The sequence below is a fragment of the Vicugna pacos genome, chromosome 10, assembly GCF_048564905.1.
Source record: "Vicugna pacos chromosome 10, VicPac4, whole genome shotgun sequence".
Taxonomy (NCBI): domain Eukaryota; kingdom Metazoa; phylum Chordata; class Mammalia; order Artiodactyla; family Camelidae; genus Vicugna; species Vicugna pacos.
In genome coordinates, this window is record NC_132996.1 from 64,231,855 (window position 1) to 64,283,456 (window position 51,602).

Here is a 51,602-nt window from a genome sequence, read left to right on the forward strand (position 1 = left end):
TAGTTTCATGTTAATTTCAGGTTGCAGAAAAGTGATTCAGTTAACGCATATGTACATATATATATATTTATATATATATATTTTTTCTTTTCAGATTCTTTTCCATTCTATTTAACTAAGTGATCCTGATGCATGCTCAACTTTGAGAACTACTTATTATCTAAATTCCAGCCAGAGGTGACTTAGCCTCTAGGGGACATTTACTAATATCTGGAGGCATTTTTTGGGCATAATTGGCATGAAGGATGTTATTGACATCTGATGGCTAGAGGCCAGGGGTCCTGCTAAACATCCTACAAATGCACAGGACAGCCTTATAGCAAGAATTGTCCAGTCTAAAATGTCCTTTCTGTCAAAGTCAAGAAATCTGCTCCACACTAAGCCTCCACTCTCTTGACTGGCCAAGGAATTAAACCTTAGTCCTCTGTGTGTCTGTGTGTGCCTTCATCCTCAATTCTGCAGCTTAATTTCAGGTTTAGGTGGACCAGAGGGAACAGGTTCTTAATCCAGGTGATCACCTTCATTCCAGTGCTCTGTTCACTGCCGAGTACTGGTATTTAATGCTGTTTCTCCCGAAAGGTTGGGGCAAGAAACTCTCCCACCTAACCTGTCCCAACCAGGAAGATTATCCCTCCACACCATCCCAGACTCTCCCATGAGACAGTGGCCTGAACTGCATAAATTCTAGCATCCTAAAGTAATGTGCCAAGGTCAAGCAGAAAAGTAGGTATCCATGGTGTACCACCCTCCCCTTCAACTTCCATTTCTTCTCAATGAATACTCACCTTCCTGTGTCTGTCTGGGTACCCCTACTTTCCTCTTTCCATGAATTCGCTGTGGGGGCCAGCTGGCATCTTTCAAAGTCCAGCAACCCCCACTCCTGGGCTCCCAGATGCCTGCTTGCAATTCCTCAGAAGGTAACATGTATCCTTTTCTGACATGTGTTTGCCCTAACAGAACTAATAGCCCTAAGTAATGTCTAATCTCACAGTAGCTCAGGCTGGTTTGTTTCAACCTGTTTCCTTCTTATCAGAGTCATAAATCCCATTGCCTCTTCATAGACCCTAACTTTTTTGCCTTACCTACAGCCAATCAGAAACTTGTGCAAGAGCTGATCCTGCAGCCCCCTCTGTTCATCAACCCCTTCCCACAAAAGACCCTAAGCTTTCACCCTTGGTGCACACACAGGCACCTCTTGTCTGTGTGACCCACTGCTGTCCATGGCAGCCTACCCCTAATAAACTTTTTCTTTCACTTTGTTTTGTCTCTGGTAAATTCTTTTACCACCTGTGGCACTGGCCTGCTTTGTCCCACGACACTCACTCCATCCTCTTTCCATCATGAACCACTTAGGTTCAACTTGTGCAATCAAATACAAAATCTCTTTATTGTTTGAGGGTTTTGGGTAAGTTTAGGAAGCTCAGCTCTTAGGCACAATGTTGAGTCATTTTCCCTGGAGTGGAGGCGGAGAGAGGACAGGCTAACATAGGTTAGTTTTTTTCTTAATAACTCTTCCTGCTATATCATGTGTATTTTGTTTAACACAATATCTCATATTTTTTTGTATATAATATATTTAATATGCTTCTAAAGCAGCAGAGGAGAGGATAATCTCTATAGAGCTAACAAGTGGAGTCCACCTGCTCTTCACTAAGGAAAAGGCCAGAGAAAGAGAGGAATAAGTCATAATGTCCAGAAAATAATACCCCCCCCCCAGAAAAATCAGCAAGGCCCCATCATCCTGTGCACTAAGTGTTCTAGGAGGAGGCACCTGGGGCCACATGTAGCTGGTGAAGAAGCATGGCAGAGATCCCAGAAGCGTGGGGGACTCAACCATGTGAAATCACTGCAGGAGAGCTGCTGCTGCTTATACTGAGATACTGGGGGAAGCCCACCGTCAGTCTGAGTGCAGGGGTAGCAGTGGTCCTGTTGACCAGTCACATGGCTTCCCCAGAGCCCAAACAGCAGCCACTCCTTTACTGATGATTACGATTACAATTTATTCTTTCCCTCTGTCCACCCATCTGCTCCTCCAGCCACGCCCTCATGCCCATCCCACACTGTCTTGGGTTCAGGGTGGCTTCACAGAGGCACACAGTTCCACTGGTTCCAGTCACAGGGCATGAGGATGTGATTCAGACTGTGACTCATCTTCTGCATAATTTTGTTCTTCCTGTCTACGTGAGAATACACAGGGAAGCCGAATTTGAGCAGAGCCTGGGTGTGGGTATAGATGAGGTAGGTAACGAGGCCCTGGGCCCGGTATTCAAGCGTGGTGCCTGCCATCCGCAGCTCTCCTGTATGGTCCATGAGGGACCAAGATACAGGGGTTCCCTCAGGCCCCAGCAGGCAGAAGTTGGGGAAGGTCCGGATACAGCGCTCAATGAATCTTTGGCTCCTCTCATTGCCACCAAAAGACCAGAATTTATTCACCAAGGCAGCGTAGATAGGATCCATGGATGAGAGTTTCAATGTCTCTTGGTCACTGTGGAGATTCCAGGAGAAAAGCAAAGTCCATGAGTTTTGAGGTTTATATTTATTCTTACTTCTATTATCTTGAGAGACAGAGTAGGCAGAGGAAACAGCACATGCAAAGTCCTGGAGTATGGGTGAGCTTGCAATGACAGAGGAACAGAAAGAAGGCCAATGTCATTGGAATGGGCAAGCTGGAAGGACAAGACAGGTCAAGGGAAACTGACCCAGGCCTGGTATCTTCCAGATGAGAAAGGAAATGGTGGAGTGTTTTAAACAAGGGAGAAAGACGTTTTGAATTACATTAAAAAAAAAAAAAGATTATTCTGGCTGCTTTGAAGAAGATTGATTGTGTGGAGCCAGAATGACAGCAGGGAGAGAAGCTGGGAGGTCTTTTGGGTAGTGAGGGGTCTGAGTCCTCCAGGGTAGCTTTTATCAAACTCACATGGCCTTGGGCTTGCCATCGCTCAGTGACAAGTTCTTCACATCCAGCAGGGAAGGAGCCAGTTCCTTTGTTGTCTCACTTGTCATATAGAGAAGGTTTTGTGTTACCTTGACTTTGAAGGATTTTGTGGCTGCAAGATTTTGTATTACTTCATTCAGGCTGTTCTGTGAACCTGGATGTTATAAGAAGAAATGCAATGATTTAAGTCTATTCTAGGAAGAAATTCTCCAGCGGAACAGGAAGTATGTGAGGATTTTGAGAATTTTGGTCATGAGCTTGGTGCTGCTGCTGTGTGACTGGGGTCATATAGTCAGGAGTTGTGCAATTTTTTATGTTTTACATAAGTGAAAATGTGCCTAGAAGTTCATTCAGCCATGGTCATGCCATTGGTGGCAAAATGAAGTCTAAAAATACACATAATCATGTAGTTTTGATGATAAAAGAAGATGAGTTATAAAAATCATATTTTTTACAGCACTTATTGGGTTCTCGATGTGATAGACCATTGCAGTAATGGCTCACAATTTGCCCACATCTCCTTCTATCCGTTCCCTGGAATGTTCCCCTCCTGCACCACATCTAACTTTGGCCATATGATTTGCTTTCACCAATGGGAGGGACAATTTGATGCAGGGAGAGGTTCAAAAGTGTTTGCCCATTGGGGAGTGCCATAACTCCTGGTTACCTTGGGATCAACTGAACCATATGAACTGGCCTAGGCTAGCCTGCTGAGGACATGTGCTCCTATCATGGTATCACTGTGGCCAATAAGCCAGCACTGACAGCCAGAACAAGCATTCAGACATATAAGTGAGGCCATGCTAAAGCAAGCAGCCCATAGTCTACCCATCAGCTAACTGCATCTGCATAGGTAAACCCAGAGGAGACCAGCAGATTGTTGATTCACAGAATTGTGAGGTTTGCTATGTAGTGAAAGTTAACTGAAGCATCCAGGTATCATACTAGGCAATTCCTATACAAGATTTCACTTAATCTTGTCAACACTCATGTTTTAGGTACCACTATTATCCCTATTTTTATGTAGGAAAATCATGATCTCAGAGAAGATAAGGTAACTGGCTAGGATCACATAGCAAGTGACAGGCAAACACCATCTTAGGTGGTCTGTCTCTGGAGGGCGAAAGCACAGCCACACAGGTGTTCTTTGTGACCTGGGAGGTATTCTGTGGCACAAGATGTCATTCCTGGAATGTCCCAAGGGAAAAGTCCCTAGGGGAAGCTCGGCTCTGACACCCAATCACCCTAAGGGATCCTGGACATGTCTGCAAAACATGCTATAAATCCTTGGCTTTCAGGGACTTATGCTATGGTTCTTTATATGCAGCCCAGTCCGTGAAGCTTTGAGAGTATTTTTCCCCCGTTACAAATATAGTTGCAGCTGAGTAAAAAAACTGACAGCAGGCTCTGGAGCTTGGAGAAAGGAGGTATGTGTCATAGGAGAAAGTGTTCAGGATGGAGATGTGAGTCAGCATGTATCCCATGCCTTTTACTGACTTTGGATCTGCAAATGCTGTTTCCAGTTGATCACTTCTGGTAAGCCAAGGAATTCCTGACAGTTCTTGAGGTCCTTGGAGTAGATATGGTAAGTATTGGTGTAGTGATCAAGGTCATCTTTCATCTCCTGTTACCATTGAGAAAAGGGGAATAAAACACATTTCTTATATTTCATGATTATAATACTTGCTTCTAAATTCCACTACACTGTGATATTTTTAAGTACCAAAATATTGGTATTTGTATTAATGCATTACAGTTTTTGCTGAGTCCTTCAAATCACGAGATCAAGATGAGAGATTCAGGTATTCAAATTATGATAGAAAATTACACAAAAATACAATTCTTTACCCATTTCAACTCAAATAAAGACACAACTATTTAGAAAGCGTTCTTCAATACGTTCATCCTCCTCAACAGGAAGAAGAGAAAAGCAATTGACAAGGAAAAGCTTCTACTATAAGAATAAATTTTACTGCATTTGAAATACTTGTGGAATACACAAACTATGAAGAGGGCTGTATTAAATTTGGTTATGGATAACTCTGGATTGAAATCTCCATCTATACTTCATGAAGCCAAAGAGGATGAAAACCAACTAGAAATGCTTTCTTAAAATAATACAATAGCTGAACAAATTGTAGTCACAGAAAAACAAAGAAACCACTTATTTAGAAAGATCACCTCAAATTATTAAATAAGAGATTAGATTTTTTGAAAGAAGAGGGTACAGGAAAATATTACCACAATGAGTATAGAATTAGAAACCTTTTTTAAACAATAAGAATATGTTGCACAAAAATATACTCACAAGTCAGCAATGATACCACGAACATATTTTGTTCTTTAGGATAACATTTATGATAAAAGATCAAACAACTTTATTTCAGTTCAGTTTTTATTATTAATATACATCTCTTTATTTTTATATTGTTTGATTTAGTGGTTTTTAAATAACTTAATTTGTATGATAGGTATATTTATATTTTTATAATTTATTTTTTAACATTTTTTTTGATTTATAATCATTTTACAATGTGTCAAATTCCAGTGTAGAGCACAATTTTTCAGTTCTACATGAACATATATATATTCATTGTCACATTTTTTTCTCTGTGAGCTACCATAAGATCTTGTATATATCTCCCTGTGCTATACAGTATAATCTTGTTTAGCTATTCTACAATTCTGAAATCCCAGTCTATCTTTTCCCACCCCCTGCCCCCTTGGCAACCACAAGTTTGTATTTTATGTCTGTGAGTCTGTTTCTGTTTTGTATTTATGCTTTGTTTGTTTGTTTGTTTGTTTGTTTTTAGATTCCATGTATGAGCGATCTCATATGGTATTTTTCTTTCTCTTTCTGGCTTACTTCACTTAGAATGACATTCTCCAGGAGCATCCATGTTGCTGCAAATAGTGTTATGTTGTCAGTTTTTATGGCTGAGTATTATTCCATTGTATAAATATATCACAATTTATAATTTTACTGGATATTTTAAAATAAGTTTAGGATTTTTTGTCTTTTAAAGATATTAACTATTTAGTTTCACTAATTTTTAAGTGTTTCCCCAAAATGCATACGGAAGTTCTAGTATTATAAATTTGCTTTTTATAATCACCCTAACTCACCAACCTATTTTATATCTTCCTATCTTTACCTTTCCTACTTTCTCTGGTTAGAATGTCCTCCTTTCCTTGTCAGCCTAACAAAGATACATTTATCTACAAAATCCAGTTCCAGTGAAACATCGACTAAGAAGTATCTCTAACCTGTGCCTGTACCCTCCATCTCCAACCTCCATAGTTTACTCAGCATTCATCTGTGCTGTCTCTGTATGTGGCACATCTTCTGTTCTTGTATACTTTACACTAAGTTGTAATTTATTTACTCATCTATATTCTCCACCAGGCTATGAGGTTCTTTAGGACAGGGACTTGTCCACCATCACTACAATTTATTTCTGTATCCCTAGGGTCTACCACATTGCCAGATGCATGGTAGGCACATAGCAAATATTAACATAGATGCACATTCACGCTACACATTCATTCATCTGGTACCTTACCTGTTCCTGAGGGCGGATAACCACTGTATTAAAATCAGGCCACTTGTCCACCAGGGCCTTTAGGTTGAACGGGTTTCCCTGGTTCATGTGGCAGACGGTCCCATAAACCTGCAGTGTCCCAAGAAGGTGAGAAGGTCGCCTTATTAGGAAGGGATGACAATGGGCATTGTTTGATCAAGATAAGGTTTATTTCTATGAAATCAAAAAATATTACAGTGGGAAAGGGCCAAATAAGGTGTCTCACTCAAGCTTTTTCTTCCCATTTAAGACAAATTATAGATGCATATAGTAAAATATTTGGACAAATAAAACTAATGATCTTAGGAACACCACTCTTTATTGTAGGGTTTAATATTATCTTTTCCCAGACACTCTTCTATTCATATACATAGAGACACACAATTTTACAAGGTGTTTTTCCCCACTGAATACACCGTGGGTGTATTTCTATGTTCATAAACACAAAATTTTTCAATTATGTTCTAGTGGCTGCACTGGATTCCATTATATGGATGGATCACAGTTCATTTATTCGTTTGCCTATTGATGGTCATTTCAGTTGTTTCCAACTTTTCACTTTAACAAAGAATTCCTCATGGGGTATGCTTGTACAGAAATCATTGCATGGGCACCTGATATTTTCTTAGATTATCCAGAAGGGTAATATCTGGTTCAAAGGTTAAGGACATGTTTAAAACTCTTTAACATATATGTCCACATTACCCTCTGGAAAGTTTAAATGAACTCCCACCAATAAGCAGAGGCTACAGCCTAGCGCTCAAGAGAATCAGCTGTGGAGTCCCATAGCCTCCATCCAGTCCTGCATCTGCAACCCCACCATGTTGCACAGGATGTTGAGAAAGAGAGAGGAGTGGGGAGACAATGAATGAGATCTCTTATGGACAAAGTGTCCTAGTGGTTTGGGGGCTGGATGGAGATCAGCATGAGCCTCATGACAATTGTGAACATGAAGCCTCTGCAGATACCAGCATAGAAACATGCCAGAGATCAGAGGTCAAATATATATATATATACACACACACACAAACACACACACCCACATGCCAGTGACCAGAGGTCAAGTGTATATATATGGTTTCTACCATGGGTAGATAGTGACCAAACACTGTACCAACTTCCTTCCCTCCAACCACCCTCCACCCCACATGAACTCTTGATGTTAAATCATAGAGAAAGAGAAGAGAAAAAAGATTTAAGTTGACTGAGCTTATCCAAATGTCTCCTGTTTTCAGCCATGAATGGAGGATTAATACAGAAATTCAGTACTGTTTGGCAAAATGTAGACATTTTCTTTTTACACATTTGCATTTGGGGGTCTGTAAAATTGTGTTGTGCTAATATACTATCCATCGCAAGATCTGACAATATGTGGAACTGTTATTTTTTCTTATTCCTCTGGTCTAATTAGTTAAAACTTGTCTTTTTTCCTGCTGAACTCAGAACATAATGAGCCAGGCAGCTACTCTAAATTGACTCAAGTGGAGTTGACACATGCAATAAAATGCATTTAACACCTAACACTTAGCAGACTGGATGGACATTGTCTCAAGTGAGACTCAGGCAAGCATTGAGTTCTGGGTTATACCTCCACTAGAAGAAGCTGGCAGACAGTTATTTCAGGTTTCAACTAGGGTAAAATGTATGTTTTTAATATACTACCAATGCTATCTCTTCATGAAAGTTGAGGAGTCAAGAGGGCCCCTTTATCTTATGACAGAGATGCTCCAAGTAAGGACACTTGGGAACCGCCAAGAGTTTTCTCAAAACGATTGAGGCCCACTCAAAATGAGGAGTAAAGAGAAATCCGAATCACAAAATTCTACACTCTAGAGCGTGGAAGAAAGACTTTTAGCAGGAAGAACTTTCAAAATAGCTACTCACCATAAAAATATCTTAGGCAAGTGTTATAAAGTGTGTAACTTGTGTAATCTCTAAGAAAAACTGACTGTCTCTCTGAGAGATTGCCTGAATCTTAAGGATTATTAAGCAAAAGCAGTTAGATATTAGGTAACAGGGATGAATGTTAGTGGGATGTACCAAAGAAGGTGGGTGACTTTAGTTTCAGATCAGTTCATTTGAAGTCTCTTTTTTGGGGGGCAGTAAATAAAGAATTAAGGTGAGTTGTTTCATTGTGTATTTCTAATCAATGAAAATGAAGCCATATGATCTACAACGCTAATGTTTTCTCTTTTATACTGAAAAAAGGGAGTAACAAATCCATTAGGGAGGTGAGGAGGTGAATGCATTTATCTTATCTAAAATGTATGTATCTGATAGGAGTATCTTTCTTATAAAACAGTGGATATTTAGTTTCTATTTCTACACAAAAAAAGTTGTAGAGGAAAACATTGTCCTCCAAATACACAGACACACACAAAGAGACATAGACACACACGGCTGTGCTTAAATTCCACTGGAATAGATCCCATCCCTTTGGTTGATAAAGAAAAACTCAAGTGAGGACCTCAGCCTATCATTAGAGTTTCTCTTGAACGGTTCTGGATGTAGGCATTTATGTGTATGTTTTATTTAACCCTGAGATTTCCAATCAACTGTACTAGGTTAACAGAGATACTGGGAATCAGCCACAAAATGGCCTGATATGCAACAAGTTCAGAGCAATTGGAAAATTTAAGTCAAATAGAAATTGACTTATTAATTTTAAAGAAGGTTCATGATGGTTAACCTCCCACCTGACAAGTGTTCCTTTAGGGAGAACAAATTAAAAATTAACATGTAGTGTCTCAGCTAACTTTGTAGAAGGAAAGTGCTATTATAGAATGTCTCCCGGAAGGGAGCAAGGGAATACTTTTTGAATCAGCTTGGAGCAAAAGGCAGTGTGAGGTCTCAGGCATTCTTATGTTTATACCGTAGCATTGCAAGTCACTACTTGTGGAGAATCACTTAACTGAACCTCCATCTTCTCATCAGTGACACGGACATAACAGCAAATACCTTGTAGAGAGGTTATGCAAATTCAATGAAAGAAAACAAGCAATAGTGCCTGGCACAGAATAGGTGCTCAGCAAATATTAGTCTCTCTTCCTCCTCATTCACATGAGGTTTCTATTCCTTACTCTCCTCAGAATTTTCCATTGTCACCTTTAAGGATGTAGGAAGGCTGTTCCTCAAGGATCTCTCCAGCATCTGCAGCATCTGGGCACCTTGCAATGGGAACATCGTGGAAGACACTTCAGTAGCCTAGAGAAACAATCAAGAAACAGCCAGGAATGAGAAGAGCTGGAGGAAATTTAGAAACAAGAATAGCAAGTTCTGTGCCATTTGCTGGAGACCTCTTCAATGTCTCATTATTGGTGTCCTCTTCACTAAAGTCCTCACCAATTCCAAAGAAGAATGAGACTGTTAGAAACTGCAGGACCCGTTTCTGAATTTCTATCACTAATTCTTCTGACTCTACCAGTAATAAGCTGTGTGACCTTGGGAAAGTTACCTAGCCTCTCTGTGCTTTGGTTTTCTCAAAGTAGATGGCATAATAGCACTATCTAACTCATAGAATTCTTGTGACGATTAAATGAGCTAATACATCAAAAGAGTAAATAAGTGCCTATAAAAGTATCTGTCATATATAAACACCTATTTTATTACTACTCCCATTCCTCTTCCTCTCCTTCCTCTTCCTTCCCATTCCTCCTTCTTCCCACTTGATTTAAAGTGCATTATATTGCCTGATATTTTGATGCAGACTTTCTAATATAGGGCACTTTGACATGGTTTAAAATATTAACAATTAATCTTATTGTTTGTTTGTTTAATTGACAAGTCATATTTCAAGCTGGTACTCTCACCTTAGCACTGAGCCTCCCCCTATTTTTGAGTCTTACGCCATCTCTAAGCCTCACTCTTGGATCTGTGATACCTGTTGCACAATTACCAGGCAGCATAAACATAGTATTTTTACATATTTGACTCACTGCATCAAATTGGGATTACTAAAATATCCCGTAAAATCCTATCTACATGAAAAAGGAAGAAAAAAGGTTGCGTCACAGTGTCTTGGTTTGGAACTTTGATCTTGGGAGGAGCAGAAAGTTACTTTTTCAAGACAACACTGAAGAGGTTTTCTGAGAAGATACGTATTAAAACAGGCCACGCACGAGATGACACACTCCAAGGGAGAACTGGGTAGGTAAATTTGTGATTTTAGAACAGCAAGGTACTTTCCTTTCTGGCCAAAGATAGAGTCACAGGGTCTGGATTATTAACCTTCCCACCTGAAACAATGACAAAATTAAACAAAGTAAATAAAACAACAGTTTTCATATGTTGGACATCAGGCAACATAGTAATATGATCCCTAAGAAAAGAGAAACAGAAAATGTGAGCCTTGGCATTGAATCAACTTATTTGAAGGCTGCAGTTCAGAGAAATGAAACTGATCAGAGCACAGGGTCTCACTGACTTGTGCCTGCAGAGACTAGAGTCTGGGGAGGCCAGAGTGGAGAATCAGAGACAGAGAGAGAGAGAAAGCCAGCTGGAGAATTCTTGGGGAAGAGCAATCTCCTAGACTCTTTGGCTCAGTGCTGATCTGTGTAAGGGGAAACTACCTTAGATTTTAGCCTAGGGAAAGAATCACTGGGAAGGCATAGGTGGGAAATCCTCTACAGCTCACACAAGGCTAGGAAGAATTTGTGTTCTCATCGACTGTAATGGAAGGATCTCATAACATAAGCGCATTGGATAAGATCCTCAGGCTTAGCAGGGGGTTAAATTCAGCCTTGTCGCTTCTAAATTCACCCTAACACTGGTTAAAAGCAAGTCTTGAAATGATCCAACTGATTCCAATAATTTAACTGTGCACCAGAACAAAAGACAGTACTAAAAATAAGTACAACAAAGTCTAATTTGAATTGTCTACCATTCAATAAAATGCTAAGCATATAAAGAAAGAGGAAAATATAAAAACACACATCAGTAAAATTAGACCCAGGGGAGACACTTGCAAAGCCATATTGAAAAATATATTTATGATCGCAATACTGCTATCCCCTCTAATGTAATAATCCCTGCAAATGAGGGTTCTCTTTACCTAAAAAAAATTAAAGTAGGTAAATGCAGAGATGTCGGAATCTACAGACAAGAATGCTGAATAGTTGCAATCTTGCTCCTCATTTTTAAGAAGATAAAGGAACACATGATCGTGACTGGGAGAAAAATGGAAGATATAAAGATGAATATGGAGTTTATAGAAATGAAAACAATATAGTATCTTAAATGAAAACTACCCTGGATATGATTAACTATAGAAAAGACACTGCAAAAGAAAAGGAAAGTGAAAGACATAACAATTAAAACTCTCCATAATGATGCATGGAAGGGAAAAAAAGAATTAGAAGACTCATTATTGCTAATATGTCACAATTTTTCCCCCAAGTTGATCTATAGGTTCAAACTAGTCATAAAAAACCCAAGTTTCACTTGTAGAACATCACAAGCTGATTCTAAAATGTATGTGATTTCAAAGCTTGCTAGCAAGATCGAGTAATCATGGCAGGATGGTCTTGGCATAAGGACAGACAAATAGATAAATGAAATAGAGTAGAGAGCTGAGAAATATATGGACATTTGTGGTCAATTGATTTTCTACAAAGAGGTTTCAACAATTACATGGAGATAGGACAGGCTTTTCAAACAATGGTGCTGATTTTTAAATTTTTAAATAGTCAAGAAGACTCCCTGATGGACTCAAGTGGTTGTAAAGTTCTGAATGTAGATGTTCGAAGAAAGTCATGGTCTTCTATACTCATTTGCTTCCGCTACTTTCTGCTCCCTGGGTGGTTTATCTAAAATAGCTCCCCATTCCATTTTGGGAGTGTTTTATGAATTTGAGAAAGAAAGAAAAAAAAAAAGGCAGCCCTAAAACGTAACACTTTCAGAAAACAGCAACATGAGGCAAGGTCATTCTGTGTATGTAATGAAGTGAGACAAAAACAAGCCCATTTCACAATGATGTTCAAGAACACGGATAAAAGCAAGAGGCCAGTCTCATCTGCCGATACGGCCAAATACTCCTCGCCCCAGTCAACAAGTACCTGCTACTTCTTTACCTCTGCTTTTTGCCTTCTGCCTCATGGATTACAGTTTAACAGAATTGCAACACTGCCTGGCAGTACCCAAGCGAGAGCAAACCCATGCTTCCTGGAACCCTCCCCCACATCACCTACCTGTTCAGTCCCTACTGATGTATTCTCACCGAGATTTGCCTCGTTTCCCCACAGGGTGCTGGCTGTCTCGTTGCAACAGACAGTAAGCCTGATTTTGTTGGGCACTAGAGTGTTCCACGTGGTTTTTGACTGGAAGTTATTGGCAAAATGAATTGCTAAGCTCTGGGGCATCCGCACCAATTGGCTAGTTCTGTGTTTATTTGACTTCCCAGAGCCTCTTCTTTCCAGCTTAACTCCTCAGGACTACTGGTTCTTCAGGACAGTTGCAAAAGGTTTGGATTTGCAGAAATGGAACAAATATTAGTTTGTTTCTAGGGAAAAACACATATCTAGGTTACAAGTATTTCACTATATTTTTGGCTCCTGCAGCTTTAATGTGTTAGGTAATGTGTGACTGGGGAATGTTCCAGATTTTCCCATGTGTGTGTCCCCTGTCTCCTTCCTAGATCCTTGCTAATCATTTGAAGAGAACAACAGATGCGTAATTTCCCTTTGCATCTCCTTCACGATATGAGAAGAGGAGAGACTTAGCCAGACCCTGAAGGCTCTGGTTTACATTGACCATAGCTGCTGACCTCCTTAAGATTCACTTAGGGAGTGTAGATGGGATCTTCTTTACCATTTGGCTCTGGTCTATCTTCCTAGACTCTTCTGTGGTTACTCCTCATCAACTAAGACTACTGGACATTTCTTCAATGCTGTGTCTTCTTTAGCACCTCTATCCTTTCTGCATTTTGTTCCGTTTGGAATTCCCTGATCCTACTATTCTGAATTCACCTTCCATTCATTCTTCAAAGTCTAGCTTAAGGGCTTGTCATCCCTAGTGACCTCCTCTCTTGTTTCTTACTCCCTTTTCTCTGCTCTCATAAGTGTTTATGCACATCTGCATTACAGAACTTGTTACATTCTGCTAGAGTCTACTTTTCTAGATGGTGAACTCCTCTGGGGCAGAAAACGCATCTTATTTATTGCCGTATCCACTGTATTTATCACAGTGTCTGGAACATAGTATGCCTTCAATAAATGTGTTGTGAATGAGGTAATGAACAAAAATGCTTGTGTTCACCTCTCTGTCTAGTCACGGTCAGGGACACAGATTGATTGATTGATCGATGAATCCAATCGATGTATATGCACTGAGTGCATAAATAAATATATGCTGGATGTGGGAAATGTTTTCTGCTACTTTGTACTAGGTTATGTCTTGAATAAAAGTCCAGACCAAGGTAGAGGCACCCTTGTCTTGTCTTGGAGGGTCTTAAAACTGTAAAAAGTATAGCATTCCTGAAGGCCAATCTTATCTTTTATCTAGAGGTGACTCTCAAGCAAGATACATGAGTATAAGATGCAATGTAGAGATGGATGTCAAATCTGCGGGGTGTGATATTACTGTATTTCCTGAAAAACATAGATTTGGAACCACCCTTCACGGACGCACACACAAGCCAAGAAACAAGAATGGTGCCTCATAAATAAGACAGACTGAAAGCAACTGAGAGTGAGCTTCTCCAGGAAACTGGATACACCCAGTTGAGCTGGCACAACTGGGCAACATGCAGGAGTGAAATTCAGGACCTTTGACTTAGTCATTCCCAGAGGGAGAAATTCGCCCAAAGAAAGCAATTCAAAATTGATAAAGCCACACAAATGTAAGCAAGGACTGAACAAAATCTCAATGCCCAGCAATAGGGAAAGAAATAAAAAAATCTGATGCAACTCCATCACGACATAAATGTAATTCCTATACATGGGACACATGGGAAAGTGTGAAAATAAAATGAGATAGCGTAGGACATAAAACAGTTCATATACCACATACATAAGCATAAATTTTAAAAAGAACACAGGCAAATAAAAACCTGGATTGTGGTAAGAGCAGTACAGGTGAAATCTTTAAAGTAAATTTGTTTATTATACGATTTAAATAAACAAAGAATCTGGCCTGTATGCTTGTCCTTAATCATCTACTCTTTTCCTTGCTGACGTTAAGTACAACAATCTTCTTGTCAGGCAAAACACCACCTACCTTAAAATATAACCAGAAGTACTACATATGGTAATGTTTGCAGTGTCTTCACATATTAAGTGCTCCATTCACCTACCCACTTCCAGAAAGTGTCCAAATCTTTCCTCATTCATTTATTAGTTCAGATCAGAAACCTGCAAGAATTTTTCATAGTACCTAACTAGTTGCCTCTTACAGACTAGGTGCCAAATACATGGCTTTTTTTTTTCAGTTGAAGTTATTCCTTTTCCTGAGTTATATTTGTCAGCATCTCCTGAGCAGAACACAATATGAGCATTTTGATTTGTCTCCCGTAAGTGGAGAGGATGTCACGAGGCAATATGAGCTCTTTTTTCTTTTCTTTTAGCGTGAATTCTCACCTGGAAAGCTGTCTTCACACCAAGCTCTGCAGGAACGAATGAAGAAAAGCAATGTCTGTATCATGAAATTTCCCTCTAATGCAGTCGGTTCAACAGTGTCTGGTAGAGTACATTGCATTTAGGAATGTTTTCTTCAGATTTGGCCAAGCTGAGGATTGTCATGTGGACCTTTGCACTAGGAAAAAAAAAAAGTGGGGTATCAGCTCTCTACAATCCAGCCCTTCCTCCCAGGATCTCATGTTGACGGGACTGGCTCTGCCAGGCTGGGAGGCTGCCAAGGTGCCATCTGAGCTTCTCTTTGCAAAACACCAGGCTGTTCTTTGCCTCCCAGGCTCTGCCATTACTCTGAAAACCAAGCAGTATGAAACTAACAGGCCAGATACTGGAAAGAGTGTCACTCTGTATAGGCAATACCTTCTTCCCTCCCCTTCCCATTCTCAAGTATGTGCAATAAGACTAAGGTAATGGGAAAGATATGGTTCAAGTCTGATTTACAGAATCTGATCTCTCTTCTTACACATACGCAGAACGGAAAATTATTTGCATGGAGTGACTCAAGCTGTTAGGATCCTGCTTTTTTTTTTTTCAGGATAAGCTGTGTCCTCTCCCTGTCCGTTCTGAGGCTACAGTTAAACATCCCCACAGTGACTCAGCATGGGCACTTTTTAGTCTCACATTTATAGAGAAGGAAACCGAAACTCAATGTGGCTGAATTAGATAGAATTCAGACATAGATAATTTCACTCTCAAATGTCCAGTACCCCACATTAACACTTACTCTATACCATCCTCAGAAAAGAAAAGAGGGTTCATAGAAACGATAGTCTGAGTCCCAACTCCACTGTGTGAAACAACCGGGGTGGGATGTTTGACACTACCTGGGTCCTTGTCCTCACCACTCGTGTCCCCATCAACCAGGTGAGTGGATAGTTTCTTTGTGGACGGAAGGAGTCACCGTGATCAGAGGAGCAGAGACAGGGCTGACTGGTGTCTAGAGAGAAAGCTGAAAAAGCGTGTGTGATTCTTCAGTCCACGGAGCAGCCCAGCACAAGTTTATACATATTTATCTCCCACTAGGAGTCTTGTCCCTCCTGAAATATTAATCCTCAATCTTGTCTCCTGGAGTTGAAGTCATTATAATCACTCATTACTCTTTCTCCAAGGCTAAAGGCCATTGAAACTGTTCTGTCACTATCAGCGGAGTTGACCTCTTGGTCCCAGTAGCGTCCATATCACACAAAGACTGTCTACAACACAAGAGAGGGGTCCTCCTGGGCCCCACCCAGAACCAGATTCCTGGTCCTCTGTCTCCTTCAGTCCTTACACTCACTCAGTCAGAAAGTTCAAGGGTGTCTACCACCCTTTACCTTAAACTAGTCTCTTAATCTTTCTGGATTGTTTCCGTAGCTGGAATGGGTGTTGTCATGCCGCGTAACCAAGCATTTTCTCTGCTCTTCCGTTACAAACCCTCTCCAGTAGCTCCCCAACAAGGGTTCCACTGCCTGGCGTTACTCGCACCAGTAAAACAAGACTGAGTTTGGTTTAGAAGCAAAGGAAGGCTTTATTCTTTGATCAAAGAATGCAGAGGCATGAGCTCACACTCTACAGCATGTGCTCTCCCGACAGACAAAAGGTGGGGCTACTTTATGAGGTTCTCGGTGGTGGGAGGGGGCACAGCTCTCTTAGGCTGAGCACAGGCTCACTGCTCTGGTCTCTGACCACAGTGCCCAGCGCAGGGTCTCTGCACACGGCCCTCGGCTGCCATCTTGAATCACAGTGTCCTGCCTGGTGCTTCTGCACAAGGCTCAGGAGCTGGCACCTCAGCTCAGCCATTTCATTTTGCACAAGGAACCCTAATGGAAGCACCAGGTGCAAGGCCTCTGCACGTGGCCCCCCTGCGAGCAAGTGAAACAAGAGGAAGCACAAAGGAAAAGAAAAAGGTTAGACTTTATTATACAGATTCTATTTCTATTCCCCAGGAATTACTCATGGGCTTTGCCAGTGACACTTCCTTGTCTCTGTGATTATTATCCTTGCTGTGTTATATAAGACAACAGGCATAAATCTCATGCACTTCGGGATCAGATACAGGGGGCAAGGTTCAGGACCACTGGCATCAGTCTTCATTAAAGTATTTCTTTGGGTGCTGGGTTAGGGCTGCAGGTACCGACAGGGGCAGCATAGCAGAGGGTGTCAGACCAAGGATGGCGGGGCTGAACGAACAGGGTTCAGATCCCGACTGCACCTCTTACCAGTTGTGTGACTTTGGACAAGTTATTTCATCTTTCCATGCCTCTGTATCTAGAAAGAGGAGTAAATGATAGTACTCGATAGATTTTGTTGAGTTTTGAGGAAAATTCAGTTCTTTCTGCCACAGGTGAAACAGTCCGTGTATCCTTTCTTATTTAAAGAGGGCCCGTCCTTAACTGGAATTCAGGCTAGTGGGGTTCCCTTGCCCACAGATCCCTCATGAGTTCCAGAGGATGTATGATTCTGTAGTTGTTCCAGCTTTTTCTCATTAGTGTGGGTGCAACACTTTCTCCAGCTTTCTAAATCCTAGGTAGAAGCAGAAATTAGATCATATCTTTTCTTAATTTAGATCTGCACAGTTTTAATTGTGTAGACAGTAATTGCTTAGATAAGTCCCTGGTACAGGGAAAGCATATATAAATGTTTTATTAAATAAATGAAGAATCATCTAATACAATGCATTATGCATGTGCAAATGTGCATACTTTCCCTGGGGTACTTGGTCCAGTCTACTCTGAGGCCAGTAGAATTCATGAATGTCTGATAATATAGCTAGTTCTAGTTCTAATATTCTAAAACTCTGAATAAAATAAGAATAGATTTCTAGTAATGCATGAGATTATATCACATTATCTAACATATGTATAGTTGGAGTCCCTAGAGAAGAACAAGAAAGATAAGAACAAGATATTTTTAATGGCCTCAAAATTGCAAATTTGATTTAAAATATTAATCTACAGATCCAAGGATCTCAACAAAGCCTAGGCATGATAAACAAATAGTAAAGCAAACCTAGAAATAAGCTAATTTAATTTCTGAAAACCAAAGATAAAAGGAAAATCTTAAAAGCAGTCAGAATCAGTAAAATGGCATAAGAGGAAACCCTACATTCTCCATACCCTGGACCCATCAACTCAAAAATAATACACAGCTCAGTTCCCTTTGTGAGAAGTCCAGACACCAGCTGAGAGGCTCCTGCACACCACGTGAGCATTATGCTACCAGTATTGAAGCCAGTAGGAAAGTATGTGTCACCTTCTTGCCATATTCCCTTCTCCCAGCACAGCACCTCACGATTGAGAGGAAAACCTCAACTGGTAGCTTGTCCCTGGGGAGAAAAAGAGAGGACTGGACCATACATTCAAGGGTCTCATTTTCAGGAGCAGCCTGAGGGACTTATTTTATGTCTTGCCTGAGTCTGAGTACACAGAGGGAAGAGCCCCACATTGGGAACCACTGAGAACAAAGGTGATGGTCTGAACTAGTGCACACTCACTGGCAATAGCCCTTCCCACAGCTTAATGCAGAGTGAGCAAGGCAAAACCCCTCAAATCCCAGCTTTTCCCAAAAACAAAAACTAAAAAGTGTTGGCAAGGATGTAGACAAATTTGACCACTTGTGCACTGTTGGTAGGAATGGAAAATGGTGCAGACGCTATGAAAAACAGTATAACAGTTTCTCAAAAAATTAAAACTGGACCTACCACATGATCCAGCAATTCCACTTCTGGGTATGTAGACAAAGGATTTGACATTAGGATCTCGATAACTATCTGCACTCCCATGTTCACTGCAGAACTATTTACAATAGCCAAGATGTGGAAGCAACTAAATGTCCATGGACAGATCAATGGATAAAGAAAATGTGGTATAATCTCACTCCTGGGCATATATCCAGAAGGAACCCTAATTCAAAAAGACACCTGCACTCCAATGTTCATAGCAGCAATATTTACAATAGCCAAGACATGGAAACAACCTAAATGTCCATAGACAGATGACTGGATAAAGAAGCTGTGGTATATTTATACAACGGAATACTATTCAGCCATAAAAATGACAACATAATGCCATTTGCAGCAACATGGATGTCCCTGGAGAATGTCTTTCTAAGTGAAGTTAGCCGGAAAGAGAAAGGAAAATACCATATGCTGTCATTCATATGTGGAATCTGGGAAAAAAAAAAACAGAAGACTAATGAACTTAAATATAAAACAGAAACAGACTCGAGACATAGAATACAAACTTGTGGGAGGTGGGTAGGGACGGACTGGGAGTTTGAGATTTGTAGATACTGACAGGTATATGTAGAATAGATAAACAAGTTTATACTGTATTGCACAGGGAAATATAGTTAAGATCTTGTAGTAGTTCATGGTGAAAAAGAATATGAAAACAAGTATATATATATTCATGTATGAATGAAAAACTGTGCATGTACACCAGAAATGGACACAACATTGTAAACTGACTATAACTCAATTAAAAAAAAGAAAATGTGGTATATATATACGATAGGATATTATTCAGCCTTAAGAAAGAAGGAAATCCTGCAATATATGACAACATGGATGAAACTTGAGGACATTAGGCAAAGCAAAACAAGCTAGCCACAGAAGGACAAATAGTGCATAATACTACTACTTATATAAGATATCTAAAATAATGATACTCATGCCTTAAATTTAAACTATCTTTGCCATATAAATTTTAACAGCTATTGTTAAATAATTTTCTTTTTGTACGTGTATCAGTTCTGGGTATCAGGAGGTTAAATTGCCTACTCATGTGATATGAAAAGCTACTTAAATTCTCTCTGCGTCCCATGAACACACTCTAAGCAGAAGTAAATATGATGGTGCTGGAAAGAAGAGTAATGGCGCTACTAGAATAGTGGGTTGCATTTATTCTTTATTGATTATGGATACTTTCCTTAGCAGTCATGTGCATTAAAGGAAAATTGTGAGCCAGTAAAATAAACCAGACAGAGAAACAGAAATACTGCGTGATATCCCTCAAGTGTGGAATCTTAAAAAAAAAAAAAGGTTGAACTCATAGAAACAGAGTAGAATGGTGGCTTCCAGGGTTGGAATACGCAGGAAATAGGTCTGCCCATGCCAGGTCTGCTGGACCCACAGGGAAGTTCATGAGGGGTTTGTGAAAAGGGATTCCAGTGGTTTTGTTGACATTCACAGTGCTTCCCCAGAGCCCAAACAACACACACTGATTTACTACTGATTACAATTTATTCGTTCTTTCTGTCCCTCTGCATCTCTTGCCATGTGACCAGCCCACACAAAACTGTCTTGGGTTCAGGGCTACTTCACAGAGGCACACAATTCCACTGGTTCCAGTCACAGGGCATGGGGGTATTATGTAGATTGTGACTAATTTTCTGTACGATTTTATTGGCTTTGTCTGTATGGTTATACACAGGGAAGCCAAGTTTGTCCAGAGCCTGGGTATGGACAAACAGCATATGGGAGATCAGACCCTGGCCCCGGTACTCAGGCAAGGTGGCCCCCATCCGAATCTCTCCTGTCTGGTCCACCAGGGACCAGGTCACAGGGGTCCCCTCAGGTCCCAGAAGGCAGACGCTGGGGAAGGTCCGGATACAGCGCTCGATGAATCTCTGGCTCCTCTCATTGCCACCGAAAGACCAGAATTTATTCACTAAGGCAGCGTGGGTAGGATCCAAGGATGAGAGTTTAAACATCTCTTGATTACTATTGAGCAGAAGGGAAAAGAACAGCCCATAAATCACACATTGTGGAGTATTACATTTGTTTGCCCCCAAATTGTCTTCAGACAATTACCAATGCAAATGAGAACACAGACAAAAGTATAGCTTCTGCAGCCAGTCTGCCTGGATTCACAATCTAGCTAGCTGTGTGATCTGGAGCAGGCAACATAATGTCTCTCTGCCTTCATTTCTTCTTTATAGAGTGAGGCTATTGATCGTACCTTCCTCAAAAACAGATATGAATATTATAAGAGTGATTGCATCATAAGTACATAGGACTTGTACCACAAACAATAAGACATACATAAAAATTAAGTATTGTTCTTCTCAGCAATGCAGTGACTCTCCAGTTAATATGGAGGGTTGATATTATCCCCATTTTACAGATAAGAAAAATAAGTCAACAGAAAATAGAGTGCCCAAAAGCACATGCTAGCAAGCTGTATGTAAAGCCAGAACTTAGAATCATGGAATCTTAGAATGTTGGTGTCAGAGACTTCTTGGCCACAGTGGAAAGCTAAAGTCCAGACAGGGGCAATAGTGGGGAGTGCAGGCAGCCCCCAAGTTAAACACTGAAGTGTGAAGGCTACTGCAGGCCATGAAGGTTCTTCTGAAGGTGTCCTGGAAAGAGCCCATGATGTGAAACTGGGAGATCTAGACTCAAGTTCATTATGCCCTCAACCATCCATGTGACCAACAAGTCATTTCATCATCTGAGCTTGTGTTCTGTCAGGAAAATGGGAATAATATCTGGTTGGCTTTTCAGCAGGTGAATTGGCATAATCCACATTGCATACCAAAGGCATCACCATAGAAATGGATAGTAGAGAGGCAAGGGTGAATGTAGGGAGACAATTTGGGAGGCTACTTCATTGGTGAAAGATGTGGGTAGTGCAGAGCATCTTTTTTCAAACTCACATGGCCTTGGGGCTGCTGGATCTAAGATGTAAGTTCTTTGTCTCCGGTAAGGAAGGAAGCAATTTCCTTACCGATACAGGCATCATATAGAGAATGCACTGTGTTTGCTTGACCTTAACGAATTTAGTGATTGCAAGATTCCGTATCACCTCATCCAGGCTGGACTGTGAACCTATAGAGGTAAAGTTAGGAGAGAAGTAATTGCCCATTTGTATGCTACAAGAAGCTTCCCAACAGAAGTGCATGCAGGAGTTAAAGGCAGGCAGTGCTGCTTCTGGTGCTGCCAATGACCATGTGACAATGGCCACGTCACTCCCTGAGCATGTTTTCTCCTTTGCAGTGCAGATATAACTGGAAATCCTGACAATATCACTGTGAAATTAAAGGAGAAGAAGCATTTTAAAAAATAGTAGCCAACCTGGCATGCGCACATATCACGTGCCCGGGTGTTTGTCTAATATCACATTTAATCCTTACATTGACCCTATGTTTTAGGTACTTTTATTATCTTCATTTTTTATATGTGAGGGAACTGAATACTAGATAAGTCACATTACTTGCTCAAGATCACAAAACAAGTACCAGGCAGAGCACAGATGCCACCCTAAAGAATCTGATTCAAGCGACAGCTGTTCTTGTGACCAGGGAGGTGCTCTGTGGTACAAGGAACTGTCATTCTAATTCTAGGAATGGAAGACCAGAAGGGGAGCTCTGCTCTCACACCAAATCCCCTTAAGGGATCCTGAATATGTCTGCAAAATATAGCATGAATCCTCAGCTAACAAGAACATACATTACTCACAGTTTCATGTAAGAACCCCATGGTTTGCAATGTTTGAATTCAACTCCACCAAAGAGGTGGTGGCAGCTGATGCAAGAAATGAACATCAAGCTGAGTGTCTGGGGTTTGGTAAAAGGAAATAAAGGTTGAAGGGGAATGTACTGAGGATAAAAAGTGACCCTACAGATGTAGACATGAGCAGCCCCAACAGCCAACACAGATCCCAGATCCCATACGTACTTTGGATCTGCAAGTGTTGTTTCCAGTTGATGACATCTGATGTGCTAAGGGATTCTTGACAGTTCTTGAGATCCTTAGTATAGACTTGGTAAGTGTTGGTGTAGTGGTCAAAGTCATCTGTCATCTCCTTTTGGGTTGGGTAATGTGAATAAATCAAATTAATTACACCCAGTGATTGGAACGTTTGTGCTTCTTATTACACAATGCCATTTTACAACCTTAAACATTGATATTTTTCTTGATGTACTATCATCATTTCTGAATCACTTACATCACGAGACGAAGTCAGGGATTTAATGAATTATTCCACTGGTGAGTAAGAAAAACTTGCTGAACTAGGTATTTGTATGTTGCATTACAATTTCCAATCTACCAAACATGCTTTTAAATTTTACATGTAAATAATTTATGTCAAAATGATACTATACAGTTACCTATTTTTGCATGCAAGAACTTTTACTTCATATTTTTCAATGCTTACAACACATTTATATTTGAAATGTATTAGCCACTTAGTTTGAGTGTTTTTAAAAAATTTGGTGCTGAATATACATTCCCAAATATAAGCATTGTAATTTTTGCTTTATATTTCACTAACATTATTCGTAGTTACCTTTACATATTTTAGGTGTCATTTTCTCTGCTTGGAATGCACATTCTGTTCTTTTTTTAAACATTTTTTACTGATTTATAATCATTTTACAATGTTGTGTCAAATTCCAGTGTTCAGCACAATGTTTCAGTCATTCATGGACGTATACACACTCATTGTCACATTTTTTTCTCTGTGAGTTATCATAACATTTTGTGTGTATTTCCCTGTGCTATACAGTGTAATCTTGTTTATCTATTCTACAATTTTGAAATCCCAGTCTATCCCTTCCCACCCGCCACCCCCCTGGTAACCACAAGTCTGTATTCTCTGTCTGTGAGTCTATTTCCGTCCTGTATTTACGCTTTGTTTTTGTCTGTTTGTTTTTGTTTTTGTTTTTTAGATTCCACATGAGTGATCTCATATGGTATTTTTCTTTCTCTTTCTGGCAAGGAAGACATAGAACTGATCAAAAAGCACATGAAAAATGCTCAATATCACTAATTATCAGAGAAATGCAAATCAAAACTACAATGAGGTATCACCTCACACCAGTCAGAATGGCTATCATTCAAAAATCCACAAATGACAAATGCTGGAGAGGCTGTGGAGAAAGGGGAACTCTCCTACACTGCTGGCGGGAATGCATTTTGGTGCAGCCACTATGGAAAACAATGTGGAGATTCCTCAAAAGACTAGGAATAGACTTACAATATGACCCAGGAATCCCACTCCTGGGCTTGTATCCAGAAGGAACCCTACTTCAGGATGACACCTGCACCCCAATGTTCATAGCAGCACTATTTACAATAGCCAAAACTTGGAAGCAGACTAAATGTCCATCAACAGGTGACTGGATAAAGAAGAAGTGGTATATTTATACAATGGAATACTACTCAGCCATAAAAACCGACAACATAATGCCATTTGCAGCAACATGGATGCTCCTGGAGAATGTCATTCTAAGTGATGCACATTCTGTTCTTGTTAACCTGTCAAAAACCTATTCATCTTCAAAATTCAGTGTTGGTGAAATATCTGATATGAAGGCTCTTGGATCCATCCCTGCACCCCCTGACATCTGTAGTTTTAATCATCTCTTGACCAATGCTACTTCTGTATCTTGTATGTTTTTGTACATCTACAAACCATGTTGTAATTGATTTGCTCATCTGATTTCTCTTGAGGCTGTGAAGTTCTTGAAGACAAGGGCTTGTCCACCATCACTGAGATTCATTTTATCACCCCTAGGGTCTACCACATTGCCAGGTGCATGGTAGGCAAGTAGCAAATATCAACACAGATGCACATTCACTCTACACATTCATTCACCTGGTACCTTACCTGCTCCTGAGGGCGGATAACCACTGTATTAAAATCAGGCCACTTGTCCACCAGGGCCTTTAGGTTGAATGGATTTCCCTGGTTCATGTGGAAGACGGTCCCATAAACCTGGAATATCCCAACAAAATGAGAGGGTTGGCTTATTAAGAAGTGCCTTGTGTTTGATCAGGAAACACAAGGTGTTTCTGTGAAATCAGGTTAAGTGTCTGATGGGGCATATGTTTCAGTCTTCAGATCCTATTTTATTACTCCAAATGGAAATAGATTTTTGGATCAAACCATGAGAATATTATATGAATATATTTTAAAACATGGATAAATTGAATGAATTAAAAATCATCCACTATCACATTTGTAGAATTTAGTGTTATATCTTTCCATTCTATTTCATTTATTTACATACACACATACAATTTTTAAACAATGAAGTTAACTAATACACATTAGTTTAACGTCTATTCTCCCTACATTTACACAAAGCAATGAGCATATTTCTACGTTAATAAACACAAATCTACATAATCTTTTATTTTTTATTGAGTTATAGTCAGTTTACAATGTAGTGTCAATTTCTGGTGTACAGCAAAATTTGTCAGCATTATGTAATCATTTTTAATGACTGTAATATCCATTAAAGGGAAGGACTCTAATTCAATTTTACTATCTCTTATTGCTAGTCATTTCAGTGTTCTCTAATTTTTAAGTTTAATAGCTTATTCTTCAATGAACTTTTTTTCATACATCTCTGAAAATATGCCCGTTATTATAAATTCTAGGAGAATTTCTAGGTCAAACATCAACTACTGTTTAAAGATTTTTTTTCTTACGCATCTCCAAAGTACCTTCCAGAAAGGTAAAATGAACTCCTGTCTAGTTAATGAGTAGAGACAGAGCATAAAGTCCAAGGACATCACATATTGGGCAACCTGTTTAACTTTTACAACAAACATCTGTTCAAACATCGATGCCCTCAAAACACTGAAGAGGCTGAGAAAGAGAAATTCTCCAAACTAGAATGGGCCTTGTGGTTGTGGGGAGAGGAAAAACAGCAGTGCATACGGGGGTGGACCTCAGGACCTAAGGGCAGCTGGAAACATGATGTCTCAGCAGGTGTTATGGAATGATACCAAAGACTGGGGACCAATGGACTGGTGAACATTTCATTGACAACGGGCCACACTAACCCTGTGTCTCTCTACCTTTGCATGAAATGTTTTTGTCAGACTAAGGAAAAAGAGGAGGAGGCAAACTTTGACTTTACTGAGTTTTTATAAAATTATTAAATTTCTGCCATCAACAGGGGCCCCAAATAGAAATTAAATGCAGTTTCAGGGAAAATAAAAAGATTACCTTTTAACTGAAGTTTAGTTGATTTGCAATGTTGTGTTAGTTTCAGGTATAGAGCAAAGTGATTCAGATATAAATAATATATATATAATTATATATATATACAATAAATAATATATATATATAAATAATATATATATAATAATATATATATATATATATATATATATATATACTTTTTCAGATTCTTTCCCATTGTAGGTTATTACAAGATATTGAATACAGTCCCCTGAGCTATATAGTAGGTTAAAAGGTTACTTTTTTTCAAACATTGGAGTTTGGAAACAGTGACATCCATTTACACATTTCTGTGTACATGGCAGCATCACTAAGTCAGGACATAGTGATCCAGGCAGTCACTACAAATGGAATGAATTGGAGTTAGCATGTGAGATAAACCTATTTAGTATCCACTCTTTGGAGAGATAGATGGGCAGTCTTTTAGTTCACGATACACAGTTTTTTCTCTTACCTGAGATGTTAGTGAGTATTGAATGACAATGAGTTTTAGATCACACCTTTGTAACAAGAACTCTTCCTACAAATATTCAAGATTTCTGCTTAAGGGGAAAAACTATGTCATCAAAGAGTCAAATGAGTAGAGAGGAAAAGAATCATTTACTCGTCAAAATTGAGGCTCTCATATTGAGAGTTACTTTGCCTTGCAAGGGTAGTGCCAATAGTTTTCTCAAATAGGTTGGGATCCACTTAACACAAGAAGCAGAGAACAATTCATACGCCAGAGATCTGCCCTATAGAGCATCTTATAGAACATGGGAGAAAACAATTTAACTGGGAAAAATTCAAAGCAGCCACTCAAGATAAAAATAACTCAGTCCACAAAGCATCTAACTGATTTAGTACTTTCACCTCTTTTTTTTAACATTTTTTATTGATTTATAATCATTTTACAATGTTGTGTCAAATTCCAGTGTTCAGCACAATTTTTCAGTCATACATGGACATATACACACTCATTGTCACATTTTTTCTCTGTGAGCTACCATAACATTTTGTGTATATTTCCCTGTGCTATACAGTATAATCTTGTTTATCTATTCTACAATTTTGAAATCCCAGTCTATCCCTTCCCACCCTCCGCCACCCTGGCAACCACAAGTCTGTATTCTCTATGAGTCTACTTCTGTCCTGTATTTACGCTTTGTTTTTGTTTGTTTGTATGTTTGTTTTTGTTTTTGTTTGTTTAGATTCCACATATAAGCGATCTCATATGGTATTTTTCTCTCTTTCTGGCTTACTTCACTTAGAATGACATTCTCTAGGAGCATCCATGTTGCTGCAAATGGCATTATGTTGTCGGTTTTTATGGCTGAGTAGTATTCCATTGTATAAACATACCACTTCTTCTTTATCCGGTCACCTGTTGATGGACATTTAGGCTGTTTCCATGTTTTGGCTATTGTAAATAGTGCTGCTATGAACATTGGGGTGCAGGTGTCATCCTGAAGTAGGGTTCCTTCTGGATACAAGCCCAGGAGTGGGATTCCTGGGTCATATTGTAAGTCTATTCCTAGTCTTTTGAGGAATCTCCACATTGTTTTCCATAGTGGCTGCACCAAACTGCATTCCCACCAGCAGTGTAGGAGAGTTCCCCTTTCTCCACAGCCTCTCCAGCATTTGTCATTTGTGGATTTTTGAATGATAGCCATTCTGACTGGTGTGAGGTGATACCTCATTGTAGTTTTGATTTGCATTTCTCTGATAATTAGAGATATTGAGCATTTTTTCATGTGCCTTTTGATCATTTGTGTGTCTTCCTTAGAGAATTGCTTGTTTAGGTCTTCTGCCCATTTTTGGATTGGGTTGTTTATTTTTTTCTTATTGAGTTGTATGAGCTGCTTATATATTCTGGAGATCAAGCCTTTGTTGGTTTCATTTGCAAAAATTTTCTCTCATTCCATAGGTTGTCTTCTTGTTTTACTTATGGTTTCCTTTGCTATGCAGAAGCTTGTAAGTTTTATTAGGTTCCATTTGTTTATTCTTGCTTTTATTTCTACTAGGAGAAAATTTTTGAAATGTATGTCAGATAATATTTTGTCTGTGTTTTCCTCTAGGAGTTTTATTGTATCTTGTCTTATGTTTAAGTCTTTGATCCATTTTGAGTTGATTTTTGTATATGGTGTAAGGGAGTGTTCTAGCTTCATTATTTTACATGCTGCTGTCCAGTTTTCCCAACACCATTTGCTGAAGAGACTGTCTTTATTCCATTGCATATTCTTGCCTTCTTTGTTGAAGATTAGTTGACCAAAAGTTTGTGGGTTCATTTCTGGGCTCTCTATTCTGTTCCATTGGTCTATATGTCTGTTTTGGTACCAATACCATGCTGTCTTGATGACTGTAGCTCTCTAGTGTTGTCTGAAGTCTGGGAGAGTTATTCCTCCAGCCTCTTTCTTTCTCTTCAGTAATGCTTTGGCAATTCTAGGTCTTTGATGGTTCCATATAAATTTTATTATGATTTGTTCTAGTTCTGTGAAATATGTCCTGGGTAATTTGATAAGGATTGCATTAAATCTGTAGATTGCCTTGGGCAGTGTGACCATTTTAACAATATTGATTCTTCCAATCCAAGAGCATGGGATATCTTTCTTTTTTCTTAAGTCTTCTTTAATTTCCTTCATCAATGGTTTATAGTTTTCTGTGTATCATTCTTTCACTTCCTTGGTTATATTTATTTTTAGGTGTTTTATTACTTTGGGTGCTATTTTAAAGGGGATTGTTTCTTTACTTTCTTTTTCTGTTGATTCATCGTTAGTGTAAAGAAATGAGACTCCACCTCTTAAAAAAAAAGAGACTTAAAAAAATAGAAGTATAGTTGATTTACAATGTTGTGTTAGTTTCAGGTGTACAGTAAAGTGATTCAATTATACATACATACATACACACACATATATATTATTTTTCACTTTTTCCCATTATAGGTTATTATAAGATATTGAACATATTTCTCTGTGCTAGACAGTAGTCCTTGTTGTTAATTTTATGTATAATAGTGTGTATATGTTAATAACAAACTCCTAATTTATCCCTCCCCCTCGCCCCTTTCCCCTTTGGTAACCATAGTTTGTTTTTTAGGTCTGTAAGACTATTTCTGGCTTGTAAGTAAGTTCATTTGTATCAATGTTTTTTAGAGTCCACATATAGGTGATACCATATGATATTTGTCTTTCTATGTCTGACATACTTAATTTAATATGATCATCTCTAGGTCCATCCATGTTGCTGCAAATGGCATTATTTCATTCTTTTTATGGCTGAGTAGTATTCCATTACTTCTTTATTCATTTATCTGTTGATTGACATTTAGGTTGCTTCCATGTCTTGGCTATTATAAACAGTGCTGCTATGAACACGGATACACGTATCTTTTTGAGTTATAGTTTTACCTGAATATATGCCCAGAAGTTAGATTGCTGGATTATTCGGTGGCTCTATTTTTAGATTTTTAGGGAACCCCTATACTGTTCTCCATAGTGAGTACACCAATTTCTATTCCATTAATGAATTGCAACGTATTGTTGGAGTTGGTTTGCTAGTATTTAGTTGAGGATTTTTGCATCTATGTTCGTAAGTGATATTGGACTATAATTTTCTTTTTTTGTGGTTTTGGTATCAAGATGACAGTGGTATCATAGAATGAATTTGGAAGTGTTCCTTCCTCTGCAATGTTTTGGGAATAATTTCAAAAGGATAGGCATTAACTCTTCTCTAAATGTTTGGTACAATTCATCTGTGAAGCCATCTGGTCCTGGACTTTCATTTGTTGGGAGTTTTTTAAGTGCTGATTCAATTTCAGTGTTGATAATTGGTGTGTTCATATTTTCTATTTCTTCTTGGTTCAGTTTTGGGAGACTGTGCCTTTCTAAGAATTTATCCGTTTCTTCTAGATTGTCCATTTTATTGGTGTACAGTTGCCCTTAGTAGCCTCTTATGATCCTTTATATTTCTGGGGGGTTGGCTGTAACTTATTTTTCATTTCTGATTTTATTGATTTGGGCCCTCTCCCTTTTTTTTTCTTGATGGGTCTGCTAAAAGTTTATCAATTATGTTTCTCTTTTCAAAGAACCAGCTTTTAGTTTCATTGATCTTCTCTGTTGTTTTTTAGTCTCTATTTCATTTATTTCTGTTCTGATCTTTATGATTTCTTCTATTAACTTTGGATTTTGTTTGTTCTTCTTTCTCTAGTTGCTTTAGGTGTGAGGTTAGATTATTTATTTAAGATTTTCCCTGTTTCCTGAAGTAAGCTAAAATTTGCCTCTTAGGACTGCTTTTGCTGTGTCTCATAGGTTTGGGATCATCATGTCTTCATTTTGATTTGTCTCCAGGTATTTTTTTATTTCATCTTTAATTTTTTCAGTGATCCATTGGTTGTTCAGTAGCATATTTTTTGCCTCCATGTGTTTGTGTTTTTTGCAGTTTTTCTTTGTAGTTGATTTCTAATCTCATAGTGTTGTAGTCAGAAAAAATGCTTGATGTGATTTCAATTTTCTTAAATTTACCGAGTCTTGCTTTGTGGTTCAGCATATGATCTACCCTAGAGGATGCTCCATGTGCATTTGAAAAGAATATGTTTTCTGATGCTTTCAGATGGAATGCTCTATAAATATAAATTAAGTCCATCTGGTCTAATGTGTCATTTAAGGCCTCTGTTCCCTTATTGATTTTCTGTCTGGATGATCTGTCCATGGATGTGAATGGAGTGTTAAAGTCCCCCACTAATACCATGTTATTGTCAGTTTCTCCCTTTATGTCTGTTAACATTTGTCTTCTATATTGAGGTGCGCCTACGTTGGGTGTATATATATTTACAGTTGTTAAATTTTTTTCTTGGATTGATCCCTTGATTATTATTTAGGGTCCTACTTTGTCTCTTGTAACAGTCTTCATTTTAAAGTCTATTTTGTCTTGCAAAAGTATTGCTACTCCAGCTTTCTTTTGATTTCCAATTGTGCAGAATATCTTTTTCCATCCCTCACTTTCAGTCTGTATGTGTCTCTAGATCTGAGGTGAGTCTATTGTAGGCAGCAAATGTAAGGGTCTTATTTTTGTATCCATTCAGCCAGTTTGTGTCTTTTGGTTGGAGCATTTAGTCTGTTTACATTTAAGGCAATTATCAATATGTATGTTTTTATTGCCATTTTGTTAATTGTCTTGGATTTGTTTTTGTAGATCATTTTCCCCTTTTCTTCTTTTGTTCCCCTCTCTTGTAATTTGATGACTATCTTTAGCATTATGTTTGGATTCCCTTTCCTTTTTTGTGTGTTTATCTATTATAGGTTTTTCATTTGCAGTTATCTTGAGGTTTTGGTATAGCAGTCTATATATATATATACATATATATATATATATACACACATGATTACTTTAGGTTGCTGATTTGTTAATTTCAAACGCATTTATTTGTTTGTTTGTTTGTTTGCTTAGTTTCAAATACATTTTAAATACCCTGCATTTGTACTTTCTCCCCCTCATGATTACTGTTTTTAGCATCATATTTTACATTTAATAATTTTGTATATCCCTTAACTGTTTATTGTGGATACAGATGATTTTACTCCTTTTGACTTTTAATTTTTCTCCTAGTTTGTGTGTGGATGGTTTCTGACCTTTACTGTATGTTTGCTTTTACCAGTGAGCTGTTCCGCTTCATAGTTTTCTTATTTCTAGTTGTGGGCTTTTCTCTTCTGCCTAGAAATTTCCTTTAGCATTTGTTATAAAGCTGGTTTGGTGGTGCTGAATTCTTTGAGCTTTAGCTCATCTGTAAAATTTTTTATTTCTCCATCAAATTTGAACAAGAATTGAGCTTTACCCTTGCTTGGTAAAGTATTCTTGGTTGTAGGTTTTTCCTTTTCATCACTTTAAATATATTATGCCACTCCCTTCTGGCCTGCAAAATTTCTGCTGAAAAAATCAGGTATAGTCTAATGGGAGTTCTTACAGGAGTCTTATATTATTTGTTGCTCTTCCCTTGTTGCTTTTAAATTTCTCTCTTTATCTTTAATTTTTATCATTTATGATAAAATCATGATATGTCTAGGTGTGTTCCTCTTAGGGTTAATCATGTATGGGACTCTGTGCTTCCTGGACTTGGGTGACTGTTTACTCTCCCAAGTTATGGAATTTTTCAGCTATTATCTCTTCAAATATTTTCTCAGGCCCTTTTTCTCTCTCTTCTTTTGGGACTCCTATAATGTGAAACATTAGTGTGCTTGATGTTATTCCAGAGGTCTCTTAAACTGTCCTCATTTCTTTTCATTCATTTTTTTTTCTTGTTCTGTGGTAGTGGTTTACACTACTCTGTCTTCTAGCTCACTGATCTGTGTTTCTCCCTCAATTATTCTACTATTGATTTCTTCTAGTATATTACTCATTTTAGTTATTGTATTCTTCAACTCTGGTTGTCCTTTATATTTTCTAAATCTTTGCGAAAAACTTCTGATTTCACACCCTGTGCATCCATTCTCCTCCCTAGTTTTCTGATCATCTTTACAACCATTACTCTGAACTCTTTCTCAGGTAGATTGCCTGTCTCCATATCACTTAGTTCTTCTTCTGGGATTTTATCTTGGTCCTTTTTCTGAAACATATTCCTTTATTGCCTTATTTTGTCTAAATTTCAAATTTGTATTTTTATGTATGTGATAGGTTAGTCACATTTCTCTACTTTGGAGAAGTGGCCTGCTGTAGGAGCCATCTTACGCACTCTATCAGTGCACTCCCCTCCTTCCACCCAAGGGCCAGGGGCTAGCTGGTCCCAGGGTTGAGACTAGCATATGTTTGTGGACTCATTTCACAGGCAGCAGGATCATAGTTTTGCTGCTTCTGGTATTTGTCTCCTTGTGGGGGAGGCTGGTCTAGAGGCTTGTGCAGGCTTCTGGTGGGAGGTGGTGGTATTTGCCCACTGGTGGGCAGGGCTATGTCTAGGTGAATGTCAAGAGGTGGCTGTGGGCTCAGGAAGTCTTTAGGCAAATTGTCTGATGATGGGTGGGAATGTGTCCCCACCCTATTAGTTTTTTGGCCTTGAGAGTCCCAGACAGAACTGGATTGTACAGAATATTGTGTGGGCCAGATCTTGTTGCTAATGACCCAAGAAAGATGTCTGCCTCCAAGAAGGAGAGTTCATGCAGATGAATACTCCCTGATCTGTCTGCTAACATGTCTGTGTCCCCAGTGTGAGCCACAGCTACCCTCTGTCTCCCCAGAAGACCCTCCAAGAACAACAGGTAGGTCTGGCTCAGGCTCCTATGAAATTGCTGCTTTTGGCCTTGAATCTGGTTCTTGTACCATGTTGAATAGGAGTGGTGAGAATTAATATACTTGCCTTGTTACTGATTTTAGGAAGAACATTCAGTCTTCTACTATTAAATATGTTGTTAGGTGTAGATTTTCCAGTATGCTTTTATCAGGTTGAAGAAATTCCCTTCTATTTCTAGTTTGCTGGGAGTTTCATTTTTTTATTAGAAATGCTACATTTTGTCAAATATTTTTTTCTGCATCTATTGAGAGAAGATCATATGACTTTTCTTCTTTAGTCTGTTGATATGGTCAATTACATTAATTGAGTTTTGAATGTTGAACCTGTCTTGCACTTTCAAGATAAACTGTCCTTGGTTATGATGTATTATCTTTTTGATATATTGATGGATTTGACTTGATAGTACTATGTTGAGGATAATCTCTGTTCATGAGGGATATTGTTGTGTAGTTTCTTTTCTTACAATATCCACTTCTGGTTTTGGTATCAGGGTAATTCTTGACTCATAAAATGAGTTGGAAAATGTTTTCTCCTCTGCTCTATTCTTCAGGAGTTTATGTAGAAGTCATATTATTCCTTCCTTACATGTGTAGTAGAAATTGCCACTGACATCATCTGGGCATGACATTTTCTCTGTTGGAAGGTTTTAAATTACAAAGTCAATTTCTCCAATTGATACAGAACAGTTTAGGTTGTTTATCTCTTCTTCAATGATCTTTGGTAATCCGTGCTTTTCACAGAATATAAATTGTAAAATTTATGGGTACAGTGTTGATAATAGTCTATACTTACTATCCTTATAATGTCTACTGTGTTTGCAGTAATGTTCCCTATTTAATTCCTGATGTTGGTAATTTGTGTCTTCTCTCTTTATTTCTTTGTCAGTTTGGTTAGAAGTTTATCGACATTATTTTTTTTTCAAAGAACCAGATTATAAATTTATTAATTTTCTTGTTTTTCTCCTCTCAAATTTATTGATTTCTGCTCTTATCTTTCACATTTTTTGTAACTGTGTTTGCTTTAAGGTTAACTTACCCTTTTTTCTAGTTTCTTAAGTGGAAACTTAAAGCATTTCTTTAAGACTATTATTTTTTTTAGTATAAGCACTTAATACTATCTATTTCCAGTTACCATTGCTTTAGTTGCATCCCAGAATTTTTCATATGTTGCATTTTAATTTTAATTCAACTAAAATATTTTCTAATTTTTGTTGACTTTTAAGCATGATTTATTTAGAAATGCATTGTAAAATTTCTAGAAATTTGGGTATTTTCCAGATACCTTCCAGGTTTTTTTTTTTTTAATTTTGAGTTTAATTCTATACTGTTCAAGGACATACTTGGTATAAGTTCAATTCTTCTAAAATTCTTTAAAATATGGCCTATTTCAGTAAATGCTTCACATGTACTTGAAAATAATATATATTCTGTTGTTGTGGGAAGTATTCTATAAACGTCAATGAGTTCAAGTTGGTTCATAGTATTTTACATGTAAGTTCATATATGTTTATAGGTTTTCTGCCTACACTACAAGTTACTGAGAGAAAAGTGTTGAAGTCTTTATACCGATGTGTTTACCTATTCCTTCTTTCAATTCTGTCAGTTTTTCATGTGCTTTGAGCCCCTGTTGTTAGGTATATACATTTCAGCCTTTCTTGTGTCTTCTGGGTGAATTGGTACCTTTATCACAGCGCAATGGCACTCTTTATCCCTAGTAACATTCTAGTCCCTTTGCAACGCATATTATTGTAAGAGAAAACACTTCTCTATGGTTCAAGACCATTGATCCATTTCTTAAACATGATTTCTGTCTCACCCTAAGTTAAACATAATCCTTTGGGGTTTGAAAAAACAGGTGCTGACCAATTATTAATTACAAAGAATCATAATGGTTAACACTTCATCAGGCACTTGATAGTTTAGGAAGAATAAATTAAACATTAACTTTGCCAGTTCTGGAAAAACTTCCAGTGTTATATAACATAAGGTTTAGAAGGGCACAGGGGAATGTTTTTGGGTCATCACATAGCAAAGATCATAATGAATCAAATCATAGCATTGCCACTCATTATTGTTGTGATCTTGGTCAAGTCATATAACTGAGTGTCTAATTCCTGTTTGGTTCCACAGATAGAATATATTTGCCTTGCATAGAGGTGATGTAAAATAAATGAGATGCAAGATGAGTGTATTCCTGGCAGAGAACAGGTCCTCAGTGAATGTTTGTCCTCTTTCCCACCTTTTTCATAGGCTGTTGCTAGTCCTTTTCTCCAAAAGAATGTTTCACTCTCACCTTTAAGGACTCGGGGAGGCTCTTCCTCAAGGCTTTCTCTAACATCTGCAGCACTTGTGGACCCTGTAAGTGGAACATCTTGGCAGGTACCTTAATCTAAAGGGAAGATAAAAAAATCAAGGAATGAGAAGTGCTGAAAAACAAAGACATGAAACAGACACAATAAGTAGTTCTAGCCAATGACCTGGCCTTTATCTCTGCCATATTATTAGTGCTACATTTACTAAACTCCTTACTAAACTCCAAGGAAGAATATCACTGGCAGAAAGCACAGGTGCTTGTTTCTGGAATTATTTAAATTTAAATTTTATTTTAATTTTTATTTCCCAAATTTGTATTTTAATTTTTTTATATCACCCATAATTCCACTAATTAAGGATGCACTAGGATTAACACATATATTATCTAAGCATGCATGAGCATCCTCTGAGTTTAAGTTTCCATTCATGACAAGCCTAGCTGCCACTTAGAAGCAGTGTGACATTGGGCAAATTACTTAGCTCCTCTGTGCCTTGGTTTCTGCCTCTATAAATGGCAATGACTGTTCCACTGAGTAGCTGTGACAGTTAAACCAGTAAATGTACTTGTACATGTACAAGGTACTTGGAACACTGTGTGGGCATAGTAAGCACTCAATTAATGATTATGATTATTGTTGCTCTTTTGATTATTGTCATTAACAGAAGCAACAGTTAACCCACACTTTCAACCAAAAAAGTCCATTGAATGACTTGTCTTTTTCACAACAATTTGCTGTGAGGCTTAAATGGGGTAGTCCATGTAATCTGGGACATAGTAAATGAGGTAATAAATTTTAAATCTTTAGCAGAGTACCTGGCAGAGTAGTACTCAATATGTATCAGCCACTTTAAGTATTTCTATAATTATAACTTAAAGCATATCTTTTCTTGCTTCTAGAGCTACACCCTACCCCCCCCAAAAATAGAAAGAAAATTATTTTCCTATGAGTCCTCATATAGGGGACAAATACATGATGTAGTGCAATGTTTTCCAAACTTGACTATGTGTTAGAAAAATCTGAAAAATTTTAAAGTTATTTAATCCTCCTTTTGCTATTTTTTATTTAAAAGATCTTACAGGAGTAGGAGATCTAGTAATCTGTATTTTAAAAAAGCTCCCCAGACTATTTTTATTATTGTTGTTCAGCTTAATTGAGGTATAATTTACATACAATAAAATTCACCAATTTTAAGTGGATACTTGGATGAGCTTTGAAAAATGTATATATTTATGTTGCCAGCATCATAAAAATCATATTGACAATTTGCCCCCAACAGTTTACTTATATGCCTTGGCAATCTATCTCCTTCTCTTACTTCCAGCCCCCTAGCAATCACTACTCTGAATGCTGGCCTGTGGCTTTTCCTTTGACAGAATGTCAAATAAAAGGAATTATTTAGTATGTTACTTTGAGACTATCTTCTTTCACTTGCAAAATGCCTTTGATATTAGTTCAAATTGTTTCATATATCAACAGTTCATTTCTTTTTAGTGCTGAGTAGTATTCCATTGTATGGATCTACCAGAATTTTTATCCAGTCACCTGTTGAAATACATTTGAGTTGTTTCTAGTTGTTGGTGATTGCAAATAAAGCTGATTTAAAAATGGGCAGAAGAACTGAATAGACATTTTTCCAAAGGGGAAATGCAGGTGGACAACAGATGCTTGAAAAGATGCTCAACATTGCTAACCACTAGAGAAATGCAAATCAAAACCACAATGAGATATTGCCTCACACTTGTCAGAATGGCCATCATCAAAAAGAACACAGATAACAGATGTTGATGAGGATGTGGAGAAAAGGGAACCCTCTTACACTGTTGGTGGGAGTGTAAATTGGTGCAGCCACTATGGAAAATAGTATGGAGGCTTCTCAAAAGACTGAAAATAGAGTTATCATATGACCCAGCAGTTTCACTCCTGGATATAAATCCAAAAACAAAACAAAACAAAATATTAATTTGAAAAGATATGTGCACCTCTATGTCCATAGCAGCATTATTTACAATTGCCAAGATATAGACGCAACCTAAGTGTCCATCAACAAATGAATGGATAAAGAAGTTGTGATATATATATCACTATATATATGAGATATATATATATATATATATATCACAATAATGGAATACTGCTCAGCCATAAAAAAGAATGGAATTTTGCCATTTGCAGCAACATGGATGGACTTGGAGGGCATTATGCTAAGAGAAATAAGTCAGACAGAGAAAGATAAGGACTGTATGATATCACTTATGTGTGCAATCTAAAAAATACAACAAACTACTGAATATATCAAGATAGGAAGCAGAGTCACAGATACAGAGAACAAACTAGCAGTTACCAATAGGAAGGGGGAGGGGCAATATAGAGATCGGGGAGTGGGAGGGGCAAATTATTGGGTTTAAGATGGGCTCAAAGATCTATTGCATAACATGGGGAATATAGCCAATATTTTGTAATAACTGTAAGTGGAAAGTAACCTTTACACGTTGTAAAAAGATTATTTTTGAAATCCCAGTCTCTGCTTCACAAGTGATTAGCTGAACTGTTAATCTCCACTGATAAATTAGAACAAAATGATTGTTAACCAAACTTTGGTTGTTTCTCTCCTTCCCCTAGGCCCCTTCTTTACAGCCCCTACCAGAATAAGCTGCATTTGGGGTAAAAAATTTTCAGCTGTATTGACCTGACCCTTTTGTCCCACTTCCTCACATTGGGTTCTTTCTAGCCCTGTTTACTCTTTCCTCATAAATGGTTAGCTTTGGTTGTTTATCCATACTGGACCATCAGAACACTTGTTCTGATGTCTTAATAAAGGTTATCAAACATTAACCAAGCTTCTCTCCTCCACACAGGACCCTGCACTTTGACCCACCCTCAGCCTGAGCCAACACTGGCCCACAGAAGGATCCTCCACAAATCTTGCTGACTCCTCTCAGTGAAAGAATAGCCCTCCTCTGCCAGACCTTTCAGATGCTGGTAGATCTTATGATCTGAGCATTCTCCCTGTTGAAATGATACCCTCTCTCTGTTAAAGCAATCCCTTACTACCCTCTTGAAATAGTCCTATCAAATAAAGTCTCTCCTTACCTAAGTCTGGCCTTGTTTTTAATTTAATGCTACTTTGGCATAGCTTCACTATACGTAGACTATTGTGACTAGCCTGGAAACCTAAGTATTGATCTATTCATCCGTACATTCCTTCGATTATTCAGTCACTCAGTAAATATTTAGGAACAACTCGCTATGTTCTCAACAAATGTGGTATCACCTCAGCTAGGCTGAACTACATTTCCTGGAATTCCCTTCCCTGCACTTTTCTAGTGAGGGTGGGCCACAGGAGGGTTCCGAGGAGGATTTGGATGGCAGAAAGGAAGCAGCGGCCATTTTGCAGCTAAACTTCACAACACAAAGCTGTGGCTGGGTGGACAGGTGCTTCACTCTTTCCTGGATCTACCTTCAGCTCATCTGTCATCCAGGCCAGATGGGGCTGTTTATCTCCTGCACGAAGGAAACTGGCTTCTGTGGGACACCCATTCTACCAAGGTCAGAGCAGTAGGACTGACAAAGTTTTTCTGGCCCCGTGAGCCTCAGCTGGCGCTGTGGATTTCAGCTTATTTCTTCTCCCTCTCATTCTCCTTTCCCAGCTACCTTCCCTGTGTACTTTAATCTTTAGTACCAAGTGGGAAGAAACAGCCTTACAGAAACTGCCACAACTGCATAAAGTTGAATCTCTGCAACAAATCTACTTCTGCTTCTTAGTTTGGACCCTGACTGATAGATATCCTTAATTCTGAGCAACTCTCTGAGCAACTCTGAGCGTAAACTATCATAGTTAGATTTCCTGCTGTCTATAATCTAATAAGGAAAGTAAAACTCGTACACAACTAGAACAGGCCCCAAGGAAAGCGCTAACTTATCCCACATATATGCAGTTACAATGCTATAGATTTCATGACATTTTGAAGCAGCCATTTTGATGTGGGACATCTTGACATGGTCTCAACTATAAATCATTATTCTTTTCATTTTTATTACTAAATGATATTGTAAACACATTCCCTCAACCTATCCCCAATTCTCACCTCTTCCAGAGCCTTATCTCATCCCTAAACCTAAGAGTCTAATGTGTATAGTATATATTATTACACAATATAAAGCAGTGTTTCTGCATTTTGACTCATATTAAATTGGGGTTATCAGAAGGATTGGATCATAACATGCTGATTAAAAATGGTAGACAAAAGACTGTGGCAAATCAAGGGTCTGGCCTAAGGCCTATGAGATTTCACAAAAGGGATATAATTCTTCTAAGTGGAATCTTATAGGGTTCTTAAAGGAGATTGCACCAGAACTGGCCATTGAAGAGAGGAGATTTTTAGATGCCAGCTGCTGTACTTCTGGGCATGACTGGCTAAGTCCTTCTGACAGAAACTATGGAAAAAGTTCTTATTAAACTCAAATGGGGTTAATCTTGGGATTTGCAAAACCCTATAGATACCAGGAAAAAGTCACTGGTGTCTTAACTCATTTCTACCTACTTTCCTGACTATTCTCTGAAAGGTCATCCCTGGTCTATTTTTGGTGTCCATGAATTCAGCTCATCAATACCAAGAAACTGACTTCAGCTGGCTCCTTCTCTACTTACTTTGGCTTCCCAAGTCTCTGGTCACTGCTCAGAACCTTCACCTCTTCAGCTTTGGGAACACCGGTCCTTTGGGGTGATCAGGTAGAATCTGTACTTGGAGAAATGGTGCTGGCATTAGTTTGTTCCTACTGGCAGTCATGCTCCAGTTACCAAAATCTCATTACTTTACCACATTGGAAACTCTTGGACAAATTAGTGCTTCGATTTTTTTTATATGTATTCCCTTTTCCCTTGATTTTTGTCAGTTATTTGGGACAACAACAGTTCCTGCATTTAACCAAGAGTTTCTTTCATGATTTGAGGGGAGGAAAGTCTTGGCCAGAGCTGCTAAGGCAGTGGTTATCTCTCTCTTTTTTTCCCCACTAGCTTTATTGAGATATAGTTGACATATAATGTGTAAATTTAAGGCACACATGTGATGTTTTGATACACATATACACTGCAAAATGATTACCACAATAAGGTTAGTTATCACCACCATCACACCATACAGTTATTTCTTTTGCTTTTGTTGTGAGAACATTTAAGATCTACTCTCTTGGCAGCATTAAAGTATATAATGTGGTGTTGCTAATTATAGTCACCACACTACACATTAGATCCCTAGAGTTTGTTTATCTTGTAACTGGAAGTTTGTACCACTATCTTTGCATCTCCTCCAACCCCTGGCCACTGGCAACCACCATTCTACTCTGTTTCCATCAGTTTGGGTTTTTTTAGATTCCAAATGTAGGTGAGATTCTATAGTATTTGTCTTACTCTGTCTGACTTATTTCACTTAGGATAATGCTCTCAAGGTCCATCCATGTTGTCAGAAATAGCAGAATCTTCTTTTTCTCATGACTGAATACTGTTCCATTGTATAGATACACAACTTCTTTATCCATTCATCCATCCGTGGACACTTACATTGCTTCCATGTCTTGGCAATCATGAATAATCCTATAATGAACATGGGGGTGCAGATACCTCTTCAAGATAGTGATTTCACTTACTTTAGATATATATCTAAAAAGTGGGGTGGCTGGATCATATGGTAGTTTTATTTTTAATTTTTAAGAAATTGCCATACTGTTTGCACAGTGACTGAACCAATTCATAATCCCTCCAACAGTGCATTAGGGTTCCCTGTTCTCCACATCCGTGCCAACACTTATCACTTATCTTCTTTATGACAGCCGTTAAAACAGGTGTGGGCTGTTATTGTGGTTTTCGAGGATCATTTAACGTATGTGTTGACCATTTGTATCTTCCCTGGAAAAGTCTCCTTTCAGATCCTTTGCTCATTTTTAAACAGGATGGCATATATGTATATAAAATATAATATATTATTAACATAATTAATCAATCATTATTAATATAATGTAATATATAATGTATTATATATAATCAGTATAATATATAAGAATTAATGATATATCATATAATAATTAATATATAATAATACATTATAATATGTTATATGTTATATATATATACAGTATATATATCTTTTGCTCTTGAGTCATATGAGTTCTTTATATATTTTGGATATTAACCCTTTATCGGATATATGGTATGCAAATATTTTTCCCATTCCATAGGTGTTTCATTTTGTTAATTGTTTATTTTGCTGTGCAGAAGCTTTTTAGTTTGATATAGTCCCATTTGTTCATTGTTTGCTTTCATTGCTTATGCTTTTGTTGTCATATCCAAAACATTGCAAAGACCAAGGTCAAGATTTTTTTCTCCATGTCTTTGTCCAGGAGTTTTATGATTTCAGGTCTTATGTTTAAGCCTTTGATTCATTTTGAGCTAATTTTTTGAATGGTGGTATATCTTGACTAGTCTCCTCTGTTGTCTTTCTCTTCTACACAAGACCACAGAATATTTCTTTAACTCAGTATCTTATTTAACAACTCTGGCCTTGCTTCGTTTTATTTATGCCCTACTTTCAGAAGACCTTCAAAATCAAGCTTTTGCTCCCGTGTCAAAGTCTTATTCAAATTTCAGTTTTCCCCGTGTTGACTTCCTTTAGTCCCTCAATCCAAGCAGAACAAAATCACTCTCTTCTTTGCACTCCCCTAGGATCATGAACATATTTGAACCACAAAATTTGTTACAGTAAATTACTTTCCTTTCTGGATAGTCAGTCCTCTGGGCAGAGCCTCAGATTATTTATTCTTTTATTCTCAATGTTTATTATAACCTTGGACACACAGTAAGGACTCAGTAAATGTCTGTTTTATGATTGAATATATGAAATACTTGCATTAACATAATCTATTTAGTCACTCTACTTACTAAGGACAAAGACTCATTCATTCATACAGCAGGTATCTATTGAAGGCCTATTATGTTCTGAGCATGGGAATTTGTATCAGATGCTTCACTGAAAAAAAGCTTCAGACTAGAATATAGGTACCTGCACCATATCTTGGAAGGTGTCAAGACTGTAGAAGTATAACATTTCTAAAGATGAATCTGACAGTAGCTAGGAATATTTCACAAAAAGATTACATGAAAATAAGAAGAAAAGTTGAATCTGATGCCAGATTACTGGGGGATATAATATTAAAGTACTGACAAGTACATTTGGGAGAACTTTCTGCACATGCGTACACACACACACACACGCATATACACACACTGAAAACACAGAAATGATGTTCAATAAGTGGAGTTAGCTAAGACCAAAGAGACTCATTTTGGTGGGCTGCCAGCATGGATAGAGAGCAAAGTCCTACAAAGTGCACTTCAAAAACTTTGATCGAGCTGTTCCAATGTTGGAATTTACCCAAAGAAAAGAATTCCAAATGAAGAAAAATGCTCTCTGAAAAATTTTGTAAATTAATACAATATTAAATTACAAGGAAGTATTGGACACAATCTTAGTGTCTCTCTATAAAGATAATTTACATAAATAATAATCTGTCATTATTCTACTACTCAAAAACCCATTAATATGAAAGTTATGATATGCAGATTGCTATATGGGAGAGTCTTAAGATGAACATAAAAAAGAAAGTGACAGGACAAAAATTTTAACTAGATATATAAAGACTTTTCTGTGCATATGTACATAAATTACATATATAAAGATAAAAATTTAGAAGGAAACACCAAACATATAGGAGTGCTACAGCTGAGATTTAAAAATTACATTTCTTCTTTATTGTTTTAAATTAATAATTAATCTCATCTGTATTGTAGTCCTTTTACTAGAATCTACCTTGTCTCTTTGAAACTTTAAGCAGGGTACTTAATTTCCCTGGTCATCATTTATGTAAGGGGAAAAAAAATCTGACTAACTTAGAACGTTACTAGAGGATTAAATAAGATAATGTTTGCATGGTATGTCTATAAACCGTGTTATATAAATGTCACTCAAACCAGCATATTCCTTCCCAGAAGCTATTAAATTTCCTGTCACTCATGTACCAATGATAAGCTCCCTGATCTCTCCACATTTATTTATCAAGTCAGAACAAAAGCCTGCCTTTATCCAGTCAAGAACTTCTCACAGCATGAGGATACTGCCCTATACACAGTAGCTGCCTGATACAGGTTTCTCAAAGGAAAGAGCCTCCTTTTCACTTGGCATTAATTCTCAACACAAATGGGCTCAGAAATTCTTATCCACATCCAGCAGTAGCATTTTGATTCAGCCCACAACAGGGAGGAAACAGGAGATGAGGAGACTCTGAGGAAAGATTCTCCTTTATTCTCACCTGCAAAGCTGTCTTCTCACTCAGTCTCTGCAGAGATCCCCAGCAAGGAAAACAAACAAACAAACAAAAAAAAACACCAAGAGGCAGCAGATTAGTCCAGAAGATGAAATATACCTGCTGGGTTTAGTGGTCTTGAGAAGTGTGCTTTGATCTGTTCGCTCCAAAAACTGCTAAGCTGAGATTCTTACTAGAACCTGTTCAACAGGCTGCACTTTCGGCAGCAGAACATGAGGTGCAGTCTCTCCCTCTGGGTCCCATGTTCAGGGATGTAGCTCTGTAGTATCCAGACAATGGCAGCGTGCCTCTGAGGCGCTTTTTTTTCTTTCTTCCTTTTTTTTTTTTTTCAGCCCAAAGGGCTGAGCTGTTTTCTGGTCCGAAAGGTCCTGCCACTACTCAGCAACTCTGAGCTGAGAACTGGGAGGTAGGCGGATCTCTATAAGAAACGTGGATTTTCTTCCCTTCCCTTTCACAAATACCTGCAGCAGAAGTAAGAGACAGCTATTGTTCAGATTTCAGAGCTCTTTTCTTAACCATAAGGAAAGAGATTACTTATTTGGAAAGATGAAAGGGTTTGGAATGCCTCCCTTTTATAATAAGCTCAGTGACCCTCAAACAGAATTAACAGAGAGAAAACCACATCCAGACAGATTGTACTTAAATGGCTGAAAAGTCCATATAGAGAACTAACCTTAAAAGCACCCAGAGAAAAAAGATGTATTGCATGTAAGGGAATAAAAATACAAATAATGACTGACTTTCATAAGACATATAATAAGGTCTTGAAGATAATAGAATGACATTTTTTAAATGCTGGAAGAAAAATATCTCTCAACCTAAAATTCCATATCAAACAAAATATCTTTTCAAAATATAAACATTTTCATATAAACAAGGTAGATATACCCTACAGGAAAAAAAAATCTGTAGGCCAAAAGGAAATTAAATTCAATGATAGTTTTGGAACTGCCATTAGGCAGGGAGACCATTGAAAATATTAAATAGTTTGAAACCTATTCTTCCTTTTCTTAAATTCCTTAAAAACAATTGACTATTTTTTTCTGATTAAAAATAAGATGTTCATTATGCAGAATGAACTGTTGATAACATGTAACAATCTAGATTGATCTGAAAGGCATTAGGTTTACTGACAACCAATTTCAAAAGATTGCGTATGTTTGATCATTTATATAACATTTTTGAAATGATCAAATTATAGAAGTAGAGAACAGATTAGTGTGTCTGGGTAGGGGGATTTGGTAGATGAGTCCAAACATACATGGATAGCATTAGGGAGTTCCTCTGTGTTCTGTATCTTGATTGTGGTGGTGATGGCTGCATGAATATATGAATCCATACATGGGATAAAATTGCATAGAATTATATGTGCATGTGTATGCACACACAAATAAATGTGTAAAAAAATGGTGGCAACAGAATGAAGCCTGTAGTCTAGTTAATAGTATTATACTAAAGTCAATTTCCTGGTTTTCATGTTGCACAGCAGTTACATAGAATGCCACTCTTAGGGGAAGCTGGGTGAAGGGCTTGAAATTCTATGCACTATTTTGTAGCTTCCTGTGAATCTATATTTCAAAATAAATTTTTTTAAAAAACTTTCATTATTACCAAAGCAGAATAAGCACATTGTAGAAAGTCAGAAATGCAGGAAACAAAAATAAACACTATATTCACATAACTCAAAGGCTACACTGTTAAACCTTACGGTATATCTATCTAGATCTTTTTCTATGCCTTTATATATACTATATACATTTTGGGGGGCTAGTTTCAAAGATACAGTTTTTTTCCTTTTCAAAATCTTTTTTTATTCTTCTTTATGTATAATGTTGTATAAGTTTCAGATGTACAGCAAAGTGATTCAGTTATACATATATATATATATGTATTCTTCTTTATATTCTTTTCCATTATAGGCTATTACAAGATATTGAATATAGTCTCCTGTGCCATACAGTAGGTACTTGTTGTTTATCTACTTTATATATAGTAATGTGTGTCTGTTCATCTCAAACTCCTAATTTGTCCCTCCACAACACCTTGCCCTTTTGGTAACCATAAGTTTGTTTTCTGTGTCTGTGAGTCTATTTCTGTTTGGTAAATAAGTTTATTTGTATCTTTTTTTAGATTCCACATACAAGTGATATCATACATTTGCCTTTCTTTGACTGACTTCACATAGTATGATAATCTCTATGTCCACTCATGTTGCTACAAATGGCATTATTTCATTCTTTTTTATGACTAATAGTCTATTTTATTTATATATACATATACATGTGTATGTATATATATATGTATGTATGTATGTATGTATACCACATCTTCTTTATCCATTCACCTGTCAATGAATATTTAGCAATTGTAAATAGTGCTGCTATGAATTTTGGGATGCATGTATTTTTTTTTAATTAGAGTTTTTGTCTTCTCTGAATATATGCCCAGGAGTGGGATTGCTGGATCATATGGTAACTCTATTTTTAGTTCTTAAAAGAACCTCCAAACTGTTCTCCACTGTGGCTGCACCAATTTACATTCCCATCAACAGTGTAGGAGTGTTCCTTTTTCTCCAAACCCTTTCCAGTGTTTACTACTTGCAGACTTTTTGGTGATGGCCATTCTGACTGGTGTGAGGTGATACCTCATTGTAGTTTTGATTTGCATTTCTCTAACAATTAGCGATGTTGAGCATCTTTTCATGTCCCTGTTGGTCATCTGTATATCTTCTAAGGAGAAATGTCTATTTAGGTCTTCTGCCCATTTTTGATAGGCTTGTTTGATTGACCTTTTGATATTAAGCTGTATGAGCTGTTTGTATATTTTGGAAATTAGTTCCTTGTCGGTCGTGTCACTTGCAAATATTTTCTTTCATTCTGTAGCTTGTCTTTTCACTTTACTTTTTTATGGTTTCCTTTTCTGTGCAAAAGCTTTTAAGTTTAATTAAGGCCCCTTTGTTTACTTTTGCTTTTATTTCCATTACTGTAGACAACAGATCCAAAAAAAAAAACATTGCTGCAATATATGTCAGAGTGTTCAGCCTATGAAAAACAATTGACTTTTTAAATTCAAATATAATAACTATATACTACAATGTCATAGCATATGTAGAAGTAAATTATTTAACAATAGAACAAGATGGGGAGCAAATCAAATTATATTCTTGTTCAATTCTTACACTATATGTGAATTGGTACAACATCAATTCAAGATAAAATGTGGTAAGTTAAGAACTCATATTCATAGTTATTAGAGAACCACTGGTTTAAGCCATCATAGCATGACATTCCCCTGCGGAGTGTAAGTCTGGTTAGAATTTTTCTCCATGACTTTCTTGTGTGTTAATGTGGCTGCCAGTGTAAAGAGAACCAACTTTAGGATGAAACCAATGGTGATCAAAGAAAGAGAAAAAACCTAGTTCCTTGATGACATCATTGGGCTGTTGAGAGGCACCAAACCTCAAGCCTGATCTACATTTGGACTCTCAATTTGGTGAGATAACAAATTTCCTTATTACTAGGGCCATTTGAACTGGGGCATTTTTTTCTTGCTTGAAGCCAAAAACACCCAAACTAATATACCATGTGACTACATCATGGAATCACTTAATTTGTGTTTATCATAAGATTTTAATGATATGGTAAATATGTATGTCATAACAGTAATATAAAATATTGAATATAAATTATTAATGATTTTCCTCAAAAGTTTGAGATACTGAGGGATCTAATGTTATTTCATAAGCTTCTAATGTACATCAGACACTGTGCATGTTAGGATATATCCTTTTGTACTTCATCTTCACAACTACTCCATGAAGTTTCACCCATTCACTTATTTATTATTTACTTATTCATTATTTATATTCATTCATTATTCTTACATTAAGCAGGTATTGACTGATAAGTCCCTAGCTAGAGACTAAAGTTTCAAAATGTTCTTTGCCTTCATGGAATTTACTATCCAATGTTGAGGAGGTGGGGGCATGCATTTTACAAATAATTATACAAATATTTAATTGCATTTGGGATGAGTTATGTGAAGGAGAAATACAGGGTCCTAAGAGAACATGCATCAGGGGAAACAAATCTAGGCGAGGTATGAATGGTGGATAAGTATGGAAATTTTCCCTTTGGAAGTCATTCTTAAGTTCATATTTAATGCTACATAGGTGTTTCCAGGGATGGAATAAGAGTAGGTGTAGAGAACCAGGGGAAGAACCTGAGAGAATGAGACTGGATGGTTTCCAGGTTCTGTTCAGTTCAAATATCTAATGATATGTCTAATGACTCTAAGCTTTGACCTGCACATATTAAGTCTCATTAACTTAGTAAACCAAAGCATGGGACAGGTATGATAAACTACGTGTGAAAAATATTCCTTCACTCCAGCAGACCAGGATGATTTGGGATCATCAATGGGGCTAACCTGAGTAAGGGTGCATTTCCACTGATGCCAGCTGCAGGAAGCAAATTAGAAACCTGAATTTTTTTTTTTATTTTTTAGGGTTTGGTCATTTTCCTCTGCCACATGTCCATAAAATGAAATGCCCTCCTTAATAAAGTATTTCACCATGTGTCCTGCGATCTGCTCTGAGAAACATGGAGGTGGAGATAGGGTGGGTGAAAGCCATTCTCACTTCTCAGGACAGCTCCATCACACTTCAGAAGATGAGGTGTCCCTGTGGACTCAGTACAGCTGGATGTAGCACTGGACATAACTCAGACTCCATTCATTCTGACCAAACTTCCATGTACTGTTCACCAGTCCATCTTGGGAGACCTCTAGCAAAGACATTTTGAAGCCCATGTTTGCTCTGCAGAGGAAAATTCCTCACTGAGAACCATGTGATACAGAGATGAAGAACGTTTTGATTTGGGCTCATCCTGCCATATATCCTGCATCTGTGCCCACAGGTTTTTCCTCCTATCTTAACTCAATCATCCTACACCCAAATTCAACCACAGTCCCTCAACTCTTATCCCAAACTAGCCACTCATAGGCATGACAACCCAAACCAGTCTATTCCTAGACCTCCCTCCTGTCCAGCACAACCCAAGCAACTTCACCCTGTGGTACAATTTTAACTCCTTGGGCTACTAAGCAAGATATTTCAGTAAACAGAGGTGCCAAGGTTTACTCTCACCTCTCTTGTTCTTCATTTGGATTGGGTGCTTCGGAGGAGGTCCTAACTTGATTTTTTTTTTTGAACCCCTGAGTTGGTTTGGATCTTATCCAAAAAGCAGTAGATTTCTTGCTTAGTCTACTTGTATTCACTTTGAAGCTATAGTCCTTATGATCACCCAATCCAAACTCCTCTGACAACCCTGACACATAATAACAACAAATAATGACATGGAACACTTATAGAAGGTCATCATGTTCTAAGCACTATGAGCAACACTTTTCATGCATTATCTGTTTTAGTCATAATTATAACTTTGTAAAAAGGTTTCTACTATTGCCCATTTTAAGATGAAATAACTCAGGCTTAAAGATGAACCAGGATTCTAAACAAGGGCTACCTGATTCCAAAACCTGCCTGTTACCCCTTGCTATTACAGCCCTCAAAAACAAAAGACATTTAGCCCAGGCATTAACTCAAGACCCTTCTCTGTCCCCGACCCCACATAACCCTACAACTATTTACGGGCCAATAATTGAGTTATAGCATACCTGGAAACTCTTTAAAAATAAAGTCCAGCCCAATTCAGCCAGCTTACTATAAATGCTTACCACTACCCACCCCCATTCAAACACACACCTGTTTTTCCCTTGCCTTTTTCCTTGCCTTAATAGTTAAAGACAATGGTAAGTATACGTATAGGTAGAAAGGTGTTCAGTGTGCTGAAACAGGACTAGTATCCAGCAAAAATTCAAAATAATTTATTTTTCTTTGTTATTTACCCTTTCAACGTTATTCTCTTAATGTTGCTGAAACCCCGCCTCCGTACCCCGCTTACTGAATTAAGACTCAAGGACAGAGTTTTGGATAAAGTAGAAAAGGCAGCTTTAGTTCTTTGCCAGGCAAAGGAGGTCACAGTGCGCTAAATGCTTCCAAGACTGTGAGCCTGCTGGGGAGAGAAGACAGGGAGGTTTATAATAAAAGTTCAAGAGTTCAAGGGGTGCAGCCAGTTTCCATAGAGATCACATACAGGTAACAAATTATTGCAAAGCAGTTTTTGTTTTTGCAGATGCAGTGGTCCCCTTCCCACTGCTGGTTCACCAGCAGAAGTTCACCTCTGGCTTTGGGGCTCTTCTAATGTTCTTGTGCCTACAGCAAAGGGTGCATAGGAAGGGGGTCTATGGAAGAGAGCTCCAGAGAAAACCGTGTACAATTTAAAGTCGGGTTGATAAATGCTTCCAGCATTTCAGGCAGGCTGAGACCCGGGATCTCTTGCTGCAGGCTGAGACCTGCACCTCAAACAACAGAATACAGAGAAACCACAAATGGCTAAAAATAACTGCAGATGTGTGCAAGTTAAAGTGAATTATAAACAATAAAGTGCATAAAACACCCAACTGCCTTTTCTGAGAAGCTGGGGGCAAAAGCAGGGCACTGGGGTCAGGAGCAGGGCACTGAGCATGATCCCCACATGCAACACCATGAGGGGACTGGGCAGACCACCCAAGTCCCCCACCTCTTCAGCCTAACCCTGGCTGGCAAGAGCATGAGAAAAGCCATTTAAATTACTACACAGCTAAGCAGTTACAAATGCCATGTGGTCACCAATGACAATAGGGTCTTGCTTGCTTACACTAAGTCATCTTCTGGGAAACCATCCTCTCCCTTTCTTCTGCCCCTTTCTCAGAAATATTTCCATGTCCTCTGATTATCTCATCATAGTCCACTGTGCTCATATTCCAAACATTTCCTAGTTAACTGAATCCCCCTTGGGCACTTGAGGTTAGAGATGCAAACTAGTTACATTACACTATTGTAACAGACTGATAATGCTGCTATTTGTGTCCCACTAACTGGCCCACCCACACCCCCTCCCCATTCTTTCTGTGTTCACCCACTGACACTCCTAACTATGGCTTTAAATGTTCTTTAGGGAAGATTTTGTTTGTTCATTCATTTCACTTGGCTTCAATTATTAGACAGAGAGATTGTCTGACACGATAAACTCTGGGCATCTGTCCATTTTTATTTTCTTCTGGGAGTTCCTATAATCTGTCATTTTGTGCTTTTGGATGTTGGGAACACCTCGCCAGCTTGCAAAACAGAATTAGTAAAGAAGAGGGGGCAGCTAGTACAATTTCTGAGGAGGCCTCAACATCTTCTATCTTCTAGTGCACACTTTTCCAAAGCTTGGCTCATAAATTCTTGGTCTGTGCACACTGAGATAATACTTATTATTTGTATATGAACACATTAAAATTTATGCTAAATTACCATGCAACTTATTGAACAATACACATACTTTAAAATGTGTGTCACATTGGTTGTTGCAGATTTATTTCAACATGAAGCTCCACATCGTGTCAGCCTTTACAGTCCATAGCACACAACAGTCAACTTGCAATCTACACAACTTGAACAGACACCAAGACTGAGA

General features: G+C 38.0%; 2 protein-coding genes across 6 annotated transcripts; both read right to left on the reverse strand.

Moving 5' to 3' along the window:
- Positions 1 to 1,495: 1,495 nt before the first annotated feature.
- On the reverse strand, positions 1,496 to 12,831 carry LOC102532226 (glycine N-acyltransferase). 5 transcript variants are annotated; one of them, XM_072970841.1, is made up of 7 exons: positions 12,702 to 12,766; positions 10,635 to 10,751; positions 9,622 to 9,720; positions 6,499 to 6,606; positions 4,433 to 4,559; positions 2,918 to 3,089; positions 1,498 to 2,485 (listed from the first exon to the last, which is right to left on the reverse strand). In XM_072970841.1, exons 3-7 carry the CDS (start codon positions 9,697 to 9,699, stop codon positions 2,083 to 2,085), a joined length of 888 nt encoding a protein of 295 aa, XP_072826942.1. In that variant the 5' UTR covers positions 9,700 to 9,720; positions 10,635 to 10,751; positions 12,702 to 12,766; the 3' UTR covers positions 1,498 to 2,082. The 5 variants fall into 5 exon arrangements, with proteins under 5 accessions (XP_072826941.1, XP_072826942.1, XP_072826943.1 ...); XM_072970842.1 differs by having other exon boundaries at positions 10,574 to 10,751; XM_072970840.1 differs by lacking the exons at positions 10,635 to 10,751; positions 12,702 to 12,766 and adding an exon at positions 10,326 to 10,561 and having other exon boundaries at positions 1,496 to 2,485.
- A 7,603-nt stretch (positions 12,832 to 20,434) lies between these two features.
- LOC102544185 (glycine N-phenylacetyltransferase) lies at positions 20,435 to 44,123 on the reverse strand. Its single transcript, XM_072970007.1, has 7 exons — positions 44,026 to 44,123; positions 40,316 to 40,403; positions 35,646 to 35,741; positions 24,734 to 24,841; positions 22,798 to 22,924; positions 21,777 to 21,948; positions 20,435 to 20,841 (listed from the first exon to the last, which is right to left on the reverse strand). Exons 3-7 carry the CDS (start codon positions 35,721 to 35,723, stop codon positions 20,439 to 20,441), a joined length of 888 nt encoding a protein of 295 aa, XP_072826108.1. The 5' UTR covers positions 35,724 to 35,741; positions 40,316 to 40,403; positions 44,026 to 44,123; the 3' UTR covers positions 20,435 to 20,438.
- Positions 44,124 to 51,602: the final 7,479 nt, after the last annotated feature.

Bases quoted from the DNA above. Each gene is read 5' to 3' on its own strand.
- LOC102532226 (XM_072970840.1), bottom strand. From the start codon at position 10,427: ATGTTTATGCTGCCTGGTAATTGTGCAACAGGTATCACAGATCCAAGA. The intron at 9,721-10,325 runs GTGAGAGTACCA...TTGTTTCTCTAG, and splicing joins GGGGGAGGCTCAGTGCTAAG to GCTACTGAAGTGTCTTCCAC. The intron at 6,607-9,621 runs GTGACAATGGAA...GGGACACTGCAG, and splicing joins GCCTTCCTACATCCTTAAAG to GTTTATGGGACCGTCTGCCA.
- LOC102544185 (XM_072970007.1), bottom strand. From the start codon at position 35,723: ATGTTCCACTTACAGGGTCCACAAGTGCTGCAGATGTTAGAGAAAGCC. The intron at 24,842-35,645 runs GTGAGAGTGAAA...GGGATATTCCAG, and splicing joins GCCTCCCCGAGTCCTTAAAG to GTTTATGGGACCGTCTTCCA. The intron at 22,925-24,733 runs GTAAGGTACCAG...CCAACCCAAAAG, and splicing joins TTATCCGCCCTCAGGAGCAG to GAGATGACAGATGACTTTGA.